The following is a 72,089-nucleotide window of genomic DNA, read 5'->3' on the forward strand; positions in this document are numbered from 1 at the left end:
ATTACAGAAATGTAAATCAAAACCACAATGAGATATCATCTCACACCATTCAGTATGTCTTTTATTAAAAAATTAAAAAATAACTGATGCGGTCACGATTGCAGAAAAAAAGGAACCCTTATACACTAAGAGTGGAAATGTAAATTAGTTCAGCCACTGTGGAAACCAGTTTGAATATATCTCAGAGAACTACTATTTGACCTAGCAATTCCATTATTGGATATATACCCAAAGGAATATAAATTATTCTACCATAAAACGCATACATGTTTATGTTCTTCACAGCATGATTCACAATGGCGAAACCATCAAATCAACCTAGATGCCCATAAACAGTGGACTGGATAAAGAAAATGTGTTACATATACACCACAGAATACTATGCAGCCATAAAAATAATGAAATAATGTCCTTTGTAACAACATAAATGGAACTGTAGGCCATTATCCTAAGTGAATTAATGCAGAAACAGATAGCTAAATACCACATTTTCATTTATACATAGGAGCTAAAAGTTGAGTACGCATGGAAGTAAATAAGATAACAATAGATACTGGGGCCTACTTGAGGATGGAGGGTGAGAGGAGGGTGAGGATTGACAAATAAGTGTATCAAGTACACTCTCACTACCTGGGTGATAAAATAATCTCAGTGCCAAACCCCTGAAATATGTAATTTATCCACATAACAAACATGTACATGCACACTTGAACCTAAAATAAAAGCTGGGAATAAAATAACATTATCAAATGAGACACTGGCACATTTCCAATCATATTAATTGATATTAAAATTATCATATGGATCAACTTTTCTAGTACAGAAGAAATAAATAGTGTTATATTAAAAAGCTTTCAATAAAATGCTAAATAATTGAAGAGCAACTGATCTGAATAAATGAAGAGATATCAATATGAAAGATGGAATCCTAAAAATTACAGAGGACATACAGAACATAACAATATGACAAGAAGGTTAGGAATGAGAAAGGGTCAAATCCAATATGGTCAAAATTCTCAGTAAGTTTTCAAAAGAGAAATTCCTCAAGAAAATAAAGATGTGAAAATAAGAAGTGAAAAAAGGAGCAAGTATTCAAATAGAAAACAAAGTAGTAGTCTGTTAATAGGGACATGATTGAAAAACAAATGTGTTACATCTAGTCTATGAAATAATACACATAAGTCACAACTACACCCAAGCATTGAAAATTGGATGTTTTTCCATCATGTTTATTAATACAGGACAAGATTCAGAGTACTATAAATAAAATTATACTAGGTTTTTAAAACTGTAAGAACAATCTCCATGCTTTTATATTATACATATATTTGCACATGGTAACATGAGCATGGAGAGAACTATGGTCACTTACATACACCAGATCACTAGGTTTGGTTAACAGAAGGATGAGAAAGAAGAAAGAAAGGTTATACAGTTTGTTGACTACCTGTGCACAAAAGGTAATAAACATGGGAACCCAGCTGAGTGTAAGAAAATAAAAATAAAATATTCTGTATATAAACCACATCTTCTTTTTCTATTCCTTTGTCAATGGACATTAAAGTTGTTTTCACATCTTGGCTATTCTGAATAATGATGCAATGCGAATGACAGCGCAAGTATTTCTTTGAGATCCTGATTTCAATTATTTTAGGAAAATATCCAGGAGTCAGGTTACTAATCCATATGTATTTATTTAATTTTTATTTTTGATGAATCTACATACTGTTTTCCATTATTCTAAGTGAAAAAAGCCAATTAAGGCAATTAAGGCATGAGGCTACTGACATGAGGTATCTAAAGTAGTCAACCTCATAGTTGGAAGTACAACAGGGATTGCCAGGAGCTGGGGGAAGAAATATGTGGAGTTACTATTCAATTCATATAAAGTTATATTTTTGTGAGATTAAGATGAGTTAAGAAAGAAGGTAAGATGATGAACTAGACACAAACAAGAGGAATAGCTCCCATGAAGTACTGAGACAACTGGCATGCTTTTAACAGATCTTCAGAAAGAAGGTGCCAAGAGGAGACAGAGGGAAGACACAGAAGCTGGACTGATGGGGGAGAAAGCTGGGAACCCTATACAGCCTACTGCATGCTGGGACTTATTTTTGAACCACAGCAGCTTTAGGGGAAGATATGAGTAAAACTGGAAAAAAGCAACCCTCTCTCACCAGGGGCATCTGGCACCATGGCAAGAGGGGACAACTCGACCACCATGGACACTTGAGGTGTCAGGGAGAGGTGCTTAGAGAAGTGGTGGGGCAACAAACCAGCTGATGTGGGGCCCAGAGGGCTTGGTGCAGGAGCATCTGTAGTGGAGCAGTGCCAGGGATGGCCATTCCCCTAGGCTCAACTTGCTCCCATAAGAGACTTTAGCCCTAGGGTAACTGTCGGACCTAATATCTGAAGGATGGCCTTGCACATCAGATGGGGCTGGGCCAACTTGAGCACGCTTTGGTCTGCTGTCCTCCTGGTGCCCCAGCCTGGCCACACCTACTTACAGGAAAGTCTTGGGCTCCTGGGAGCCCACACTTTAGCTTCTGCAGGAGGGAACCCTGTCTGACTGGTGGAGAGCTCCTGGAAGGCAGCTCCTATGACCACACACCAGCCCACACATTCCCTTCCCATACAATAGCTTCTCCAAGCCCATGGCAACTTCCCACATCACTTTGCTGGCACATGTCTGCATGGGCAGGTTTTGTTCTACTTGCCCCACCAGCCTGCAAGAGTGCAGCATGCCCTCCGATCCCACTGACCACCATTGCAGAGGGAGCTTTGGCAGGCAAAGTGCCAGCAAGCCCTGCCCCCACCAGCACCCTGCCCTTAAGCTAAGGCTGCACAAAGGACAGGGGATCCTCTCACACCCTGAGCAATCATTCCTGCTTGTGGGGCATAGAGAAGACATCTAGACCTGTGCTGGCCAGCACCTTGATCAAAGCCCACACCACCTCCAGTGCAACAGTGCACACAGACTATAGCAGGAGCCACTGTTCCCCCCCAGATGCCTTATTTCTGCCATTGTGGTGAATGCCCATAGGCAGGCATGCGCCCTTGCACTTGCTAGCACTCTGCTACAGCTGCTGCACCTCACCCTTACAACTCCTAGCACAGTGGACTCCAAACCTTGAGAAGCCAGAGAACAAAATTGGAACCCAGTACATGTCCTTCAGATTTAGAGCACACAGCCTAGGAGTTGGGAGCTGAGTGCTGCCCCGCTAAAACCTCCCATAAATGAAGCCAGTCTTCTGAATCCACCTCATATCACAATCAAATCCTCAAGGTCATAAAATGGGATAAAAGCAAAGAAAATCTAAACTTCAGCAACCTCAAAGATTGAAGGTAGATAAGCCCAAAAAGATGAGAAAGAATCAGTGCAAGAAAACAAAAACTCAAAAATCCCAAGTGCATTCTTGCCTCCAAATGACCATATTACCTCTCCAGCAAGGGTTTGGAAATGGGCTGAGGCTGAGATGGCTGAAATGACAGAAATAGAATTCAGAATATGGACAGGAATTATGTTCATTGAACTACAGGAGCGTGTTGTAACCCAATGCAAGGAAGGTAAAAATCATGACAAAGCATTGTAGGAGGTGACATACAAAATAGCCAGTATAGAGAAGAATGTAGAATGTAAACAACCTGAAAAACACACTACAAGAATTTCAAAATGCAATCACAATTTTTTATAGCAGAACAGACCAGGGTGAAAAAAATTCCCAGAGTTTGAATGCTGGCTTTCTAAAATAGGACAGGCAGAAAAAAATAGAGACAAAAGGAAGAAAAGGAATAAACAAAACTTCAAAGAAATATGGGATAATGTAAAAAGAGTGAATCTGTGACTGATAGGTGAATCTGCAAGAGATGAGGAAAATAGAACCAACTTGGAAAACATATTTCATGGTAACATCCATGAGGACTTCCCCAACCTAGCTAGAGAGGCCAACATTCAAATACAGGAAATGCAGAGAACCCCAGTAAGCTACTTCTCTACTTGGGAAATTATCCCCAACACCCAATTCTCCAATGTCAAAATGAAAGAAAAAATATTAAAGGCAGCTAGAGAGAAAGGTCAGGTCAACTACAATGGGAAGACCATCAAACTAACAGCAGACTTCTCAGCTAAAACTCTACAAGCCAGATAAGATTGAGGGCCAATATTCAACATTCTTAAAGGAAAGAAATTCCAACCCAGAATGTTACATTTGGCCAAGCTAAACTTCTTTAGTGGAGGAGAAATAAAATCTTTATCAGAGAAGCAAATCCTGAGAAAATTTGCTGCCACTTTTTTCAGGAGCTCTTCCTAATGGAAGCACTAAATATGGAAAAGAAAGACTATTACCAGCCACAATAAAAAAACCCTCAAGTACACAGACGAGCAACACTATAAAGCAACCACATAAACAAGTCTGCAAAATAACCAGCTAACATCATGATGACAGGATCAAATCTACACATATCAACACTAACCTTAAATGTAAATGGGCTACATGCTCCAATTAAAAGACACAGAGTGGCAAGCTGGATAAAGAATCAAGACTCATTGGTATGCTGTTTTCAAGAGACCCATCTCAGGCAATCACACATATAGGCTGAAGATAAAGTGATGGAAAAAAACCTACCAAGGAAATGGAAAACAGAAAAAAGCAGGGGCTGCAATTGAAGTTTCTGACAAAACAGACTTTAAACCAACAAAGATTTTAAAAGACAAAGCAGAGCATTACATAATATAATTCAGCAAGAAAATTGAACTATCCTAAATATATATGCACCCAGCACTGGCAAACCCAGATTTATAAAGCAAGTTCTTAGAGACCTTTTAGGAGACTGAGACTCCCAAACAATAATCAGGGGAGACTTTAGCAGCCAACTGACAATATTAGACATATCTGGACTTGATAGATATCTACAGAACTCTACACCGCCGAACAATAGAATATACATTTTTCTCAATACCACAAGGCACATTGTCTAAAAATTGATCCATTAATAGAAGTAGAACACTCTTCAGCAAATGCAAAAGAACTGAAATCATAACAGTCTGTCAGACCATGGCATGATCAAATTAGAAATCAAGACTAAGAACTTCACAATACCATACAGTTACCTGAAAACTGAAAAACCTGCTCCTGAATGACTTTTAGGTAAATAATGAAATTCAGACAAAAATCAAGAAATTTTTTGAAACTAATGAGAGCAAAGATACAACCTACCAGAATCTCTGGGACATACATAAGGCAGTGTTAAGAGTGAAAAATTATAACACTAAATGCCCACATCAAAAACTTAGAAACATCACAAGTTAACAATCTGACATCCCAACTAAAAGAGCTACACAACCAAGAACAAACAAATTCCAAAGCTAGCAGAAGACAAGAAAGAATGAAAATCAGAGCTGAACTGAAGGAGATTGAGATATAAAAATCATTCAAAAGATCAACAAATTCAGGAGCTGTTTTTTTTAATAATAATAAAATAGATATACCACTAGATAGATTAATAAAGAAGAAAAGATAAGATTGAAATAAACTCAATGAGAGATAACAAGGGGGATATCACTAGTGACTCCACAGAAATACAAATAACTATCAGAGAATATGGTAGGTACCTCTATGCACATAAACTAAAAAATATAAAAGTAATAGAGAAAATCCTGGACACATACACCCTCCCGAGACTTAAACAGGAAAAAACTGAATCCATGAACAGACCAATAATAAGTTCTGATATGAGCAGTAATAAATAGCCTACCAATTAAAAAAAGCACAGGACCAGACGGATTTGCAGTTGAATTCTACCAGATGTACAAAGAAGAGCAGGTACCATTATTACTGCAATTATTTCAAAATATTGAGGAGGAGAGACTCCTCTATAACTCATTTTATGAGGTCAACATTAACCTGATACCAAAACATGCCAGAGATGCTACAACAGAAAAGAAAACTTTAGGCTAATACTCTCAAAGAATATTGTTGCAAAACTCGCCAACAAAATACTCACAAGACAAATCCAGCAGCATATCAAAAAGCTCATCCACTATGATGAAGTAAGTTTTATCCCTGAGATTCAAGGTGGATTCAGCATATGCAAATTATAAAATGTGATTCATCACATAAACAGAACTAAAGACAAAAGCTACATGATTATCTCAATTGATGCAGAAAAAGCTTTTGATAACATTCATGTTAAAAACTCTCAGAACACTAGGTATTGAAGGAACATACCTCAAAATAATAAGAGCCATCTATGACAAAGCCACAGGCAATATCATACTAAATGAGCAAAAACCGGAAGCATTCTCCTTGAAAAGCAGCACAAGACAAGGATGCCTTCTGTCACCACTCCTAATCAACATAGTACTGGAAGTCCTGAACGGGGAATTAGTCAAGAGAAAGAAATAAAAGGCATCAAAACAGAAAGAGAGGAAATCAAACTATTCTTGTTTGCAGACAACATAATCCTATACCTAGAAAATCTGAGAGTCTCAGCCCAAACATCCTTAAGCTGGTAAAGAATTTCAGCATATCCTCAGGATACAAATTTTATGTGCAAAAATTACTAACATTTCTATACACTAACCACAATAAAGGCAAGAATCAAATCAGGAACTTACTCTCGTTAACAATTACCACAAAAAGAATAAAACACCTAGGAATACAGCAAACAAGGGAGGTGATAAATCTCTACAAGAAGAACTACAAAACACTACACAAAGAAATCATACATGACACAAACAAATGGACATTCCATGTGCAGGGATAAGAAGAATCAATATTGTTAAAATGGCCATACTGCCCAAAGCAATTTATACATTCAATGCTATTTCTGTTAAACTGCCACTGAGATTCTACATAGAACTAGAAAAGACTATTTTAAAATTTATATGAAACAAACAAACAAAGCCCAAATAGCCAAGGTAATTCTAATAAAAAAAAAAAAAAAAAGCAGGAGGCATGATGCTATCCAACTTCGTAATATATTACAGGGCTACAGTAATGAAAAAGGCATGTTACTGGTACAAAAACACATATATAGACCAATACAATAGAATAGAGAACCCAGAAATAAGACCACACACATACAACTAAAGCAGCTAAAGTGGCTGCATTGCCTGGGGTATATATCCTGGGTTCGTCATCTTGCATCAGGAAAATTTAGGACACAGACACACATGAGGAGTTTAGCAGTAAAGGTTTAATAGGCAGAAGAAAAGAGAAAGAAAAACAGCTGTGTCTATTGAGATAGAGGGGTCTTCCAAGTGGAAACGACCAGTTGGCAATTGATGCACCAGATTTTACAGTCCAGCTTGAAGAGGTGGTGTCTGATTTACATGGGGCTCACAGATTGGTTTGATCAGGTGTGATGTTTACATAGAGAGTGGGGAACGCTGGTCACCCCTCCCTAATCTTATTATGCAAATAAATTCTCCCCTTGGCCGGTGCCATCTTGTCTGCTTTTTACTGTACATGTGGCTGGCAGAGAAGGGAAGATGGATCCGCCATCTTGAACATATCTAGTACCTAATCCCTGCTGGCATTCACCTGTGCAAACCCCAGCTTGCTTGTCTATGTCTTCAGCATGACTTTACAGGCTGCTGGTCTTTGTTAGAAAATGATTTTGGGCTGTTTCTCATTAAAAAATATAAGCTTTACTGAGGACTCCCATACCCTTACTAGCTACCTAAGGGATTTCTTCTTGACTTCTATATCATTTCCCATTCAGGAGTGGTAACCCTAACTGCTATTACTGACTGTTTGGTGACCACTATTTCTGGCTACTTCTTGCTAAAAATGGGCGTCGAGTTGGGGCAACAGCTAGGACTCCTCCTGGGGTCAATCTAAGGGTTCTTGGAAGAAAGGCGTGGCAATGTGTGGTTTGGCCTGCAGCACCATTTGTAGTTTGATTGTTTCTAAGTGAGAGAAAACAATTCGATTTATAGTATTGAGTAGACAAGGTCTAAACATTAATATAAGACATATGAGCAAAAGGGGGCTTAATAATGGAGCTAACCAGTTCCACAAAGAAGACTGTAATTCATTAAAAAGGGATTGTGGCCATTCAAGGCTGAAGCCTGCATTTTCTCTTAACTTGTCAATGATTTAACTTTATATTTATATTTAAGCACTTGTTGATTTTCTTCTACTTGACTTGAGGTGTTGATCCAAAAGCAGCATGTTTCATTTAAGATTGCACAGGTATCCCCTACCTCAGCTGTAAGGACATCTAGGACCCATCTACTCTGTGATACTACTAAGGCTAAAGAGTCTATGGATTGTTATTGTGCTTCTGTGACTCTTACTGTTGCCTTCCATCCTCATTGCATCATAATGGAAATATTAAGTACTGACTTTAAAGGGGAGGAATACTAGCAAACCAGAAGTGGTCTCTGATTATAGAATTTCCCATCCATGGTCTTCCTAAGATGGGATTGTCATGTGCATGCCCTCCCCAATCTTCTCTTTAAGTTAAATCTCTATATGAGGGCATGGAAATGATACCTCTCTTTGTTTGGTGTATCTGAGATAGTGCATTTTATAAAAAGGAACCTAGGTTAGGGATATCCCCAGATGATCCACGCATGTCAGTGGAATTTAAAAATAATAGGTTGAGGACCACTGCTACTATGATGCACATTCCTTACCAGTGCCTAGGGAGGATTAAGTGTAGCTAGGAGCCACAAAGAAAATATAATCCTGACCCTTGAAAAGATGGTTCTAAGTTGTGACTTCTGAGGAACATAGGTAGACCCTTCTCATATCTGAGAAGCTTTCTCCCATTAGATATAGTAGAAGCATCTTTGGAACAGGGATATCCATACTCAGGATACTCATTTGCAATGCCATTTGGAATCTTACATGCTAAGTAAGAAGGGTTCACCTGACAAATGGAGTTTTGAAAAATTAGGGAAATAATATGGCCTGGCCAATATAGCAGATAATTTTTGTGGCAAGGACTGTCAGTCCAGAAATCTCCAGTTTTCCCACAGACTTGTAGGCCACTACTATTAGCAAACATCATACAAGGATCTGGAATTCTGTGAGGGGACATGTTTGGAAAGACCCATAAGTTATTCTTTACATTACAGTCAAGGGTGTTACTTAGAGCATGCCACTCCCACTGGGACTTCCAACCAGAAGGAGAGGCTAGATTCTGAAAGCCTCCCCCCTCCCCATTAGGGCTTCTGATCCTTTTAGATCACCCTTATTCCATCCTCCTCCCCAAATATTTGAACTATCAGCAATTACAAGTGTGATGTTATGATATTTGAGCTCTCCCAAATATCCCAAATATTGGTCTTTCCCCACTGTTTTTAAAGCAGAGGGAGGCATTTGCTATTACCAGGTCAATTTTTCTCAGGCTGAGGGTGTGAAGCTTATCTTTAGGGAGATTGTTCTTTGTCACTGGGGGCAGAGTATTTTCCCGAGAGGAGTTAGTTAACTAACTGAAAGTGTTCCCATACCATGTCTCATTTATGCCTGATATGTCTTTAAGGGTTAAAGGTAAGGCTAACAAAGGTAATCCTAAAAGTGTAAGTTCCAGGTCATTGAGAGGTTCCTCAGTGTTACTGAGCTGAGAAAAATGCTCAAGACAGACCCAGCAATTAGTCTTATTGTACAAATGGGCCATGGCTGATATTGTAGGAGCTGAAGGGAGTGATGTATAAATAAACCCAATAAAAAGTCCTAGCAGACTCAGTGATAGTAAAACTTGTATGTACCCTTCTTTTCAGTAACTTTTATCCCTGAAATTATGTGTCAAAAAAAGCTTCAATATTTGTTAGCAAATATTGAGAGAAAAAGTAGAAATGACTGAATGGTAGAGACGGAACTGAGTAAGATGCGTACCCCTTGCTTATTTACTTGTCTTATGATTTTCAGCTCAAGGTCTTCTATTTCTCCACATTTGTATCCAAGATGTTCCTCTGAGCTGTCAAGGGTTGCTGTCTCAGCTTTTTCAGGCTTTGACTCAAGTGTGATGTATCCAGGAGTTGATACCTGTAACTTTTACTGCTAAGAGGGTTGAAAAGAGAATAGTGTAAGAACCTTCTCAGTTTGGGCTTAGGGAAGGAGAGAGAGAGAGGGAAGAGATTTTACCAATACCAAATTTCTTGGGTTAAATAAACCTGGTCCTACTTCTTGGGGCTGGGCTTCTGATAGTTGTGTTAATTCCTGTTTAAAGTGAGATGTTATGTGCTTAAACAATTCAGAGGTCTCTTGATCTAATAAGAAATCATTGGTGAGAAATGGCTGTCTATACAGGATCTCAAAAGGGCTTAGACCTAACTAACTTTGAAGGGGTGTTTATTACTTGCAGTAAAGCCATGGGAAAAAGAGCAACCCAAGAAAGGTGAGTTTCTTGGGGCAGTTTCCTGAGGTGTCTTTTGATGATATCATTTGTCTTCTCTACCTTTGCTGAGGACTGGGGTCTCCAAGTGCAATGGAGATGGTAATGTATGCCTAGTGCCTTTGAGTACCCCTGTGTGATGGTTGCCTTAAATGAGGGGCTGCTGTCACTTTGGAGGTACTTAGGTAGACCAAAATGGGAAATAATTTCGTTCACTAACACCTTTACTACCTCAGAGGCCTTTTATATATGGCATAGAAATGCTTCTACCCAATTAATGCAAGTATCTACCCATACCAGGAGGTATTGGATGCCCTTCACCTTTGCCATGTGGGTGAACTCTATCCTCCCCTGGATAGATTCCCATCCTTTGGGTTTGAGGAAGAAGGAGCCATCTGTTCAGGGGATTATTTTTCAGACAGACTTCACAAGCATTAACAATCTGTTTTACTGTTCTTAGTAAATTCTCTCCTGAAAACAATCTCTGGGCACCTTGATAAGTTTATCCTTTCCCAAGTGAAAAGCTTGGTGAAGGAATTTAGGAAATTTTCCCTAACTGGAGGCTGGGAAGTGGAGTTTGCCATACTCTGACTGCAGCCATCCTGAGGGCTGGAAGGTGTACCCTCAAGAAATGGCCCATTCTATATCTGTAGGGGAGTACTGAGGCTTGATTTAAGGAACCTTCCCAGATGTGAGGGGCTTGAAGTGTGTTGATGTCATGAGGATTTCTTGCTACTGACTTGGCTGTCTGATCAGCTAGCTTGTTTTCTTTGGCTATTTCATCTACTCCCTTCTGATGTACCTTACAATGCATCACTGCTACCTCTCATGGAAGGAAAGCTGAGGATAATTCCTTAATTATATTTTACAGGAGATTCATTGGCAGTAAGAAAGTACCTTTTTTTTCCAAATGGCAGCATAAGCATGGAGAACCAGGAAAGCATACTTGGAGTCAGTGTAAATATTATCTATCTTTCCCTTGCTTAACTGAAATGCTCTTGTAAGAACTATCAGTTCAGCTAGTTGAGCACTTATGCCTGGAGAGAGTGATCTACTTTTAATAAAATTATTCAAAGTGACTACCGCATCTCCTACTTTATGGACTCCCTGCTCTACAAAGGAGCTTCCATCTGTGAAGAGGGTTCAATCTGAATTTTCTAGGGGGAGGTTCTCTGAGATATTCCCTGGCTTCATAGGTCTGTACCACAACTTATTCACAGTCATGTTCAGGCTCCCCAGTTCCCACAGGAAGGAAAGTGGCTGGGTGTAAGTGAGAGCAAATTTCTAACAATAAAGCTTGATATTTAAGGAGCCTATTGTCTTTTAACCAAAAGGCTTCCTTTAGAGGACAGTAATGTCACCACATTATGTGGGGTATAAACAGCTAAGTCATTTCTCAGGGTTAATTTTGATCCTTCTGGGACCAGTAGAGCCAGAGCAGCAATGGCTTGGAGACGTGCTGGTCATCCTATAGCCAGCAAATCAAGTTCCTCACTCAGGTAACCCACTGACTATTGAGCTGGTTTTCAACTCTCAGGGCCATTCCCTTCCTTTCTGATACATACAGATTGAAGGCCTTTCCTATGGGAAGGCTGAGAGCTGGTGCCTTAAGTAGGGCCTGCTTTAGCTGGTTAAAGGCATTTGAGCTTCATATACCCAGGAGATGAGTTTTAGCTGCTTGAGTTTCTCTTACGAGGTGATACAGAGAGTGAGCTATCTCACTATACCCAGATACCCATAGCTTGCAAAATCCTGTAATGCCCCAAAATCCTCTTAGTTCCTCTTGGCAACCTTAGCTGTAATCCCAATGATGCTGCAGATGAATGGAAAAGGAACCATTTTTAATGTACATATTGGAGGGCCTATGAAGAACTAGGGCCAGACCTCTTAATTACTCTAAAATGTCCACGATAGACCAAAAGCCAGATGAGATTCCCTCAGCAATTCCATTACTGGGCATATACCCAAAGGAATATGAATTATTCTACTATAAAAACACATGGACATGTAGGTTCATTTCAGCACTATTCACAATAGCAAAAACATGGAATCAACCGGATTCCCATAAATGATAGACTGAATAAAGAAATTGTGGTACATACACTCCAAGGAATTCTATGCAGCCATAAAAAAGAATGAAATCATGTTTTTTTGCAGGGACATGGTTGGAGCCAGAGGCTGTTCTCCTTATCAAACTAATGCATGAACAGAAAAACAAATAGTACATGTTCTCACTTATAAGTGGGAGCTAAATAATGAGAGCACATTGACACACAGAGGAGAGCAACATACATTGAGCGTTTTGAAGGATGAAGGGTGGGAGGAGGGAGCGGATCATAAAAAATTGGATTTTAGGCTTAATATTTGGGGGATGAAATAATCTGTACAACAGCCCCTAATAACACAAGTTTATCTATGTAACAAACTTGCATATGTACCCCTGAACTTACAATAAAAGTTAAAAAAAAATAAAAATAAATAATATGTTCTAGAGATCTACTGCATGAAACAACAGTAAGCTTATAGTTAACAACAGTGTGTGTGCACTTAATAATTTGTTAAGATTGTAGATTAATGTTACATTTATTTTCAACGAATAAGTGAATAAATGAATGAATGGATGAATGAATGAATGAATGAATGCACACGTTGTGGTGACTCTCAGTAGGAGGGAGTGCTTAACTTTTCTAAAGTTATTCATACATGTGTTTTAGAATTCTGCTATGACACCATAAAACCTTCCAGAAGGATGACTCAACCATTGTAGCCAGGTTGAGAACCCTTGTTTATATACTTTCAGAGGGTTTCCCATAATCAGTATTTCTGCTATTTTAATAGCTATTGCTATTAGATACCTTTTGTTCTAAAAAATGCCTGACACCCATTCTCAAAATATGGCTTCTGTTCTATTATGCTACGTTCTAAATTAGTTACAGCTTATTTGGTCTTAGATCTCATATTCATCTAAATATGTTTTCTTTGTTTTAAAAATCAAATTTCCCATCTAAGTCCAGCTCTGAATAAGATAGAAGGGTAGTTTTCATTACTTTTCTTTTTTGGGGAGCCTTATTTAATTTGTATATCTAAGTGTGTTAGATTGGTTAGCTGGAAATCATTACCTCTGTTTCTCTTTTTGAGAATATTTTAATTAAATTTTCTTAAGTACATTGACATAAAATTATATAAATTTTTATTTTTTTAACATCTGAAATTGTAAGACATTCTCCATTCTTGTTATTGTCTATTTTTGCTTTTTTTTCTTTTCTTGGTTTCTCTTAATATCATTGTATTTTATTTGTTAGATCTGTCAAATAAAAAATTTTTGGTGGATTTTTATAGTGAAGGTTTTGTTTTTGATTTTGTTTTCATTTTTTGTTTTTTATTAATTTTCACCTTTATCTCTGTAATTTTATTCTTTCTAATTTCTTAAATATGTTCTACTGCTCTTTATCTAATCTCATTTGTCAAAGATTTACCTCATTGAATTTTCACTGTATATTTTTCTAAGCATACATAAAATGCTAAATTTCTTCTATTAGCCAGTTAATATAATCTCCCCAAAGCTAGGTAGGCTTTTGATTATTATTCAGTTTAAATATTTTCTAATACAAATTATAACTTCTTCTGTGACCTGTCATTTATTTGGGAGTGTATTTTTGTTATCAAATAAGTGTGCTTTCCAGTATATTTTATTACTGATTTCTAAATCAGTTATATTGAAGTGGGAGAATTGAATGGCACAAGTACCGTTAACTTTGTCTTTTTTTCAGACAGTCTAGCTCAGTTGCGCAGGCTGGAGTGCAGTGGTGATCTGGGCTCACAGCAACCTCTGCTTCCTGGTTCAAGAGATTCCTTCACTGCAACCTCTGACTCCTGGGTTCAAGCGATTCTTTTGCCTCAGCCTCCTGAGTACCTGGGAATGCAGGCACTAATCATCACACCCAGCTTTTATTTGTATTTTTAGTAGAGACAGGATTTCACCATGCTGGCCAGGCTGGTCACAAACTCCTAACCTCAAGTGATCCATCTGTCTCGGCCTCCCAAAGTGCTGGGATTACGGACGTGAGACAACACACCATGCCCAGAAGAGTACTGTGGATTTTTTGAGGATGCATTTTGGTGAGACACAAAGTTAGTTTTCATAAGTAATTCATGTGTTTTCAAAAAAAAATGTGATCTACCGGTTGTTTAATGCAATGTTTTATATGGTTCTGATATGGTTTGGCTGTGTTCCCATCCAAATCTCACCTTGAATTATAGCTCCTATAATTCTCAGATGTTGTGGGAGGGGCCCAGTGGGAGAGAATTGAATGATGGGGGTGGTTTCCCCCATACTGTTCTCCTGGTAGTGGATAAGTCTCACCAGATTTGATGATTTTATAAGGGGTTTCCACTTTTGCTTGGCTCTCATTGTCTCTTGTCTGCCATCATGTAAGACGTGCCTATCATCTTCTGCCATAATTATGAGGACTTCCCAGCCATATGGAGTTGTGAGTCCATTAAACCTCTTTTTCTTTATAAATTACCCAGTTACAGGTATGTCATTATCAGCAGCCTGAGAAAAGGCTAATGCAGGTTCCATTAAATAATGTTTGTTCATTGTGCTATTAATACACTTATCTTTAATATGTTTTATCTGCATGATTTCTCAAATTTAAAAATTATATTAAAATTTTATATAAAATATTAACAGTAGGTTCACAAAATTCTCAATCTACTTCTGTCAAAATCTATTATTGTTATTTTGAGGTTTGTTTTTAGGTATATGTTTAGGAGTCCCTTCACATGTTTAGATTATTTTGATATGATCCAAATTATCTCTCATGCTTTTCTTATTAATGTATGACATTAAGGTATATTTTGACTACCATAAATATAAGCACACTGGCTCTAGTTTTTTGCTAGTTGATTGGTTTTGCTTTAGAGTCTTTCAGAAACATATCTTCCCTTTACCAGGAAAAAATATTTATCTGAATATAAAAAGCAAACTATATTTATTTTGGTTATAGATATGCTTTTCTCTTGTGCACAAGTGCTAAATTCAAACTTTGCATACATCTTTAAAGCTTCTGTTTATATCACATCAGCTAACATTTCGGTAGCTAAAACAAGTTATTAGAGACAGTGTGAATTAGGACTGCCGACCCACATAAGGGCCCACTTATTCCAAATTAGCTGGGCAGATTTTTTCCCCCATCTTGTTTTAACAATTTCAAAACAAACAAATTTTACCATACCCTTTTACATAGCAAAGATTTTTTATTCACCTCTATATATAGGATGTAGTCCTTCATGCCGTCACCTTTATGCAAAGACTTCTTACTAAATTCCTCATCTCCTTTACTACTGAGTTTATCTCCTATCCTACAAGCCTGTGCTATCATTGGATGGTAGTTTCCAGTCTCTAGGGTTCAGTTAGAAAACAGGCTGGGGCTGGGTGTGGTGGCTCAAGCCTGTAATCCCAGCACTTTGGGAGGCCAAGGTGGGAGGATCACTTGAGGTTAGGAGTTCGAGACCAGCCTGGCCAAAATGGTGAAACCCCTTCTCTACTAAAAATAAAAAACTTAGCCAGGTGTGGTGGCATGCCCCTGTAATCCCAGCTCCTCAGTAGGCTGAGGTGCGAAGAATCGCTTGAACCTGGGAGGTGGAGGTTGCAGTGAGCCGAGATCCTGCCACTGCACTCCAGCCTGGGCAACAAGAGTGAAACTCTCTCTCAAAAAAAAAATTAATTAATTAATTAATAATTTTAAAAATAAGAAAACAGGTTGGAAGTAAGCTATGCTGTGAGACCTCCATGGTTCTTATTTTCAGTTTAAACGTGATCCTCAAATTATTTATATTTATGATTTATTCTTGATTTATTTTAGGCTATTAAAGTAGTGTGTGTGTGTGTGTGTGTGTGTGTGTGTGTGTGTGTGTGTGTGTAGCTATGTCTATGGCAATATGGCAATTTAATTGTTTCAACTGAAAGGTGTCTTAGTTTGGGCTGCTATCACAAATTACTATAGACCGAGTGACTTAAAAATAAAAAAAATGTATTTTTCACAGATCTGGAGGGTGAAAGTCTAAGATCAGCATGCCGGAATAATCAGGTTCAAGTAAGGACCCTCTTACGGGCTTGCAGATGGTAGTATTTTCACCTTCTCACTGCGTCCTCCCATGGTGGAGAGCAGAGAGAGAGGAAGGAAGCCTTCTCAAGCCTCTCATAAAGGCTGTAATTCCATCATGAGGGCTCCACCCTTATGACCAAATTACCTCCCCAAGCGCCAATACCATCACCTTTGGGGTAAGGGACTCAACATATGAATTTGGGGGGACAAAAACATGCGGTCCGTGAGAGGAGGATTGTTCAGGACGATTACTCATAATATTAGTAGAGCCAGCTCCTCCGTAGGCTGAGGTGCGAAGAATCGCTTGAACCTGGGAGGTGGAGGTTGCAGTGAGCCGAGATCATGCCACTGCACTCCAGCCTGGGCAACAAGAGTGAACCTCTGTCTCAAAAAAAAAAAAAAAAAAAATTAATTAATAAATAATTTTAAAAATAAGAAAACAGGTTGGAAGTTAGATATGCTGTTAGACCTCCATGGTTCTTGTTTTCAGTTTAAGTGGGATCTACTACCTACCTTGCCACAAATTCTCAAATGTTACGATTGCTTCCTCTCACAAAGATGTGCTAAGTCTCTTCTATTAGGAACAAAATACGTGGTGCTGGCTTCAACTGGGGAAGCTATGTGGCTAGACTTCACTTGAGAGTTCCATTTTTCCATTTTTCTGGGAATCAGTTCAGTTTTATAATTATCACATTATGATATAATGGTCCTAGTATTCTCACTCTCTCTCTATGCCTTCATCCAGAGCTGAGACCATTTTCTCCCTTTATACAGACCATCATTGTAGCCACCTCTGTGAATTGAGCACAACACAGCAGGGCGATTGGCCTTACTTCAAATTCCTATCAGTACTGCCTGCAGGCCAGGCCATGTGTATCCACACATAGTACTGAATATTGTATTTTTATTAACCTATAATTTATAACAGTGTTGGCCTTTGTGTAGCTTTCATTTCTCCATATCTCAGTATTTTTTTAAGGCAAAGTGATGGGGAAACATAATTTAAAACAAAATCTGTTCCGACCCAGAAATCTTCTCCAAAAAGATAGTAGAAAAAGAAAACACTTTCATTATTGAATAAGCCTTAAACCAGAATGCAATGTGCATCACAGGTACCCACTAAGAGATTGTAAAGACAGAAAGAAATCTCACTTTGTTATATAGCCTAGCTGGTACAATACATTACATATATGTTTTCAAATTCCACAATGGCTAGTCCTCAAATTAGAGGACATAACAGCACCGTGGGTCACACACAGTTCATTCTAGGTTTGTCTGGTTATTGGGGTAACGATTCATGGTAATTACCTGCGTTAATATAGGAAGAAACAAACTTCTCATATCTTTATAACAGGACATAGTTTTGCAGCTTAGAGCCAGGCTCCCATCTAAAAAGTTATTTCTCCATTAACATAGAAACTGAAGATGGAGTGTTATCTCCCTTTATGCTTACATTTCAAAGAAAAGCTTCATAGATGTTTGAGAAAACTGGAAAAAGATTTATCCAGTTTACAAAAGGATTTATATACATTTCAAAAAGTAGAGAAAGTACTTAAAATTGCAAGTTTTCTAAAGTAAACAATCTAAGAAAAAGGGAGAGCAGACATCTCTTTCCTTACTTTTAACAGGGAGAATTAAAACTCTTATTTTATATTTTTATTTTCCTTTCCAAAATGGTATTTGGCATCTATACAAATACATCTTCTTTAAAATGGCACTTCTTTATTTTTATTGATAGCTGTTTCTTCTGACACTTGTTTGATCCTTAAATTTCTTGAGAGCAAATGATAGAAACCACTTGCAAATAAATTTACTTCAATGGAGGAATGAAATCTTGAGATATTAATTTAGGCTTTTGTTGTGGTTAGTGTGAATTTTGTCAAAAACTTCTTTCTATCATCCATTTCATTTTTTCTGTTTAAATTTTTTTTTGAGGCAGAGTCTCGCTCTGTCGCCCAGGCTGGAGTGCAGTGATGCGATCTCGGCTCACTGCAAGCTCTGCCTCCTGGGTTCACACCATTCTCCTGCCTCAGCCTCCCGAGTAGCTAAGACCACAGGCGCCCGCCACCACGCCCGGCTAATTTTTTGTATTTTTAGTAGAGACGGGCTTTCACCCTGTTATTCAGGATGGTCTCCATATCCTGACCTCGTGATCTGCCCGCCTCAGCCTCCCAAAGTGCTGGGATTACAGGCGTGAGCCACAGTGCCCAGCCTAAACTTTTCTTAAATAGGGCATTTCTATGTTCAATGGTCTGAGTTCAGGCCTGGTACAATAGATACAAAAAGAGAAAGGGCAACAGGGACATCAGAAAATTTAGGACCAAATGCATGTTTAGTTAGAAGCAGTAAGACAAAAATGCTTTTGACTTAGAAGAATTTAAAAGTCAGAGGCTGAAGTACCTCTAAACCTAAAGTTTATCCAAAATTTGCAAGCTTGTAAAGAGAACACTGTATAGAAAGCACCAAATACCTCTTCTCTCAAAAATTCCTTAATATTTACCTGGACTGGGGTTGGTGGAAGACGAGAGAAAGATTAAAACAGCAAACTTTGAACACTAAATTGAAGGGTACAATGTTTACTCTTCAGAAAACAACCCATTGTCTTCTTCACCCAGATGTCAGGCAAATGAATAGAAATGGGTTGGGGATGAGTCTGCCTTAAGAATGACTAATGATAAACACAAAATGCAGGCAAGTTCTGAAGGATTGTAGTTAAGAGGACATGACCATATCCAAGGTAAACCTAAAGGAGGCAGCAGCGTGATACAAAGATTTTCTGAAATTCCACGTTTACATGGAAGCTTGACATGTCCAGTACAGAGCTGCACAATCTCTCACTCCCAATCCTAACCTCTTCTGTGAGTCTCCAGAGGTCGAGATAGGTAGATGAGAGCTCAGTATATTTCTGTCACTATTGAGTAAGAGCAAGAAAGTTGGAAAGGAAGACTCACTAGGTATGAATTCACCTTTTCAGTACAATTTTGTTTCTACAAGAGTGGTCCAGGGCCCCATAGGCTTCTCTGAGTCAATTCAGGGAGTCTATGAGATTGAATTTTTTAAATAATAATTATAAATTATTATTTGCCTTTTTCCTTCTCATTTTTCTCAAGAGTGTAGAGGAGAGTTCACAAGGCCATATGACTTGTGAGATCCACAACGCATTGGATGCAGCTGTCTTCTACTAAACTAGGCCTGTGCTGTTTGTTATAGCACCAATTATCTATGCATGGCTACTGAGCACTTGAAATGTGCCTAATCCCCAGTGAATGAGCTGTAAGTGTAAAACACTTACAGGAGTTGGAATATTTTGTATAAAAATGAATTTAAATATCTTAATACTTGTTTAGATATTAATTACATATTGAATTTAAAATAGTTTGAATATATTGGGGCAATAAGATATATCACTTATATTCCACAAAATGAACCAATAACTGTGAGATCTCTTGAGACAGGAGGCATGACTGTCTTTTCCCTCAGCTTTCACTGCTATCTGACCCATAGGAATGAGTTATATTGTATAAAGATATTTTGTTTTTTATAAAACTAAACTGCCAAATTCCATTCAAGTACTTTATTTGGTATTCTGCTGTCAACCTAAAAGCAAAAAGCTGGACCAAATTAATACAAGGAAAGAGTTTATTTGGGACAAGCTTGAGATTGCAATCTGGGAGCATAGATTCATGTTTTCCTGAATATACACTCCAATTAAGAGCAGTTACAAGTGAATATTTAAAGACAAAACTGGGGGAGGGGGCGGAGAGTGGACTGATACAAATTGTCAAGAATTCTCATTGGCCTAAGAAAATAACATTGATTCATGATTGGCTATACACTTACACATTAGTAAGCTGTAGGGTGTGGATTATAATGTCTGATGTGGCAATATTAGGTTAATTTGCAACTACTCGTGGCAATAGTAAGTAGTTTCAGGATATGGATAAATAGCTCAAAGCAGAGAGTAAGGTGTGATTGCAATCTCATTTTAATGTCTCTTTGGGCTTGATAGTTAAAAAGACTTGCATTCCTTAGATAAAAGTAATTTTCTTTTCTCATTTTTCCCATTTTAAGCATTGATGATCAAAATGTAAATATCAAGGTGTGTACATTCTGTATACATTGCACAGTTGCTATAAGCTATCAATGGCTAAAAAGAAGAAAAAGTTTTCTTGATTTTGAAAAACAAAACAAAAGGAATCTTCAATGTTTCAAACAAAAAAGACATAAAAATTATTTCAGTCCTTTGTTAGTTTCATATAATTAATTATTGTTCTGTTTGATGCTGGGTTAGCAATTCTCATGAACACATCTGCTTTTTAATTAAAGTCCTGGAAGCTTTTACCTAGTCCAGTGGTATGGTTTCCCAAGTTATCAGGAACCTGTATTCAGGAGTACTTATCAGAATCCTGTCCATTAATTTCCTTGAAGAAGAAACAAATTTTGGACTTGTGGCTGATTATAAACCCTTTTTGAGGAAAATAAAAGTAAAATAATAACTGTGGATGATAAAAGCCTTAGAACAGCTGTAAGGAAAGACACAATTAAAAAAATTATTCCTGTGACATATAACCGTTTAACATAATAATTATTAACATAATAATTTAACATAATAATTATTGCTGATAACATATACTAAAACATACCAGAATTTTATGAATCTCATTAAGAAATTTAATCTCATCAACACATATCAGTAACACATTTAATCTAATTAACACATACTAATAACACAAATATATCCTAAATAAAGTTAAACACCATTTCTTATTTGACAATTCTTCCTGTATAATTTTAACATACCAAATAAGTCTAATACACCTCTCTTGTTCTTCCAGGAGATACTTCTGTAAAAAGACTGAATTTTTGAATTTGTAGTTTGATTTTGGAAAGTTCGTAATACAGTAAAGGTTTAAAACACTAGTTCAAAATTGGATCACAGGTCACTGTAAAATGATACTGATTCACTTAGCACAAGTCATAACTCAAATATTTTAAAAACTAAGAACATTTACTCTTTGATAAAGAAGAGACTCAGCTTCTCAAAGAATGAAAATGCTTAACAAAGACAGAATGAGACCAAGGGAATCTCTCTCTCTCTGTCTGTCTCTCTCTCTCTCTCCAGTTTATGCAAAAAGTGAACAAAAGTCTTTTACTATCCTGAGTAATATTATATGAAAACTTTGTTTAAAAGAAAAACCCTAACTTTCACTTTGTATCAGTACATTCTTAATGCTAATGCTAACTTTAATATTAATAAAACCTTAAAAACAAATCCATCTAATCACAACCTGCTTTGACCACACAAGATAAGATTTCCATAAACCTTTTATAACCTCTTAAAATTTTCTATTACAGAGAAGACCAATGCTCCAAGAAAACCCTGTTACCTAACACAAGGGCCCAGACTTTGCCCCTGCACCAATGTGCTTTTGAAATTAACATTTAATTTTTTAAAAATTAAATAAACCCCTTTACATTTTGGCCAACTTTATCATACAGAAATCTCCTTTCACAAGATCAATCTTCCACAAACCCACAACTTGCTTAAACCATCAGTTTTATACTACCATTTACCTTAGGACAAAAATTTACTTTACTTTCCCCTTTATCATCTTAACCACACAAAATTCTCCCACGTAAAAGAAAAATTATTCTCTATTTTCAAATTTATTTACATCTTACTTTATACATTCTGTATATAAATGTGTTTGCTTTGTTTTTATTTTTGTTTTTTTCTTGAGGCGGAGCCTAACTTTGTTGCCCAGGCTGGAGTGTAGTGGTGAGATCTCAGCTCACTGCCACTTCTGCCTCCTGGGTTCAAGTGATTTTCCTGCCTCAGTCTCCTGAGTAGATGATATTACAAGAGTGCATCACCGTGCCTGGCTAATTTTGTATTTTTAGTAGAGACAAGGTTTCATCATGTTGGCCAGGCTGGTCTCGAACTCCTGATCTTGGCCTCCCAAAGTGCTGGGATTACAGGCGTTAGTCACTGCTCCTGGCCCATAAGTGTGTTTTTCTTATATCCAGTAGTTTTAGTCACATATATTAATTACACATTTAACTCATAGTAACCCTAATTTCCAGAGAAAAAACAAGGAATTATGTAATTTTGAACTGTTTTTAACTAGGATTTGTCAATAAGAACTATTTCATAATCTTTTTAGAAAAACATTTTCTTATTAACAGATGTCAATATATTTACCTTTTTTATACCATATAAAAAGATATTGTCAAAGTATAGAAACTTAAATGTATGTTAAACAATTAAAGTTTCAGTATTTTTACATACTTAGGAATGACTCAGACATTTTATAATTATATATCACTTAATTTAACGTAACATGACCTTAACTTTTTAAATTATTGAAAAAGAATTTTGAAACTATTATACAGGTCCTCTCTCTAACGTCTTCTCCAGTTGCCTGGCGTCTCAAGTTTCTATGGGGCACCGTAGGATGGCTATAAAGAGCAAGGCCCATCTGGGTCCTAATTTATACACCAAGTTTAGAGCCCAGGACAGAGAATAGCATCGTGATGAGGATGTCTGTAGGATCAGGCTCCTTCTACCATGACCAGGAGGCAAAATGGGCCAGGGAGAAATGGGTCATATGAGGCTTGATTCTGGCTTTTAGCCGGTGAGATGCTGAGCATTTTCCCCCAGGCCTTACCATGTTTACCCATCCAGATTCCAGAATCTATAGGCTCAAATTCTATGTTATAAGCTCACAGATAAATTGAGCAAATATTTTAAAAATTATATAAATATTACAGTTGTATCACCTTAAAACATCTATAAGAGACAGTATCAACTTGCTTAACCAATAGACACAGGCAAAAATGTCTAAATTTAATTATGAAGTTGTTTCTATTTATTTTACCAACAATTTAAAAATGACCTTTATTTGCCAAGGATAACTAATGTCACATAAACATGAAAATCATTTGGCTAGTTATTTAATTTATTAGTAGTCTTTTTATTATAAGCCAGTTTGGGGCCCTAGAAAATATAAAAGCAAACATGCATGCACATGTATACACAAAAATAAAGACAGATATAAGTAAAGAGCTTATAGTTTTAGTTTCAAAATTTTAGCCGCAAGTCGGGTAAAACTCATTAGTTTAAAAGGATAGGTGGATTTCAACTGTGCCTGTGTAAATGAAAAAAAAAAACAAAAAACAAAAAACATGGCTGAAAACTTTACTGAGTTTTAGAGAAACAGGGTAGCAAATTTACATCTCCAAGAAGAGAGAGAGAGACAGAGAATTTAGGATTTTTTCAGGAAGGCATTTGGGTGTATCGGAGGAGGATTAAAAATAGATGTCAAGGTAACACAAAATCATAGAAATTTACCATAGGACTTTATAAGGAGACCAATCTAACATGCATAGGTAGCTTTTAATTCAGTGTCTGTTTTGCAAGCTGACCACTGAGCTCAAGGTTGCTCTTCATTAAAGAACAGATCCAACAAACCATTTGCAGTTTTTAGGGTCTAGTAGTTTAAATATGTGAAAAGCAGGCACAGTTGGAAGGCAGAATATTTAGATTTTTAAAAATCAAAGATTTTACTTTTACACAAAATCCCTTGTCCCCCAAAACAGGGAAAAGTCATGGGCCTGGGCTGCACAATACATTCGCAGTACACTTTACTACAAGGTCATTTCTCTAAGGGTTTAAATCATACATTTCTCATCTAAATGTACAAATAAATGAGTAGCCCTCTGTACTAATAACTATTTATTATAAACAATGGCCCTCAGACACCTCCAAAAGTGCAGTTCTCACCAGTGACTCACCAGCCCTCATACACAGGAAGGTCAACTTCTATTTCTCAGTACAAAGTAATCTCTGATAACCTCAAAAGCCAAAAAGATAAAGTAAAGCAATCCAAAAGAAAGTTTAGTTTTAGACTTGAGAGAAATGTGTCCAGGACTCTTTAGACTCCACTGACAGATCTCAAAAAGGAGTCATTGGTGCATTTTCTGTGTTTCATAAGGAGTCTGCATTATTAGATGTCCATCCTAGTACCTTTAATATAGTACAGAATATGGCGAGGAGGAAGAAAGAGTAGGGAGGAGTAGAAGTAAATGAGAGAACCAACATTTCCTTTTTTTTTTTTTTGGACAGGGTGTCTCCCAAGCTGGAGTACAGTGGTGAAATAATAGCTCACTGAAGCTTCGAACTCTCAGGCTCAGGTTATCCTACCGTCTCAGCCTCCTGAGTGACTGGGACTATAGGTATGATGCACCACCATGTCTGGCAAACTTCTTATATGTGTTTTTGTAGAGAGGAGGATTTGCCAGGTTGCCCAAGCTGGTTTTGAACTCCTCGGCTCAAGCAATCCTCCTGCCTCAGCCTTCCAAAGTATTGTGATTACAGGCGTGAGCCACTTCCTCGGCAAAAGAACAATTAGAGAAATTAGAGAACAATTCTTTTTTTTTTTTTTTTTTTTTTTGAGACAGAGTCTCACTCCGTTGCCCAGGCTGGAGTGCAATGGTGCAATCTCAGCTCACTGTAACCTCTGCCTCCCAGGTTCAAGCGATTCTCCTGCCTCAGCCTCCGAGTAGCTGGGATTACAGGCATATGCCACCATGCCCGGCTAATTTTTTGTATTTTTAGTAGAGACAGAGTTTCATCATGTTGGCCAGGCTGGTCTCGAACTCCTGACCTCAAGTGATCTGCCCGCCTCGGCCTCCCGAAGTGCTGGGATTACAGGCGAGAGCCACTGCACCTGGCCCTGAGAACAATTCTTGAGAAAGAAAGTGAACAGAGGGCTCAAGCACATAATTAAAAAAGGATTTCAGTCCACTGGAAAAAAAATCCAAAAACAGGATCCAAAGGAAAAAAAAAAGATACACCTTTAAATATATATATATATTCAATATACATATATCTTATATTTTTATATATCAAGATATATCTATACATCTAAATAGATATATAGATGTATAGATATAGCTTGAATACCAGCTTGTACATATATTTATTCAAGATATATATATATATACACACACACACAATGTATCTTATATCTTGAGTATCAGCTTTCAATTAAGCTGACTTTTCATCATAGAGTTCTTTAAAACAAAATCCTTTCAAATCTCTTATTATCACAGTTTAGTTGAGACAAACACTGACATTTCTGGGTTTTTGGTGTATACTTTTCCAAAAGCAGTATCTCACAATGTCAAGCATTACACAAATATCGAACTAGAAGGAACAAGTTCCCTGACCAGAAATTGAACCCAGGCCATGGCTATGATATTGCCAAATCCTAGTCACTAGATTACAGGGTGAAGTGCCATTTTTTCCCCTTCATTTTTATTTATTTTTTATTCTTTGTAGATTTTGCATAGGATCCAAACCTGGCAGCTTGAACATTTAAAGGATTTTAACTTATTTCAGATCTGATCTCGGCTAGAATGCTGCTTAGCTAATTTCCTGGATGTTAGCATTTCAACATCTGTGTAAGTCATTAGTCCTGATTTAGAAAAAAATTTTTGCTCTGCATTTTTATAATCTCAATAGTTTTATTTTCATTTATGTCCCCCTTTTAGACTATTAATTGTTTAATTACCTGTCTTACTGCCCTAAGCAATTGTCAGCTAGACAATGAAGGTGTATTTTGGAGACCCATTTTGTTCATTGGGTAGTCTTTCTAATTGAGCAAAGAATGGCGTGACAATCAGGTAGTCCCCAGAACCATAAGAAGTTTGTAGCAACTCTGGGACTACCACAATAGTGTCAGAGAGGGAAACAAAGACCTGGGTAATGACATCCAGGTAGTGGTGAGAGATATCTTTTGTTTACCTCCTAAATGGAAGCAATTTTCTCAGGATTTGTAAAGTGCATGCCCCTTCACTTTCTGCCATGATTTTAAGTTTCCTGAAGCCTTCCCAGCCATACTTCCTGGACAGCCTATGGAACTGTGTGCCTATTACATTCTTTTCTTTATAAATTACCCAGCCTCAGGTAGTTCTTTATAGCAATGCAAGAATGGACTAATACAGCTGGTGTGGATAAATCTAACACATTTTGAAGTAGAACTCAGACATCGTTGAAAGATAAAAATGTTTTGTTCATTATATCTACACTATAGCATTTTATCCTTTGGCCAGTAAGTAATTACATTTTATATTTTAATATGTAAAATACTGTTCTGACCACCAATATATGGGCTATTGATTCTGTTATTGTAATTATTTAATTAAAATGGGCTTGCTAATTTTATAAACATCTCTGCCTTTTATCAACAATCCATTTGAATTTATTGTATTAGGAACATTTTTAAAAAAATCTTGGTGACATAGAGCTAGAGCCTTGGTGAACGTATCAGAAATTAGAAAGTACATCTGGTGCACATTCTCAAAAAGGGCATTTGGGGCTAATTATTTTTTAAAAAGAGTGCCAATTTTATCAAACACATACAAAAGAAAAGCTATTATGTTTATATTTTCCTTTACTTATTACCTTTATTTGGTTTGTTTATAGAAAGAGATAATTGATTCCAGTGGATGTGTAAGACTAACCTAGACATACGATCCTTCCTTTATTTATTCCTTAAATAACTGCTTTTGGATAAACTATGATATTTCAAAATCCTCATTATGAAAATATTAGGATGAAAATTCAAGTGGCTCAAAGATTCAAAGGTCTAGAGCACCTCACACCTTATTGTTACTCCCCTGAAATTTCACTTAAAATTTTAGATTTGTATTATTTCTACAGTCTGGGGAAAAGATTCCATGTTGTTTCCCATAATAATCCCTCCTGATTAAAAACTATCCTCATGGGTATGGGCAGGACCTGTGATTTGCTTTTAATTAATACATTTACTGGCGAGGGGATATCAGTCCCATGATTATGTTATATTAGATAAAAGTGTGTCTTGCTATCAGGTGCTGACTAGAGATTCTCCTTGTTGGTATGATCATGTCAAAGGCCATGATGGGAAATCCACATGGCAAGAAACTGCAGGTAGTCTCTAGAAATGGAAGACAGCCTGTAGGAGTTGAGAGGGTTATCTCTAGACTACAGTGACAAAGAAGTGGGGCCTCAGTCTTCCAGCATCAATAAAACAAATTTTGCCAACAAACTGAGTGAGAAGGGAGCTGACCCTTACCCATTCAAATCTTCAGATGAGATCCCTGCCCTGGCCAACATCTTGATCAGAGCTTTGCTAAGCCATGACCAGCCAACTGGACTACAGAAACTATGAAATAATAACTGCTTTTGGTATAATCCACTAAGTTTGCGGTAAATTGTTAAAGAGGAAGAGATAACTGATAACATGTAATTTATTGGAATATTTTTATGCATGCATCATTGAACTAAATGATGTTAACAATTTGTTAAAGGTCTCTGTAAAATGTTTAATATAAGATTTTGAGAATAGAACCACCTCTCTTTTATAGGGTAGTATAGTCGTTCTTTCTGACATACTTTTTGAGCTGTTTGTTGACTTTACAAAGAATATTGAAAATGCTAATAGTAAGTATTTTTGCTTGAATTCTAAACAGCTGGCTGCATTAACAATTGGAATGAAATTGAAATTGATTTAAGTTAGATTTGAGAGATTCTTAAAATTTCAAAAGCCTCTAAAATTATATTGATTAATAATTAATTTTTTTAGTTTTATAATTAAGGTTGACATTTAGTAAGATTTTTCAGAAGTGCTACCCTTGAGTATATATAAATTTAAATATATGTAACCATTTAATTAACTTTATGCACTTCCTAGTGAGCTTTGCCTTCCTCTTACTTCAATAATGTCCAAAATAAGATATTTGTATTCCCAAATTATAATAAATGTCTTATCTTTATTTGATAATGCTTCATATCTCATTTGGATCACCTCATAATTAAAGCCAAAATATGTTTTAAGATTCTAATGTTTTTCTACTCTCCTTAATATAATCTTCAATTTAGCAATATTGTATGAATGGATACTAGTATATATCTAATATATACAGCCACATTTCTTAGTTGACTAATCATTGTCCATTAAACTTGTAAAAATTATTGGAAACATAAATATTTGATAATTATATAATTAAGTATATAAATGCATAATAAGTTATATTTCTATAACAGTTTAGACTTTATAAAACACTTTTAAGTCATTCAAATTCTGAGTCGCATGAGGCCTCTGTGAGATAAATATATTTATAACAATCTTCACTCCATCTATGTGGGGACAGCAGATAGAGTAGAAAGAGGGAATGAACAAATAGAGTAAGCATATATTAGGGACTTGGCACAATGTTGTACAACTGAAGAAACCAAAAAATTGAAAGTTGTCCAAGTCATGAATAATTAATATTTGATTAATTCTGAGTTTTAATTCTCTGTTTTTTCCATCCCTTCTTTGTATAGTTCTGATTGCCTTGCCTGAGGGTATTTCCCCATCTATGATTTACTGGGCTACAGAACCTGCCATCACTAAAATTAGCTAAAGCGTATAAACCACAACAGCTGATACTTGAACAATGTGGGAGTTAGAAGTGCTGGTCTCCCATATGGTAAAAAAATATATATATGTATAACTTTTGACTCCTCCCAAATCTTAACTGCTAATAACATGCTCTTGGCCAGAAGCCTTACCCATAATATAAACAGTTAACACATATTTTGTATGGTTATATGTATTAGATACTGTATTCTTATAATAAAGTAAAAACATGTTATTAAGAAAATCATAAGGAAGAGAAGATATATTTACTATTGATTAGGTGGAAGTGGATCATCATAAAAGTCTTCCTTCTCCTCAGCCTCTTTCATCCTCCTCCTGAGGGGAAGAGTTGGTCTTGCTGTCTCTAGGCAAGGCAGACATAGAAGGGATAGGCAGGAGAGGCAGGAGAAGCAGGATCACTCAATTTATCTTTTATTTAAAAAAAATTGAGTATAAGCAGATTTGTGCAATTCAACTCTGTATTGTTGAAGGGTCAGTTACATATATGTATTGCCAGATGCTGAAAAAGCAGACAGCCATGGCATACTCATCCTTCTAGAAATGTATAATTTATCTGGACAGACAGAAATGCGCCTACATATATTAGTGAGCCAATCAGGTTTTCTCTAAGGGTACAATGACATGTGCAGCCTTCTGCCGTGCCATTGTACAAAACGTTTCTTTCATACTGTACGACATGCTTTTCATCCTTATCAACAGTATTGAATTGCCCTATCATTATGAAATAAAACTTCAAAATATCATTGTAGAATATATTTCTCAAAAACATCAAACCAAATTGGCATTTTAAAAAAGTAGTCATTCTCTCACCAACAAATTAAACTAAATTAATTTAGCTTCATATTCATAGTTGTGATTACAGGAGTGTGGAGGAGGGAAGAAGTGAATTCTAGAATGTATAATCAGGAATAATATGTAACTTGGAATCAAGAGTACAAAAGATGAAACTCTAGCCCTTAGAAGAAATACAGAGAAATCTGAGTTTATTTGGGGACCAAAAATGTAAAATTAAATTCAGTTTAAAAATGTACTGAATGCCTATCGTGTGCCACCTCCACGCTTGTGTTAGTAATTATAAAGGTAAGTCACGACTTCTGATATTGAGGTGTTGACAGCATAGAGGGGAAAAATCACAAATAAAATTTAAAATAAGTTTATTATTTAAATAATATATGACTGTTATGCAAAAGGCTAACAGGACATCCTAGCAGTCTGGAAAAGGTCTTAAGTAGTACTTATGGACTCAGGCTTGAAGGATACATAAAATTTATTCAGGCAAATAAGTGGGAAGGAAGTGTTGGTTAGTGTTAGTAAGAAAAAGGCACGGGAAAGAGAAATCTCTGTGAGGAACTCTTAAATGTTCTGTGTTATCAGAGTACATATTTCCAGAGGGGAGAAAAATAATATGATATTGAAGGGCTGGAGGGGTTTACCATGGGAAGCATATATTGAATTGTGTAATTCTATAAAAATATATAGAATAATAGATAATACTTCAATAAAAGATTGACCTAGGCAACTTTGTGTTTTGTAATTATCATTGCAATTGTTGAAAGCATTTTTAACACAGGCAAAATGAGATAATGAGAAAATATCAGCTACCATTTACAAACATAACTTACCATGAAATCTCTCCTTTTTCTGTTATTAACTTAATTTACATATAAGAGACTGTATATAATTAACTTGCCCAAGGTTATTAGCACAAACAAAACTCATTTCTAGGTTTCTTCTGCTTTCACAAATAGCTTTTGCTCTAAACTCTCTGCCAGACTTTCTCCATGAAGCTAGGAATTAAGTGGGAAATTATGGTAATAATTGAGAGAAATAATAACAACTTGAATTTAGGCATACCTACTATGGATGGAAACAGAATAACAAAACTGAGAAATGTTAAGGACTTAAAATCCTAGTAAAAAGGTCAAGATTCTGGAATGAGTCTGGTTACTGGCCTAAATAATAGAGATGCTAAGTAATGACATTAACGGAAACGAGGAACACAGGGAGAGGAAGTGCTGAGTCACATTTAAGTCATTTTAAAGCTTATCAGATATCCAGGAAGACATATGAAGTAGACTGTAGAACTTGATGGGCATGCGGCTTTAAGAACAACAATAGAAACCTTTTGATGTATCTTTATCTTGTAATTGAATGTTTTCTCAACTCCCTGGACTGTATTGAAACCTGACTGTATGAAGTCCAATAGTGACATCATAATCTTTCCTCCTCTTTCTCATCTCAAGAACACTTCTCTGCTATTTTCTTCAAGGGTCTAGAGTAATGTTTTGCCACTGCTCTCCACTCATAAAAGACTTTGACATATGGCTCATAACCTTCCCCAGAACCCAACCTTCCCTGGCCCCCATCAGTCTAAGTTATTTCACCTTTTATTAAAAATTAAATTATTTAAAAATTGAATAAACTCAAAATTTATTCAAAAATTCACTATGAAGAACATACAATAGATCAGGAATTGTTCTCCTTGAAGCATGGAATATAATGGTCACGACTACAGAAGGTTAGAGTTTATCCAGAGGGTAATTGAAAGCAATTAGGGGCCTTTTAAGAAAAGTTATTGAACATTTTATCAGATTTGCATTTAAGAAAGATCACCCTTTCTGAGGTGTAGAGAATGAATGGAAGGAACCTGCATTACAGAAAAATGGCAGTTTTGAAGAAGTATGGATGTGCTACTAATCTGTGAGTGTGAAGAAATAACTCCGTTGGCTGGAATTATTGAGGAATAGGGGCCTACGGACTATTGTTTTATTTTTATTTTGTGTTATTTACTGTATTAGTTCATTTTCATGGCTGCTACGGAGAAGGACCCAAGACTGGGTAATTTATAAAGAAAAAAAGGTTTAATTGACTCACAGTTCCACATTGCTGAGGCCTCAGAAAACTTACAATCATGGTGGAAGGCAAAAGAGAAGCAGGCACCTGCTTCACAGGGGTGGCAGGATGGAGTGAGTGTGAGCAGGGGAAATGCCAGATGCCTATAAAATCATCAGATCTCAGTGAAACTCACTTCTTGTCATGAGAACAGCATAGGGGAAACAACCCCCATGATCCAGTTACCTCCACCTGGTCCCATCCTTGACACATGGGGATTATAATTCAAGATGAAATTTTGGATGGGGATACAGCCAAACCATATCAGTTGTAGACAAAAAAAACCTACCCATTTTCCCCGCTTAGGAAAATTCTCTACTTACTTCTTACAATACTTAAAAAAAAAATCTTCTACTTAACAGAAACAAAATAAAATATTAAATATGATGTAACTTATGAAGGTATATAGATACTACATGGTGTTTATGTTACACATAACTTTTATTGTAAATACTTTTAGTGTAAATAACTGCCTAGACAAGTAAATTATTCTTGCTAGGTAACCTGCACTAGCCAAACTCATGCCTGCAGAAGACTGACTCCCAATGAATTAAATAAAACAAAATGATGTCGTGGAGCATCTCCAAAGCCAGAGAGAGGATAATGGATAAGTACTCTTGGCCTGCAATGTTCACGAACACAGAGAAATTTCTTTTTTTCTACAAAGCCAAATAGGTTAAAAAGAATTACAAAAAGTGTCACATAGTAGTTGCTGATTATAAATGGAAGAACAGCTTTTAAAATATGTGTGTACTTTACAAAAGCCTACTATATATTAATCGGTGTCTTTAAACATCCATTTACCAGGTAAGTAATCACAGAAGAATGTTTCTGTGTATGTGCTTATTTATCTACACACACACACACACACACACACACACACACACACACACACACGCACCCATGCACGCACATGCGTATTCTACTACATGGTGCAGAGACATTGGGATTTTGAATCCTGTGATTTGGATTCAAGAATTCTTCCATTTACCAAGTTTGGGAATTTACTTAACTAACTTAGTTCATCGGGGAGGGCAACTTTAAACACAAAAACGAAAATTGTATAATGACTCAAGCACAGTAGAACTTTGTCTATTGCTTGTGAAATTGTAATGAGTGGGTGAACATGAATGGGGTAGTCTTCCTCCATTTGGTCATTTAGGTAGCCAGGTGGAAACTAGGCAGCAGCCAAAGCTCTACCAGTTTTAAAATATGGCTTCCTAGGTTTCCTTGGAAGTTCTCTCTGTTTAAACCAGAAGAGAAAAACATAGAAAATGCCATATGCAACACACGTTAACTGGGACTGGAGGTGACACACATCCTCTGTACACATATATTAAAATTTATACTCTGTTGATCCAGTTTAGTCATTTGGACACTATTAGTTATATGGGAAGCTGATAACAGTAGTTAGAAAGCCAACTAAACAAAGCAAATAAACAGATAAATAAAATGTGCATGTGAATGAGCTGTTATTAGTTTCTGCCTCCTTGCCAAGACTACTTTTTTTCATGTGTAAACTTCTCATATTAATTCCTCATACGAATGTTATGAGAATCAAAGTCAACTAATATATCTAAGAGTTTGGCACTTTATAGTTGCCAAATTGTAGTTGTTTTTACTTTTACTTTGTCATCAAATACACAAATAAAGAAGCATCATTTTTCGATGGCTGATAGCAATATATTCCCCACCAGTACATCATGTGCATTGAAAATCCACATTTACAGTCACTGTACATTTATTCTAAAAAATGTTGAAAAAATCATGGGGGTTTTAATTATGAACAATTCACTAATTGTTTTTCAAGGATATTTCTAACTCTCTTACAATGGCAGTGCTTTGGGAAAATTATGAAAGATTTAAGGCTCTGTTTAGTTTGTTTCTATGCTAGAACATCTTCCTTAGATCTTGCCCACGTAGGAGTGGGCAAAATGAATCCAGTCTTCCAAATTTCAGAAGAAGCAGGGGCTTTGTGTCAAATTTATCTTTATGAAGATCTTAAGTTTGAAGACTCATTGCCTTTGGTTCCAGAGAATTACATCATCAGGTTGGCTACTTGGCTATTTTATACGTGTAAAGCTTCTCCACATGAATAATGGAAAAGCAGCCATATCTGATCTAGCTCAAACCAATGAAAATTTGGCTTAATATTTCGTGGGTTTGGTAAACTTGATGAACTTACAACCTCTAAACACAATAACTAAGGTCTTTAGTTAATGGTTATTATAAAGCAGTGTTATCCAGTGCAATCATTTCAAAACAGCCATGAAATGATAATTAATAAAGATTCATATTATAACAAAATATGGAAAAAAACATTTCTGAAGTTAAAAAATTAACAGCTAAAATCCAACTTCTCTACAAAATTCACAGAACCTCTGAAAAGAAGCATTCATTTATAAAAAAAAGAATTTCTTCAATCACTGGGTAATATGTTTTAGGAAGAAAAATACTAGGGCTATTGTGCTTCCCTCTATTTTATCATCAGATTTATGTTTTGTAAGTGAGTCATATTAAGGTTTGAAGAGAACATTAAATTTGGTAGGGCAATTTTGACGGATAATCTAAGTTTTTATATAGTGAGATATAGTCAATGCACATTTGAAATTGCTTCTGCTCATAATTTGTTCAGACAGTTGTACAACTGAACACTTTCAGGTATCTAATATCCAAATTTAAATTAGAGACCATTGAGCAAATGGACTTATGCCAGAAATTGATAAAAATTGATTGAATAAATCATATTTTATAAAATAATTATTTAGGTCTTAGGTTGAACAAATATATATTTTTACAATATCCTTGGAAATGACACTTCATTTCAAACTGTTGAATACACTCCACTACCTCAATTTGAACCTGACATACAAATAGTAATCTCTTATTAGACATTTTTAGTTAGGAAAATAGAAACCAATCTAGATAGATCAAAAAAGGAAGTTTAAATTCAAATATTCGGATACATGTAAAACTGTTGGGAGAGCTGAAGAGATGAAGATAAGGAAAAAATCTCTGCTAGCATCAGAAATAGCATAAAAAAGCCCAAGAGCAAGCTGGTGATGGTTACGATTCTCAACATACTGTGGGAGAGTTTCAGGCAATCACTCAGAAGCCCCTGAAAAATTTCTGAATCTTGATTCTGCTGAATCAAGACACCACCAGAATTGCAACATATGCCTATTGTTTCTCTTGCATTTTTCAAATATTCCATTGGCAAAATATAACCTAGCAACTCTTGCTAGGATTAAATATGCAACCATACTTGTATTATTTTTTTAAAAATATTTTTATTCTATTTGTGAATTCCTGGATGAATGTTAAGCTATATGCTCTACTTTGATATTTCCATTTCCAAAAATAATTGAATATCTACATATCAATTATTTAATAAACAATTCCTTCACAGATATTTGATATGCTGTCAGTTTGATACCTTAAGTAGTTTTAAAAATTGTCCATTTGGATATCTTTGTGAGCCATTTATTCAGATCCATTGTTAAATCTGCAGTTTGTTGATACAAACATACATCATTAAAATTGTTGGAGCAGCCAGGCGCAGTAGCTCCCACTTGTAATCCCAGAACTTTGGGAGGCAGAGGTGGGTGGAACACCTGAGGTCAGGAGTTCGAGACCAGCCTGGCCAACATGGTGAAACCCTGTCTCTACTAAAAATACAAAAAAAAGTAGCTGGGTGTGGTGGCAGGCCCCTGTGATCCCAGGTACTCAGGAGGCTGAGGCAGGAGAATCGCTTGAACCTGGGAGGTGGAGAATGCAGTGAACCGAGATCAAGACACTGTACTCCAGCCTGGGCAACAAGAGCAAAATTCTGTCTCAAAAAAAAAAAAGAAAAATTGTTGTAGCCGCATGATACTTTAGTACATCTCAGGGAAAGTCTCCTTAAAATATTTTTATTCCTATTTCTCCTGTTTCTTTTTCATGAAGATACAGTTTTTTTAAGCTTTTGTTGGAACTTCTATATTTTTTCAAGTTCTCCAATACAATGTATTTTTACTGGGATTATAATTTTATACAATAGCTCTATTTATTGTACGTATTTTAATTAATTGTTATCTTTCTTGTGATCAACCTTATATTTCCTTTTAAGTAAGGCAACTTGAGCTACTTAGTCATATATCTAACAAATTTTATATATTTAAAATATATGGATCAGTGAGTTTTGGAAAATATACAGTCATGTAACACCACCACAATCAAAACATGGAACATTTGAATCACACACACACAAAAATGTTCTACTGTTCTTTGCAGTACGTCCATCGACCCTCTGATTTTTGTCCTCGCAGTATTGCCTATTCTAGAATATAGCAAATGGAATCATATAGCACCTTACCTTTTGTGTTTTGCTTGCTATACTTACCATTACACATTTACTCTCAACATTACAATTTATCACTGAGTATTATATTGTAGAGAAACACCACTCTTTGTTTATCCATTGACAAGCTGAGGCATTTTTTTTTCTCATGTGGCATGTATTAAGTTTATTCTTAGGTATTTTATGTTATGTATTATACTATTGCTACATAATCTCCCTGATGAGAAGAATTTTGTGCATCCTATAGAACATGTTCTGACACATAGTAATCTTTCAAAATGTTGAATAAATCAATGAATGAGTGATCATTGATAATAATGTATTTTTTCTTGTGACCTGCATTTGTTTTGACTCCCTAAAATTAGTGAACTATATAACAAATGTTTATTAATTTTAATAGCTTTTCAGTTAATTCTCTTCCTTTTGCTAGAGAGAACATTCTATATCTTCTTTTTCAATGGCCACATATCTGATGTCTTATTGTATTTTTCAGAACTTAATAATTACTATAATATAAAAGCAAGAAAATGTGTAAAGAGCATACTTTAAATTACAGAGATAAATGATTGATTTAAAAATACTCAAAAACTCAAAATTTTTCATTTTACTTCTATCAGTAATAGGGCAAAATAAAATATATCACAATTCAATAGACAATGTCTCTAACCTTTTACTATTATTTCTCTAATAATTTATGATTCATAGTTAAATATACATTTCATTTTAAATAATCAAAAGTCTATCAGCAGATAAATTGATGATACACTATAATAATTTTTTCCATTTTTAAATGCAATGCCAATTAATTACTGAGAGGTATTTTTTAACTTCACATGTTGAGAAGATTCCCAAGAATACTGTAGTCGTGCTACTTTAAAAAATAAACAAACAAAAATGACAGAGAAAAACGTATATACAATTCTAATCACCATGCCCATGTTTTCATGTTTTAAATAATTACATTTACTCTTCTGTAACATGGTGTCGTCTATTAAATAAATTATTGAACACAGGGTTTGCACACCTTTGGTTTTGATGATAAGAGCAGAAAAATTACAGTACTAGTTGTATATCCTTATACAATAAATCTTTCACTTCATTTGTTTCAAATTTTCATATAAAATTTAATTTAGAATTCAAAGACTGACTTTCATAATTTTATCAAAATAATATAAATGTGTCATAATAAGTTAATACTATAAAATGCAGTCTTCTCATTTATAATCTATTAGTCTCAATAGAGTTAGTTTAATTCTCCTTGAATTCTTGATAGCTGTGTGTTTGCTCTATATATTCTTATGAAAGAATGTGATGTAAAAAGTGATATTAAAAGTGTCCTCTCAGATTGGATGTGAGGGCAATCTGGCTGCAACATCTGTCACCCCATTGATTGCCAGGGTTGATTCGGCTGATCTGGCTGGCTAGACGCATGTCCCCTTCCTCCCTCACTGCTCCATGTGTGTCCTTCATGAAGCTGCACACGCGGTTGAAGAGGACAACCGTCCCCGATAAAGGACTACCGGTCAAGGGTATAGGAGTAGCTGCGCTCCCCTGCTGGAACCTCCAAACAAGCTCTCAAGATGGCAATTTATTAAATAATTTATTCATTCATTTTGTATTATTTTTAAACCATTTATATTGAAATAATTATAGTGAGAATCAGGTTTGCTAATTACCAGTCTCAAAGGAGGACTTCCAATGCATAGAGGATAGCAAATGTCATCCACCAGGAATAGCAGTTCTAACACTTCTGCCCACTGCATCTTGGGCTCCGGTTTCAACAATTGCCTGAATCCGATGTGAGAGAACACACTTACATGCAGCAAGTTATATGAATTTAGGTTTATTTCTTACAGATAGGCAGCAAGAGACAAAAAAAATCCTAGACTCCATTGTGAGTCAGTCCCCTCAGGCTGGAAAAAGCTGTTCAGAGTGGATGGAGTCTTGACTGAGCATGACCCCCTTTGAGTGAAAGGCAGCCTGCCTTTCAAGTATATAACCCAGGTTATATACTTCAGGGGCGGTGTGACTCGCTGGACAAAGCTTCGAAGCGCATCTTGCTTTCAGGGGAAACAGAAGGAAAGCCCAGGATGTCCCAGGTAGTTCCTCTGTGATTCATGATGCTACATTTCCTAAGCGAGACTGGAACAAGGCCTTGACTGTTTCATGCAGTTCCTCCCTATCTCAAGGTATTGCATTCCTCACACATTCTATGGTAATTCTGAGAGCTACAAGCAGGTAGACAGGGGAAAACAGGATCATTCCAAGCCACCTGGGGAACTCTCCCATATATAGGTTCATAGGAAAGTGAAAAAGACTCCAGAGCAGTCTCGTATCCTCCTCTCCCAATTTCCCCCAATGGTAATTCCACGCATAACATGCAGTATAGTATCAAAACCAGGAAGCTGACAATCATCAATTGGAATAATCTATACTCTCATTTATGTATGTGTGTGTGTGCATGTGTGTCTCTGTGTGCATGTAGTTCTATTAATATTTACCACACTTAAAGATTAATATAATCACAACCACAATCAAGATACAAAACTGTGCTATCACTACCAAGAAATTTCCTAGTACTAGCCTTTTAAAATTGTACCTACCCAGCCCCCCACCTCCATAATTCCCTGCAATCATTAATCTATTCTTGATCTCTACAGTTTGGTCATTTTGAGAATGTTATGTAAAAGGAATCATTTGGTATGCAAACTTTTAAGGATTTTGTTTTTTTCTCATTCAGCCTAATACCCCAGGGATTCATCAAACCAGGTTCTTGAGTATACTAATAGTTCATTTTTTTTTTTTTTTTTTTTAATGAGGGACCTGGGATCCCAATCAGAAAGGAAGCTTGGACCATGATGTAACTCAAATTCTGGGTATCACATGAATAAAATGCTATTTTATTTTTAAAGTTTGCTAGCCGTCTTAGAAATTATGAAGTATATACCTTTTATTTAAAATATACAAATCTTCAGTGTTTCAGTAACCAAAAATTTAGTTCATTTTCAGACCTGTACACATCTCATAGTTTATATCGATTTTCTTTTAAAATGCTTACTTTGTTGGGAAACCAAATCAGTTCTCATAAAAACAGCAGCTGCTTTTTAAAAGCCATGCTTCATGATGTCCAAAGTAATTCCCCTGGGACCATCTAAATGCATATGGCTAGGAGGAAGATCAGCCTGTATTTAATATTTATATTGGATGCCAGTTCAGATTACCGTTGACTCTTGTGAAAGCTGATGCAGAAATTTTAATTCTAAAAATTCCTCACCTTTTTGATAGCTGGCATGTGTTTTATTCTTTAAAAAAAAAACATTACTTTGAAAATAGCTATCATTAATTAAAAACAAACTCTGTACATTAAATCCAACTTCTAAAATGTCATTGCAGTTCTTTGGATGTCTTTAGGGCAAAATATTTCCACCACAAGAGAAATGTGATTGTCATAAGGCTTCCTGCTTTGAAAGAGTCACTTCTTCAACAAGAAAACATCTGGGCTTGCTGATCAAAATATACAAGGAGCCCAGTTTTACCCAGTATGGTAAGTAGCCTACAAGATGGCCCCTGATGATCTTGTCCCAGTGTTATCACCTTTTTTTATTGTAACTAGATTGTTGAACCTTGCTATAGTTTGAATTTTTTTTTTCTTTCCTAAACTCATGCTGACATTCAGTCGCCATTGTAAGTTACAGTACTAAGAGTTGGGACCTCTAAGAAATGAATAGACCATTATGCTGTACACTTCTGAATGGATTAATGCTGTTATTATAAAAGTGGGTTCGTTATAAAAAGACAGGTTGGCCCCCCTTGTCTCTCTCTCTCTCTTTTTTACCTTCTTGCATGTACCCTCCAAAGATACCAGCTCCTTAATCTTGGATTTCCTAGCCTCCAGAATTGTGAGGACATAAATTTCTGTTCATCAGAAATTGCCCCATCTGTAATATTTTGTGATAGTAGCACCAAATGGACTAAGACAGGCCATGTGACTAACAGCACAAGCAAGAAGTCATGATACGTCATGTCAGAGCTTAGGTTATAAAGACTGAAGCTTCTGTTTGGGACTTTCTTTTTCTGTTCTCTCGCTCGCAAGTGCACACTCTCACTCTCTCTCTCTCGCTCTTTCTTTTCTGTCATCAGTCACCCTGTGGGAAACCAGCATACATACCATGAGGATATTCAGAGATCCTATATAAAGGCTCATGTGGCAAAAACTGAGGTCTGCAGCCAAAAGCCAGTGAGAAGTTAAATCTTGCCAACAACCATATGAATGCTTGGAATCAGCTATTCAAGGTCTAACTGACCATTTGAATGCAACATCATGGGAGTCCCTGAGCCAGAAACATGCAGCTAGCTGCTCCCATATTCTTGACCCACAGGAACCGTGAGATAATAGATATTTATAGCTTTAAGTCTCAAATTTCAGCAATAATTTATTATGCAGCAATAACTGGTACATAACTCATATGTAGTGAATGCAGATTTTTTTGTAATAGAAGTGGAATGCCCATATAGCCGCACCATAGCAGTGACTTTAGAAATGGCTGTTCGCAGGAGCTAAACAAAACTGTAAGGATTCTAAGGAAATACGCGATAAAAGGTTGAGCCTTGAACACATCATTCATAGAATTTGGGACTTTGGAGAGGTACTGGTGAGCCTTTAATAGAAGGCAAACATTCTTATAGGGAACTATAAAAAAAAAAAGAGATCCACGTTAATAAGTGGCAGAACATTCAACAACCCTGTTGTCTGTAGTAATGTGAAAGGTAGAAAATGTACCTAAAAGACTAAATGATTTAGCTAAGGAAATCTCCAACAATAATGTTGAAAGTCTGTCTTTTTTCCTTCTTGCCACTTATAGTAAAATATAACAAGACAGTAATAAGTTAAAAGCATAGCTGCTAAGCTAAAAGTAGCTAGGTCTTGCTTGTATTAAAGATTTGCAGTCTCTCCAAATGGCAAACAACGTTAAAATTAAGAAATGGTTTCCAATCAGAAATTACATTCAGGGTACTCACTCTAAAGCATGATCTGAAGGTGGAGCTGAGGTTATGACTAAAATCCTCTAAAACCTCAGAAATATCAAAGATGGTATCTCTAAGCACTATTTAGTCAGACAAAATGCTATCTAAAGAAGTTTCAGGTATACCTAAAACATTGTTTTCAACAATTGAAATTGAAGTTGTTGTAATGTTATTTTGAATAGTTAATAAGAAAGAACCATGAAAAACTTCCAAGTGGTTTTAATTTGTCTTGATACTCTAAAATACCATCTATTTAAAAATTTCCAACAAAAACCAAGATATACCCTTGCACATTTAGCTGTGAGCCCAAAATCTAGAACCCAGTCAGTTCTCACTACATCTTCAACTAACACAATGGATACTTACCGGGTTTAATAGCCACTAACTTGTCTCCCTTCTTCTTTCCTCTTCCATCATTCCTACCTCAAATCTATTCACGGTAATTTTGTGATTTTGTTCTAAAAAATTACCTAGATAATATCATTCCTTTACTTAAAACCCTGCAATTACCCCCATTGCACTCATAATAAAAGCCCCATATCTAAAAATAGCCTAGAGTCTCTGAATAGTATGGTCCTGGTACCCCTTGATCTTACCATCAATTGTTATTTTAGACATCAAGGAGAACATATATCCAACTAGAAATTTAGTGGAGACATCAATTTGCTTAAAAAAATCCAGAGCAATTAAATGAAATAACCAGAGAAGTAAAATAATCAGGAAGAATATGTTGAAAAAGAAGATAGGCAAAGGAAATCTAAAAATAGTCTATTGTGTACCTCTTATTGGGTGGTCCCACTTCTCCTAAACTCACAACCGTTTACAAACATATACACTAAGCTTTCTATTTGGTTCTCAGTGTCCAATTCTATAATATACATGAACAAACATGAATAGTCACACACTTAATAAAAGTCTCCATTCGTAAAGACAGTTGCCAAAATAATAATAATAATAATAAAATATATGAAAAATACAAACAGAAGATAGTGGGAGAGAGAAAGAGAGAAGAAACTGAGTAATGAATTAACTTTTAACTGTAGTAAAAATTTGAAATTTTATGAGAAAAGAAATACTAGCTGACTCAGAAGTCGTCAAAGGAAAACTTAAGCACATTTAAATGTTAGAGTTTATTTGATCATTCAGCAATTCATTAATGGGACAGCACTAAACCACAAGTGGCCAGCACTCAGCTGAGAGGGTTAAGAAGGAAACTTTCAAAAAGTGATTGCAGAACCAAGATGAAGAAAACAAATTTGTTTGGTTAGAATGAAAAATTCCTACAAGCAAGTTGGTGGTTTCTGACTGTTTAAATTTTTTACTTTCAATTTACCACTTACATTGGGCATTGGTTTGTTTCTGTAGAACTTTAAAGTGGCAGAGCCACTCCTGTGTAATGACCCTCCAATAAGAATCTGTTTATTAACAAACATTAAAAATATTAACATAGTTATAACAATGTAAATAATTATAATGATTTAATCTGAAATAATGTGAAATTGTGGCATTGTTGTGAGAAAGTTGGGGTTTGAGAGCAAAATTTTTAATTACCATGAAATAAATCAACAGATGGGGTTTTGCCATGTTGGCCAGGCTGGTCTCAAACTATTGACCTCAGGTGATCTGCCTGCCTTGGCCTCCCAAACTGCTGGGATTATAGGAGTGAGCCACTGCACCAGGCCTGTTTTCCTTTTTTTTTTTTTTTTTTTTTTTTTTTTGAGACGGAGTTTCACTCTTATTGCCCAGGCCAGAGTGCAGTGGCACCGTCTTGGCTCATCGCAACCTTTGCCTCCAAACACCAAACAACAGTAGTATTTAATTAAATAAATATAACTAAATAAATAATAGAATGTAACTAAAAAATTGAAAATAATTTCCTCTGGAAAGAACTCAAAAATCAAAGTTGGTGGGACAAAAGAGAATTTTCAAGTTATTTGCTTTTTAGTATTTTTGTTTTTTTACAGTTTAGCTGCTTGTATTTTTTAATCTGGTAAAAAAATGAAATTTATTTTGGAAAAATGACATATCTTTTGAAGACTAAGCAGAAACAATTTCTAATATACTAGATGTTATACACTTACATGCCAAAAAATGATTGCTACCATGTTAACAGCAACTCTCAAAAATTTCCATTTTATTGGAATACTTATTGGATATATTATATACTCTATATTTTCTGCCCTTTTCTTGAATGTTCAATGGATATGCAATTGTATAATTTTTTATGAATAGTTTATGAGCCAATTTTCATTTATTATCTCATCATAATGGAATAAGCTTAAAAATATGAAGCTACTCTAATCACATTATCTAAACATTATAACATATTACAGCAGTTCATCTATATTAGTTACACTTTTTAGCATCAAATTAAATATAAATGACTTCATGAGTGAATGGAACCAATAAGGACACAAGAAGAAGACTGGCTCAGTGTTACAGACATATCCCAGTTGGGATTTCTTAAAAACAATTAATACTTTTAGATGTTTTATTTGAAATTGATGACAAATTGTGCATTTTTAGTGATGTTTTAAGAATTTTTGGGAAAGGAAAATAGAAAATGATCCCAAATAATCTGTACTTTTTTTTTGTTTTTTTTTTAAAGATTTTTAATAGAAAAAAGTGAACTATAAAATCTGTTTTTACATCTTTCAGTGACTCACTAAAAAAAAGTACTGTGATTTAAAATATCTCTAAAACACGATGAAGAGAGTCAGATTAAGCCACATATATTTTGGATTCTTCATATTAATGACTCTTAAATGTAGGCATATACATGCTATTCATTTTAAAATGAGAATACATGTAATTTCCTTAAAGGATAGACTGTAGGCTTGATAAGTACCTGAAAAATAGAGATATTCATGTAATAGCAACAATGTATTACCAAGTGCACAGGAATTTGCTGAGATTGTGACCAGTTACTTGTGCCTGCTGGGGAGATAAGTACATACCTAGGGTTTCCAAAAGTGCTACAAGAGTCCAAAAGCTATAAGGAAAAGCCAAGCCAGCTTAGCAAACTGCCCGATGGAAGCACCTTGCTAGGCAGATGGCATTATTGGAAGGAACTAACTCTGTGGGGACTAAACTGAAAGCTTGGACGTTTGATATGGAGTCTTCTACTGAGAACTGTGTTGCATTTCTTGCTTTGTATATTCCTCTTTGTGCTGAGCTGTATTCTTTGTCTTCTTTGCTGTTATCTTTATATAAATCACAGTCACACTTGGTACACCATGTACATTTATGACTAAAGTAGAATCAGTGCAATCTTCTCAGGACCTAAGAATCATGGTGAGTGGCCATAAATGTTAGAAATGGAAGATTTCTGGAATGACAGACATATCACACTTGTTCCAGAATGTAAGCTGTCTTATTCTGCTCCGGCTACTATAAGAAACTCCACAGAATATGTGCCATTCACAATAGAAATTTTTTTCTACAGTTCTGAAGACTGGAAAGTCCAATATCCAGGTGCCAGCCAGTTTAGTTCTTAGTGAGCAGCTCTCTTCCTGGCTTGTAGACGGTTGCTTTCTCCTGTATCCTCATGTGGCCTTTCCTTCCTGTGTGCGCGCAGAGAGGGATCTCCCTCTCTATTTCGTCTTATTTGGCCTCTCAATTTATTACATTAGAACGTCTACCTTTATGAGCTCATTTAACTTTACCTCTTAAAAGCTCTATCTCTAAATATAGTCACATCAGAAATTAAACTTTCATCATAATAATTTTGGGTGACACAATAGCCCATGGCACAAACCTCTGAGTTTGGTAATGAAAAAAAAAAAAAGGCACACTCTCAAGTGGCAGTCATATATTTCCATAGATGGGATGAAGTAAATTGAAACCAATGAAGGATGAAGGCATTAGAACTCTGCACCAAACTGTCTAAGGAAGACACAAATAGGGTGGTATTGTTGGTTATGGTGCAATGTCCCACAACCACTGAGAGTTTCCAGGATATTGGTAATTGGCAGCTAGCAACTTTCTAGGAGAAGTAGCAGTATCAGTTTTAAAAGTGGAATGGATTAGTCTTGTAGATGGAATATGTTATAATATTACTACACCAACTCCTTCTATAGAAGTATTCAGAAAAACAGGAACTATAAAAGATAGAAAATAAAGAGATAACTAAAACTTTAAATGCAGGAAGGGGTAATGATAATACTAATAAAGTTATGTCTTTTTATTCTTAAAATAATGTAATAAGAAATCTGCTTACAAATTAATGTTTGAAAATTTGTGTTTTTAATAAGCACCCCTTCCTTGGGGCATTATTGATTCTACACTTTGTGATTTGTGCAATCTAATAATATTTTAGTGATGTATATAGTATAAAGTTCAGATGTACAAGAGACTACTGAAAAAAAACAATAAAAATTATTTAATGCAGAAATGAAGCATCATTAGCAAATGTACAAAAAGCTATCTATTTCTTCTTAAAAGACAAATGAGTACCGTATGGCTGAGCATATAATGTCCCAAGTATAAATGTTTTAGTTAAATGTGCCTTCAAAATTTTGAAAATATCACATTATTTTAATTTCCTGAGTACCTAGATTTTTGAAATTAACCTACATGTTATCATAATTACTTATCACCAATATGATTCTTTTCAAGGTGAACTTCTAAGATATAAGAAGAGAGGGACTGGTGTTGTACATACATAGTAAAATATTATAAACATATTTATATGAAAGGTTTCACAAAAAGGAAACTACGGGCAATGTAGGAAGAATTAGATGGACATACCTGAATAATAAGAATCAATATACCTGTGATAGGTATGTCTAAGGTCCCCCCTATTGATGTTCACAGCCTGGTATTTATAGCCTAATAATGATTCTTTCTCTTTGAATAGCTTTCTTCTACCAAACAGTATACCTCAATGTGTAGTAAAATGTCACTTAGACATTAGATTATAAGAGACTGACTTTTGCTTGCTAGCATACATTCTCTCTTTCTGGCTTTCATTAAAAAGTTGCCATTTGAGGAAGTCCATATGACAAGAAACTGAGGGTAGTCTCAGGCCTTCAGTCAGTTTGAAACTGATGCCCTCAGTCCAAGTACTCAAAAAGAACCCAAACTATGTAAATGACCTTGGAAGTAAGTTCTCACCTGTGGAGCCTTCAGATGAGACTCCATCTCTTGATGACACCTTGATTGCAGCCTCATGAAAGACACTAAATTGGAGGTCCCAGCTAAGCTGCCACTGGATTTCTGACTGACAGAAACTGTGAGAAATGAATTTATGCTATTTTAAGCCAGCAGGATTGTGGTAATCTGTTACATAGCAACAGATAACTAATAAAATATCTTTCTTAACCAAGGCTATATCAAGGCAAAAATTCAATAAAAATATCGAAAGCATAAACAATACAATGAAAAAGTCTATCTCGTGGATAGTGTATTTCTGTTTATGTCAAATTGACCAGGCTACGGTTCCTAGTTATTCAATCAAATGCTAGTATAGGTATAGGTATTGCTATGAATGTATTTTATTAAGGTGATTAAAGTCCATAATCAGTTGGCTTTAAATAAGAGCAATTATCTTATATATTCTGTATGTCTTAATGTAATCCATTGAAGAACCTCAAGAGCAAATTTGAGGCTTTCCTGAAGAAGATATTCTGTCTGTGAATAGCAGCTTTAACTTGCGGCACAGAGAATTTTAGTTTGCCCTCCCAGCAGCCTGTCAAACACTTTTAGACTTCCTGAGCCATCCCACATAATCATATAAATCCGTTCCTTGCATTAAATTTCTTAGACTATATCTCCAATTGGTTATGTTTCTCTGGTAGAAAGCTAACAGATTTAGACTTTTGTACTGAAGGTGGTTTTGAAAGAACAGAATTTTAAGAATGTGCTTTCCAAATTAGTTATGAGTTTCCTGAAATTGGTTCTCTAATCTAGTTAAATTTCTAGGCGTTAATGAGTTTATTTCTAGTGGTAAAGACAGCAGAGGTAGATCATGGCATGATCTAATAACAGAGATATGTAAAATGTCACCAATGTTTATCCCTAATTAAATGCCTGTAGACATCGAAGTTTTTGACTATTTATTTGATATCTAGAACATTTGAGTCTAATTAAGGAGTATAATAGGTTTGTCTGGTTGCTGGAAACTGCTCTGGAAAAGTGAAGAAAGGAAATAATTGCTCAGGCCTTCCAAGTTCCAGCTCAAGCTCTATAGTGATGACATGAATGCATCTAAACATGCTCCTAAAGAAATCCATGTTATCTCCTGCAGTCATAAAGACAAAATATCTGAAAACCAATCTCACAGTTATCCCTCAAATGGCCAATAGAGGTAGTCAATAAACTTCTTTATCAATAATAATAATATTGATGAAAATCAGTAATAGCAAAACAACCTCCTTTCCAGATACAAAAATTTGCCAAATCTATCAAAATAATAGTAACAAATAATTAAATATAAGTAATTAATACATGTAATTATTTTAAATACCCATAGGGTTCAACTAAAATAGTACTTACGGATAACTTTATTACACCAAATACATACATTAATGGAAAAAGAGAAATTATACATTAAAGTAAAATTCACTACAGAAAAAGTAAATCAAAAATGAAAAGGATGCAGGAAATAACATGCATATAAACAGAAACTAGTAAATTGTGACAGAAAATATACTGGAACTAAATAAAAGCTAATTCTTTACAAAAAACAATAAAGTAGTATAATTTAAAGGGAAGATGGAGGGGTGGAGCAAGATGGCTGAATAGAAGGCTCCACTGATCATCCTCCCAATGAGGACACCAGTTTATTATCTACACACACACACACAAAAGCACCTTAATAAAACCCCCAAATCATGTGAACATTCACAATACCTGGTATCAACCTTATATCACTGGAAGAAGCACTGAGGAGGGTAAAAAACAGTCTTGAATCACAAATGTCACCTTTTCACCACCCCAGCACTGGCATCATGGCACAAAGAGAGAATCTGTCAACTTGGCAGAGTGAGAAGTTAGCAATTACGAGACACTGCATTGAACTCAGAGCTGCCTGTCATAGCAGAAAGCAAAACCAGGTTGAACTCAGCTGCCTCTCACAGAAGAAGTTTAAACCAGCCCTAGCCAGAGAAGAATCGCCCTTCTTAGTAGTCGGAACTTTAGTTCTGGCAAACCTCACCACCATGTGCTCTGAGCTCTAAATAAACTTGAAAGGCAATGTAGACCACGATGACTGCAACTGCTAGATTAGTCCTAGTGCTGAACTGGTCTCAGAGCCAGTGAACTGGGAGGACACGTGAACTATTGAGGCAACAGCCGGAGCAGCAAAAGGAGAGCTTCTGCCAGCCCTCCCCCAGACCCAGGCTGCACAGCTTGCAGCTGCAAAGGGGGCCCCTTCCTTTTGTTTGAGGAGAGTAGGGAGGACTTTTTCTTGCATCTTGGGTACCAGCTCAGGCACAGTAGGATAGGGCACCAGTCAGAGTCGTGAGGCTCCCCTTCCAGACTCTAGCTCCCAGACAACATTTCTAGACACACACTGGGTCAGAAGGGAATGCACTGCCTTACAGGGAAGGACCCAGTCTCAGCATGATCCATCAGCTGCTGACTAATAAGCCCTTGGGATCTGAATAACCAGCAGTGATACCCAGGTAGTACATTGTAGGCCTTGGGTGAGACTCTGAGACTAGCTGATTTAGGTGAGACTCAGCATGTTCCCAGCTGTGATGTCTATGGGGAAAGACTCCTTTTGCTTGAGAATATTGGAGGGAAAACTAAAGGGGACTTTGTTTTGCACCTAAGGTACCAGCTCAGCTTAAGGTGGATAGAGCAGCAAGCAGGCTCATGAGTTCCCAATTCCAGGCCTTGGCTCTTAGAAAGGATTTCTGGACCTGCCCTGGGCCAGAGAGGAACCCACTACCCTGAAGGTTAAGTCTCAGACAGGGAAGTATTCACCACAAGCTGACTGAAGAGCCTTTGAGCTTTGAAGGGTCATTGGCGGTAGCCTGGAAGTACTCCTCCTAAGCCTGTGCTTCTGGTGGCCACAGGGTGACGCTCCTCTGCCTGTGGAAAGGGGAAGGAAGAGTGAGAAGGACTGTCTCATAGTGCCAGTTCAGGTGGAGTACAATAGAACATTATGTAGACTTCCATGGTTTTTGACCCTAGTCCCTGGCTCCCAAATGGAAGCTCCAGACCTGCTTGGAGCCTGAGGGATCTTGCTGCCCTAAAGTGAAGGACACAAGCCCAACTGGATTTGCTACCTGGTGATTGGAGAGTCCCAGGGTCTTGCGCAAACATAGGTGGTAGTCACATAGTGATTAGAGAGGGCATTGGGCAAGAACCTGTGCTTTGCTGGCCTTGGGTATGACCCAGAACATTTCAAGTGGTGGTGGCCACAGAGGGGCTTGTGTCACTCCAGGCCATTTAGAACAGAGAGAGAAGGACTTCCTGTGTAATAAAGCAAAAAAAGGTATAGTAGTATCTGGCTGGTAATACAGAGAACCCTTCTGGATATTATCCAAGACAATCAAGGAGGTTTACAAGTCTGCAAGGGTTATTGAACTTGGAGTGCCTCCCAATGCAGATAAGGCCTAGATCACAACATACAAGTTTTTCTGAATACCTAGAAAGCCTTCTCAAGAAATTTGGGTAAAAATAAGAATAAACTGAGAAGACTACAGTAAGTACCTAATTCTTCAATGCCCAGACAGAGATAATATTCACAAACATCAATATCCTCCAGGAAAACATGACATCTCCAAATGAACTCAATAAGGCACCACGGACCAAACCTGGAGAAACAGAGATATGTGACCTTTCAGGCAGAGAATGCAAAATAGCTATCTTGAGGAAACTCAAAGAAATTCAAGATAATATAGAGAAGGAATTAAGAGATCTATCAGATAAACTTAACAAAGAAATGAAAATAATTAGAAAGAATCAAGCAGGAATTCTAGAGTTTAAACATGTAATTGACACACTGAAGAATGCATGAGATTCTTTTCGTAGCAGAATTATTAAGCATGAGAATTAGTGGGCTTGAAGACAGGCTATTTGAGAATACAGTCAAAGGAGATAAAGGAAGAAAGAATCAAAAACAAAGAAGCATGCCTACAGAATCCAGAAAAGAGTTTCAAAAGGGCAAATTTAAGAGTAATTGGCCTTAAAGAGGAGGTAGAGGAGACAGGAGTAAAAAATTTAATCAAAGGGTAATAGCAGAGAACTTCACAAATCTGGAGAAATATATCAATATTGAAATACAGGAAAGTTATAGAACACCAAGGAGAATTAACCCAAAGCAGACTACATCAAAGCATTTGATAATGAAACTCCCAAAACTCAAGTATAAAGAAAGGATCTTAGAAGAAGCAAGAAAAAAGAAACAAATAACATTCAATGGATCTCTAATACATCTGGCAGCCACCTTTTCAGTGGAACCCTTACAGGCCAGAAGGGGTACCTTATATGACATATATAAAGTACTCAAAAAAAACCTTTTACCCTAGAGTAGTATATCTGGCAAAAATTTCCTTCAGATGTGAGGAAAAACAACAACAACAACAACAACAACAACAACAACAAAACACTATCCCAGGTAAACAAAGCTGAGGAATTTCATCTCAGCCACTTTACCAGCTGGGGACCTCCATAGCTGGTGATTCTCCCTCACCACCTAGGCCTCATTTGTGCCTGGGCCTTCCACTCTAGGCACCCCACCAACTTGGCCTGACTGTATTATACCTTGTACCCATATTCAGTGGTTCCTGAACTCTTGTCCTGAGACCAAAAAGAATGATACACTGACAATTTGAATAATGAGGAGGGCAGGGAAGAATTTTATTGAGTGACAGATCAACTATCAGTGAACAGAGAATGCAGGGATGGTACCCCCAATCCCTTCAGTCAGGTGGTTTTTCTCTCAGCGTGTCTGGGTCCGGGGCTTTTATGGGCACATAATAGGGGAGTGCATGCTAATTGGTTTGTAAGTAGGCACAAAAGGTTAAAGCAAATACACTACTCAGAGATGGGCACAACAGTGTAGAAAACCAATTAGAAAAGGGTAGGTATATGTAAAATAGGTGAAGAGTGGGGATGAATCAGAGAAAAGTGTGCCAAACAGGAAGACAGGTTCTCAATCCAGTCTATGGATTTGACTGGTAGCTTGGCTTTCAGGCTTCAAACTGTCTTTAGCTTGGAGGTAAGGATTCCACCGGGGACCCATCCATATCTGCCTAGGCATTTGCCTGTCTCCTCCACTATCAGTATGTATGGCAAAAATGTCCTTCAGATGCAAAGGAGAAATAAAGACTACCCCAGACAAACAAAGCTGAGGGATTTCATTAACACTAGACCTGCCCTATAAGAAATAATAAAGAGAGTACTACAAACAGAAAGAAAAGGATGGTAATGAGCAATAAGAAATCATTGAAGGTACAGAAGTCACTGGTACTAGTAAGCACACAGAAAAACTCAGAGTAGTATAACACTGTAACTGTGATATGTAAGCTATTCTTATCTTAATTAGAAAGACTAAACAATGAACCAATCAAAAGTAATAACTACAACAACTTTTCAAGATATAAACAGTACAATATAAATAGAAACAATATAATGTTAAAAGTCAGGGGAAAAATTAAAGTATAGTGCTTTTATTAGTTTTCTCTCTGCTTCTTTGTTTGTTTGCTTCTTTTTAAAAACATTGTTAAGTTGTTATCATCTTAAAATAATGGGGCCAGGTGCTGTGGCTCATCCTTATAATCCCAGCACTTTGGGAGGCTGAGGTGGGCAGATTGCTTGAGGTCAGGAGTTTGAGACCAGCCCAGCCAACATGGCAAAACCCCATCTGTACTAAAAATGTACAACAATTATAATGAGCCAGACATGGTGTCATGCACCTGTAATTGCAGCCACTCAGATGTCTGGGGCACGAGAATTGCTTGATCCTGGCAGGGAGAGGTTGCAGAGTCGAGATCACACCACTGCACTCCAGCCTGGGTGACAGAGCAAGACTCTGTCTCAAAATAAATAGATAAGTACATACATACATACATAATAAAATAAAATAATGGGTTATAAGACATTACTTGCAAGCCACATAGTAACCTGAAATCAAAACACACAAAACAAGTACACCAAAAATAAAAAGATATTGAATCATACCACCAGAGAAAATCACTTTTACTGAAAGAAAGCAAAGAAAGAAGAGAAGACCACAATCCATCAGAAGACACATAACAAAATGGCAGGAGTACGTCCTTACTCTCTAATCAAAAGACATACAGTAACCAAGTGGGTGAAAAAAAAAAACAAAAAAAACCCAATGATCTGTTGCCTACAAGAAACAAGCCTTACCTCTAAAGATATACATAGGCTGAAAATACAGAGGTTGAAAAAAAATGTTTCATGCCAATGGGAACCAAAAAAGGCAGCAGTAGCTATACTTATACCAGACAAAAATAGATAGCAAAGCAAAAACGATAGGAAGATAAAAAGAAGATAACTATATAATGATAGACAGGTTAATTCAGCAAGAGGATACAACAATTTTAAATATATGTGCATTTAACAGTGGCACACCCAGATATATAAAAGAAATATTATTAGAGATAAAAAGAGAGATAGATTCCAATACAATAACAGCTGCAAACTTCAATGCTTCATTTTCAGCACTGGACAGCTCTTCCAAGTGGAAAATAAAAAAAACCTCGGAGTTAATCTGCGCTATAGACTGAGTGGAGCTAATAGATATTTACAGAACATTATCCAACGGCCACAAAATACACATTTATTTTCTCAACACATAGATCATTTTCAAGGACAGACCAACTATATGTTAGTTCACAAAGCAAGTATTAAGACATTCAAATAAATTAAAATAATATCAAGCATCTTCTCTGACTACAAAGGAATAAACTAGAAACCAATAACAAGACAAATTTTGGAAACTACAAAAATACCTGGAAGTTAATCAATATACTCCCATATGACCAGTGGGTTAACAATGTATAAGGAACTCAAACAAATCTATAGGAAAAAATCTAATAATCTGTTTTAAAAATGGGCAGAGAAGTGATGATACCCCAGTTACTATGATGTGATAATTACACACTGCTTGCCTCTATCAAAATATCTCATGTAACCCCAAAACATATACACCTACCATGTACCCACAAAAATTTAACAAAAGGAAAGAAAGTTGCACAATTACACAAAAAAAATGACAAATGATGAAGTGTATGCATTGAAACAATGAAAATTTAAAAAATATATGAAGAGCTAGTTTGTATACATCTAAAACTATTTTGAAATACACTAGCTAAAAATAAATGTCATGGATAGTTCTATAAAAAATATAACTTACCCAAACCAAAAAAGAAGAAAATTCTAAATAAATCCATTTCCATAGAGAAGCATACGAAAATATCACTGCTTTCTTACAAATAATAGGAACAGCTCAGGATGGTCTCACATCTGCATAAAAAATTTTCTAAACATTCTAACAATATGTTAGAATGTTTAGAAATATGTGAACAATATGTTAGAATGTTAACAATATGTTAGAATGTCAGATAACAAACTCCAAGACTCCATTAACTCATTTAACTTTCCAGGGTAGAAAACAGGGGTAAAGTATTCAAATTATTTTTTTGTGAAATACCAATAACATTGGTATAAATTACAAGCAATGTTACATAATAGGACAAATATGTATAAGGCCAACGCTATTTTTGTATATTCCCTAAAGTTTTCAATTAAATATCAGCAAACAATAAAAGAACATATTAAATAAATATTATATGTTCCACTAAGTTATAGTGATCACTTAAATCCAAAAAAGTATGTACTGCACAAAAAGAAATAAAAAAAATTGAAATGTAACTTACAATGAGACTCACATATATGCAGTCCATTGAATTTCAATGGAAGTATTAAAGCACTTAAATGTGTAAACTGTTTCAAAAAATTGTATAAAAATAACTGGATATTTGTATGTAAGGAGAAATGAACTCTGGTTTTTATCTCACAACAAATACATCCATTAAATAAAAATGGATAATAGACCAAAATGTAAAAATTAAAATCCCAAAAATTCTAAAAGAAAACTTAAAAAAATTTGCAATGTTTATATAGAAAAATAATTTGCCTGCTTAATGTGGCAACTATAGGCTAGAAATAGAGGGATGGAGGAAAATCTACCAATCAAATACGAAAGAGCAGGGGTTGCAATCTGAATTTCAGACAAAACATACTTTAAACAACAAAAATCAAACAGACAAAGAAGGGCGTTCAATAATTGTAAAAGGTTCAATTCAACAAGAAGATGTAACTATCATAAATATATAAGCACCCAAAACAGGAGCACCTGACTCATAAAGCAAGTTCTTAAAGACCTTGAAAGAGACTTAAACTACAACACGATAATAGTGGGAGACTTCAACATTCCAATGACAGTATTAGACAGCTCATTGACGCAGAAAATTAAAATGGATATTCAGAACCTAAATTTAAGACTTGACCAAATGGATCTGATAGACATCTACTGAACTCTCCAACCCAAAACAACAGAATATACATCTGCACATGGCACATACACTAAAATCAACCACACAATTGGACACAAAACAATCCTCAGCAAATACAAAATAATACAGAAAAAATGCCATCCACATTCAGGAACCACAGTGCAATAAAAATACAATTTAATATGAAAAATATCTCTCAAAACCCTCAATTTATAAGGAAACTAAACAACCTGTTTTTGAATGACTTTTGGGAAAATAATGAAATTAAGTCAGAAATCAGGAAGTTCTTTGAAACTAATGAGAACAAAGATACAATAAACCAGAAACTCTGGGGCACAGATAACAGAGTGTTAACAGGAAACTTTATAGCACAATAGACCACTAGCTAGACTAATGAAAAGGAAAAGAGAGAAGATCCAAATAAACACAATGAGAAATGACAAAAGGGATATTACCACTAACCCCACAAAAATATAGTAACCGTCAGAGACTATTATGAAAACTTGCATGCACAGAAACTAAAAAATGTAGAATAAATGGGTAAATTCTTGGACAAATACACCTTTCCAAGACTGAACCAGGAAGAAATTGAATCCCTGAAAAGACCAATAATGAGCTTTGAAACTGAATCAGTAATAAACAGCCTACAAAGCAAAAAAAGCCCAGGACCAGATGGATTCACAGATGGATTGTACAACCAAAGTCTACCAGTTGTAAAAAGAAGAGTTGCTACCATTCCTACTAAACTATTTCAAAAAAATTAAGCAGGAGGGACTCCTCCACAATTTATTCTATGAGGCCATTATTATCCTAATCCCAAAACCTGGCAGAGGCACACATGAAAAAGAAAACTTCCGGTCAATATTCGTGATGAACATTGATAAAAAAAAATCCTCAAAAAATATTAACAAATGGAATTCACCAGCACAACAAAAAGCTAACCCACCATGATGGAGTTGGTTTTATTGCTGAGATGCAAGTTTGCTTCAATATTCACAAATTAATAAATGTGATTTGTCATATAAACAGAACTAAAGACAAAAACCACATGATTATCTCCATAGATGCAGAAAAGCCTTTAGATAAAATTCAACACCTCTTTATGTTAAAAGTTCTCAATAAACTAGATATTGAAGGAACATGCCTCACAATAATAAATCATCTATGACAAACCCACAACCAAAATGGTATAAAGCTGGCAATATTCTCCCTGAAATCCGACACAAGAAAGGATGCCTTCTATCACTACATCATTCAAAATAATATTGGAAGTTTTGGCCAGAGCAATAAGGCAAGAGAAATAAATAAAGAGCATTGAAATAAAAAGAGAGAAGGTCAAACTATCCTTGTGTGCAGATGACATGATTCCGTATCTAGAAAATCCCATAGTCTTGGTTCAAAAGATCCTTAAGCTGATAAACAACTTTAGCAAAGTCTGAGAATACAAAAACAATGTACAAAAAACAGTAGTGTTCCTATACACCAACAACAGTGAACCCAAGAGCCAAATCAAAAACACAATTCCAGTCAAAATTGCCACAAAAAGAATAAAATACCCAGGAATACAGTTAACCAGGGAGCTGGAAAATCTCTCCAATGAGAATTACAAAATGCTGCTCAGAGAAATCAGAGATGACACAAACTAATGGAAAAACATTCCATGCCTCTGGAGAGGAAGAATTAATATTATTAAAATGACCATAGTGGTCAAAGCAATTTAGAGATTCAATGTTATTCCTGTCAAACTACCAATGACATTCTTCACAGAACTAGAAAAAACTATATTAAAATTCATATGGAGCCAAAAAAGAACCCAAATTGCCAAGGCAATCCTAAGCAAAAAGAACAAAGCTGGAGATATCACACTATCTGGCTTCAAACTATACTACAGGGCTACAGTAGCCAAAAAAGCATGATACTGGTACAAAAGCAGATACATAGATGAATGGAAAAGATAGAGAGCCTGGAAATAAGGCCACACATCTACAACCATCTGATCTTTGACAAAGCTGACAAAAACAAGCAATGGGGAAAGGACTCTCTATCTACTAAATGGTGCTGAGATAACTGCCTAACCATATGCATAAGATTGAAACTGGACTCCTTCTTTAGACTATAGACAAAAATAAACTCTAAATAGATTAAAGACGTAAACTCAAAATAGATTAAAGAGTTAAATGTAAAACCCCAAACTGTAAAAACCCTGGAAGACAACCTAGTGATACCATTCTGGACATAAGAACTGGCAAAGATTTTATGGCAAAGATGCCAAAAGCAATTGCAACAAAAATAAAAAGTGATGTATGGAATCCAATTAAAATAAAGAGCTTAAGTGTAGGAAAAGAAACTATCAACAGAGTATGCAGACAACTTATAGCATGGGAGAAAATTTCTGCAAACTATGCATCTGACAAAAGTCTAATATCCAGCATCTATAAGGAATTTAAACAAATTTACAAGGGAAAAATATCCCATTAAAAAGCCAGCAGAAGACATGAACAGACGCTTTTTAAAAGAAGACATACATGTGGCCAATGAGCATATGAAAAAAGGATTAGTATCACTGATTATTAGAGAAATGCAAATCAAAATTACACTGAGGCACCATCTCACACCAGTCAGAATGACTGTAATTAAAAAGTCAAAAAAACCCAACAGATATTGGCAAGGTTGCAGAGAAAAGGGAATGCTTATACACTATTGTTGGGAGTGAAAATTAGTTTACCTGTTGTGGAAAGCCATGTGATGATTCCTGGAAGAGCTAAAAACAGAACTACCATTTGAGCCAGCAATCCCATTACTTGGTATATACTAAAAGGAATACACATCATTCTATCATAAAGCCACATGTACATGAATATTCATTGAAGCATTATTCATAATAGCAAAGACATGGAATCAATCTAAATTTCCATCAGTGGAAGACTGGATATAGCACATGTGGTACATATACACCATGGAATTCTATGCAGCCATAAAAAAGAACAAGATCATGCACTTTGTAGGAACATGGATGGAGCTAGAGTCCATTATCCTAAGTGAACTAATGCAGGTACAGAAAACCAAATACTGCATATTTTCACTTATAAGCAGGAGCTAAATGATGAGAACACATGGACACAAAGAGGGGAACAGCAGTCATTGGGGACTACAGGAGGGTGGAGGGCAGGAGGAGGGAGAAGATTCGAGAAACTAACGATTGAGTGCTAGGCTTAGTACTTGGGTGATGACATAATCTGTAAATAAAAGCCCCATGAAATGAGTTTACATAAATAACAAAACTGCACATGTGCCCCTGAACCTAAAATAAGAGTTTATTAAGTAAGTAAAGAAACAAGAAGATAAATAAATCTTAGTTATAACATGCAAAAAATAAATAAATAAAAGAAAGCAATATAAATTATACTTGATTAAAAAATAGAGCTTTTTCCTCAAATACGTGATTGTTGTAACAGAATAGGAGAAAGTGTTTGTAATATGCATGACTGATAAAGGACTTATGTTGATAATATAAAAAAATTACAACTCAATAATAAGAAGATAAATTAATTAAAAATTGATAAAAGATATAAACAAACAGTTCACTGAATTATATACTCAAAAGCCAATAATCACATGACAATAATCATATGACAAATTAAGCATTTCTAGTCATCAAGAAAAAGCAATTCAAAACCCAATTGATATATTAATGAATATTCATTAAAATGGATACAAATAAAATATGGACAATATAAAGTGTTATGAGAATATTGAACAACTGTAACTCTCATATACAGTCTCTATGGAAAATATTTTTGGCAGCTGCTCACAAAAGTAAGCATGTATTTACCTTACATATATATATACACACACACGGTTCATGCAAAGGAAATGAAAGCATGTGTGTACACAAAGGATTGTACATGGATGTTCATAGTAGCTTTACTCAAGATAGCCCCCAAACTGTATATAAACCAGGTGGTCTCCAATAGGGGAATTAATAACACATTGTAATATGTCTATAATAAATGGAATATTAAAAATAAATTAAAAGGAAAGAGCTATGGATAAATACAGTAACATCTACTAAACTAAAAATTATGCTGAATGAAAGAAGATTACATACTGTATTTTTTCACTCAAATAAAATTTAGAAATTACAAATTCTGTTATAGTAAGAGAAACAAATGAGTGTTTTTTGCAGGCCAGTAATAATTTGAGGCATGCCTGCAAATGCTCATAAAGAACTTTTTAAATTTCTTGGAACTCTTCTGTGTTGAGTGTGGCAGTGGATATACATTTTTTAAATAATCAAATAATGTAGCATAAAAATACTACTTATTGCAAAGGAATTATTACCAATTAAAGTTGATAAAAATAAATATAATGCAAAAGAAGTCACTCTTACTTCCAGATCTTGGTTTCCAGACCTACATATTCTAGCTATAAGGAAAAGAGCAACATCTATTGATTCTAGGCTCAAATTATATATTAGTTCCTATAAGATATGACTCTAGGATTTTTCTATCCTCTCTATATTCTTCAAGTAAATTTTCAGTAGGCCATTACATTGTTTCATCAGGAAAGTTGAGTACCCAAGGAGAAGTCCAATACTGGCCTTCTTTTGGTATAAAATGCATTCATTTTTTAAAGCAATTTTGTGTTGGATAGTGAGTATGTAGGCATCCCATAAGTCCACAGATGGTGAAGCTGCCAGCAACAGTTTGGACAGAAAAATCAAATCCATTGTTTGAATACTTGTCTATTCCAGTAGAAATAAATTGTTGTCTCTCTATAATGGAAGGATTCCAATGTAATCAACCTGACACTAGATGGATAGCTGCTTCCCCCAAGAGAACAATATAAGTGTGTCACCATTGGTTTATACTGTTGGAAGTGGGCCTTTTAGCATTGTTAATGACCAGACCAGTCACAGGTACAATCCATATTTGTGATTTTAAGCACAGCTTCCATTCCTACTCTATCTCTACTTATATGTTTCCCTTGAGAAAATACAGGGTGGCTGGGGAAGGAAGCTGATAGACATCCAGGAAAAAATCATGTTGTCCATTTGATACTCCTCTGCAGTGGATGCCTTTGGATGAGGATTCATACAAGGAGCAAATAATTACCATCTTTTGACATTTTGAGAGGTCCATCTACATAATTTTTCTCCAGAGGTTTTTGTCATATGAGTTCTAGTCTTGTTCCATGTGCTCTCGGTCATCCAGTAAAGCGGTTGGCTACTGCTTATAATTTAGAATAGTTCCAAAACTCTGGTTACATTTCATTGTGGGCAATGTGGGAAAATGTACTGCTAGATGTTTTGCTCACTGGAAACATTTCGCATTGCTGCTTTATCACAGAGACACCCCTGATTGGGATTGTAATAATATCAGTAGGAGTAACTAGCAAGAGAATGCAATTAGAGGTAGGAATTAGGAATGAAGCTAAAGCTATTTCTATTTGCAAAGATAGAGAACTTAAAAAAATGGAAAATGTCCTGAAAACAATAGCATGATATAAAATTAGCATACAGAAAACAGTCTACTCAAATATAACCAATTAAATACATAATAAAATAAAATACAATAACAGCAGCTAAACATTTAAAATACCTAGGGACAAATTTAACAAAAAAAGTGCAAAACTGTATAAGATGTAATGCGATAAATGTGACTAATTCAGGCTAATAATTGTGGACAGATGTCAAAAGAGTCACTTCCAGAAAAAAAGAAGGAATTCTTCATTTCTGGTGCACTCATATTTAGAATCTCTTAGTCAATTGAAATTTCTCAGAGGAAAAATGCAATTAATAGTGTGGCATTGAGAAAATCCTTTGAATTGAAAAGCATTGCTCAATTGGTAGCCATCTCTATTATTTGATCTGATGCTCACAGGACAGTTTCTGTACAAATTTTGTTAATAGAATTGTCTGTAATGATGAAATTGTACTATCCTGCATTGTCTAATATGGTAGCAACTAGTTTGTGTGGCTATTGAGTTCTTGTAATGTGGCTAGTGTGACCAAGGAACTAAAATTTTAATTTAATTTAATTTAATTTATATAATTTAAAAGCAAATGTAAATAGCCACATGTGGCTAGTGGCTACCATATTGGATTATAAGGGGCTAGACTTAAGACATGAACTAACTAGCATTGTGATGAGATTAAAAGCATAATGGCTCTTAAAGGCTATCTTATCAAAGGCCCAAATGAGCCCTTTATATACTTTTTGGCAACTCTAACTCTCCATTTTGTGAACAAAATATTGACTGAGAAATCACTGGATAGAGTAGAGATTGGCATGTTTTCTAAATTTCTTGTGCCTTGATAATCTTCTGTGTTCTAGTATACTTTAAAAATGGCTACAAAACTTTGCCACAACTCACATCATGTGGTAAATCTGTTTTCTTTCCCTTATTGACTCTGGTCTTAAGCATGTGACTTGCCTTGTCTGATGAGATGCTACTAAACATACTATAAAGCTTAAAAAGAACTTGTGCAATGGGGTCTGTCCTTTTACCAGTCTTGGAAGTCTTCAGCTGTGAATCAGTTTCACCATGCACTGGTTACCAACTTGCTTGAGCCTAGAAGGGGGAATACCCACATACACAAATTACATGAGGTGGATATGTTAACTTACAGATAGTTAGCAAAAAACAACAGAACCCTAGAATGTATGGTGAGCCAGTCTCCCGAGCCTCACGAAAGCCTCCTGGAGCAGATGGAGTCTCAGCTGTGAGTGTCCCGCTTGTATCACAGCTGAGGAACCCCAGAAAGCAGTCCACCCTGTGTTTCTTATCCCAGGGCAATGTGGCTTCTGAGCTAAAGCACTGAAGAACATCCTGTTTCTATGAGAGCTTTGGAACAGAGCCAAGTTATTTCAGCCAGCCCCCCCTTATCTTAAGACATTTCATTCCCAGCCCATTTTACAGTTAACCTTGAAAACTACAAATGAGAAAGTAAGAACTGGGTTGCTCCAAGGCCACCCAGGGAACTGTACTGCATTCAACCAACCTGTGAACCATTCTGTGCCAGCCTAGTGGAGAATCAGGGACCATGTGGAGTAAGACCCCAGTTATTTTAGCTGTCTCGGACAAGACCATCACAATTTATTCAGTTCCAGCTGAAAAAGTCCTGAAAACAATAGCATGATATAAAATTAGCATACAGAAAACAGTCTACCCAAATATAACCAATTAAATACATCTGACTTCTCACAAGTAAACTAGCCAAGTTCAGTTGAGCTGGCTCAGAAGAACCATGAAGCTGACTCCTGAACAGATTGCCAAACCATTAAATTGTAAGCTAAGTAAATGATTGTCATTTAAGCTTCTATGTTTAGAGGTGGTCTGTTATGCAGCAAAAGTAACTAATAAAAATATTTTATTATTTATCTGACTCTTTAAACAGATTTTCATTTCTTTCTCCTACCTAATGGCTTTGGTGGGGAATTCCAGAACCATATTGAATAAAAGCGGTGAAATTGGGCATCCTTGTTTTGCTCCAGACCTTAAAGGAAAAGTTTTCAACTTCTCCCCATTCAATATGATGTGGGCTGTGGGTTTGTTATATATGGTCTTTACTGGACTGAGGCACCTTTTTTCTATACCTAACCAGCTCAGAGTTTTTATTATGAAAGGATGTTGAGCTATATATAATTTTTTTGTGTTTATTGAGATGATCATATGGTTTTTTACCTTAATTCTGTTGATGTGATATATTACATTTATTGATTTCCATATGTTGAACCAGCTTTGCAACCCAGGGATAAATCTCACTTGATCATAGTGATGATGTATTTAATGTGCTGATGGGTTAAATTTGATAGCATTTCATTGAATATTTTTGTATTAATGTTAATCAAGAATATTAGCCTGTAGTTTCCCATTTTTATGTATCAGGGTGATGCTGACCTTGTAGAAGGAGTTTAGAATAATTCCTCCTTTTTCAATCTTCTGGAAGATTTTGAGAAGAATTCATATTATTTCTTCTTCAAATGTTTGGTAGAAATCTGCAGCAAAGCCATCAGGTACTGGGCTTTTCTTTGAAGGGAGAATTTTTATTAAAAATTGAATCTTGTTACTGGTAATTGGTCTGTTTAGGTTTTCTATTTCTTCTTAGTAAGTTGTATATGTCTAGAAATATATCAGTTACAATTATGTTTGATAATTTGTTGGTGTATAGGTCTCTGCAATAATTTCTAACAATCCTTTGCATATCTGTGGTATCAGTTGTAATGTCTCCTGGTACAAAAGCAAAACAAAAGAAATGGGATTATATCACTCTGAAAAGCTTCTGCACACACAACAAAGAGAATAATCATCAGAGTGTAAAGACATCTGCAGACAGAAAGAAATTATCTACAAACTATTCATCTGACAAAGGATTAATATCCAGAATACAGAAGGAACTCAAACAACTCAACAGCAAAGAAAACACAAAAGCAAATAACCTGATATAAAAATGGGTAAATTAAGTGAATAGATATCTCTTTAAAAATACATACAAATGGCCAATGGGTATATAAAAAATGTTCGACATCAGTAATAATCAGAAAAATACAAATTAAAGCCAAAAATAGATATCATCTCATCCTAGTTAAAATTGCTATTATCAAAAAGACAAAAATTAAAAAATGCTGGTGAATATGCAGAAAAAGGGAGCTCTTCTACGCTGTTGGTGGCAGTGAAGACAGTATGGAGATTCCTCAAAAATCTAAAAAAAAAGAACTAAAAAAACCCTTAGTTTTTAGTTTTTAAACACAAACTAAAATATATTAATAGAACCATACAATCCAGTAATGCCACAACTGAGTATATATCCAAAGGAAAGGAAATCAGCATGTTGAAGAGATATCTGCACTCCCATGTTTATTACACTATTTGCAATAGCCAAGATATAAAATCAACATAAGTGCCCATCAACAGATGAATGGATAAAGAAAATGTGGTATATTCACCCAAGAGAATACTGTTCAGCCAATAAAAAGAACCAAATTTTATCATCCATAACAACATGGATGAACTTGGAGGACATTATGCTAAGCAAAATAAGCCAGATACAGAAAAATAAATACCACATGTTATCTTTCAAGTGTGGAAGCAAAAAAGTCTAATCTCAGAGAAATAGAGAGTAGAATAGTGGTTACTACAGGTGAAGAGGGTGGTCAGGGGGAGTCTGGAGGGTTACACAAAAGTTGATTAAGAGATATAAAATTACAGCTAGATAAGAGGAATAAGTTCTAATGTTGTATAGCATTATAGCATGACTGTAATTAACAATAATTTACTGTATATTTTCAAATAGCCAGAAGGACAGTTTTTAAATGCCGACCACATAAATAAAGGATAAGTGTTTGAGGTAATTAATATACTAATTGGTCTGATTAGATCATTACACATTATATATATGTATCAAAATATCACACTCATTCCGTAAGTATGTATGATTATTACATATCACTTAAAATTAAATAATAAAAGTAAAAAAGGAGGATTTCAGAAACTTGGTGAATTAATAGAATTTCTCATGCCCTGAAGTGAATTACCGCTATTGATTTACGAACTAGGTTGCATCTTCTGATATAACTTCTACTCCTCCAAGACTTTGAAAAGCTTTTAGGTTGAGAATGAACAGCTAAGAAAATGAAGCAAGCAGAGAGGCGGGATCATGGTTTCTGATCTTTAACCTCAGAAATTTTGGCCATTGGATATAATACATACAGTCACAAGGGAAAAATTAATAGTTTATATTCCTTTGGGTGTTTATCTGAACATAAATTCACAAAGGTATTTAGTCCTTAAATTTCAATTAGCATGAGAATTTGAAAATAAAAAGTGATTAACATTTAAAATGCTGAAAGTGTTATATTATTATTGGAGGTTCTATTCATTGGAAAATCATAATGGTGTCAGTTAACTTACTTTCAACCTACTTGTATGCTATTTTGGACATAATTAGGGAAGGGAAGTTGAATACATTCTCAGCCAGGTATGGTGGCATGCACCTGTAGTCCCAGCTATGCAAAAGTCTGAGGTGGGAGAATCTCTTGAGCCCAGGAGTCTGAGGCTGCAGTGTGCCACAGTGACATCTGTGAATAGTATAGACACTGCCCTCCAGCCTGGGCAACAGAGAGACCCCATCTCGTTAAAAAAGTACATTTTCAGCATTAGTCATAGGATGTATTTGTAGTTATTATAATTAGTGTATTTTCCAAGATACTTCAGAGCCTTCTGAGGGCTCTATTTCCCACTACAGATCACAGAAGCAACCTAACAGAGCATTAGTTCATAACAGAAAAACACCCTCAGGGTGCTGTGGCTGCCTTTCCCCAGGGGTGCTCATCTCATGAGGAGACCTGCTTAGGACACCATTGCCTGTGACCGTGAGCTAATCTTCCTAGTTTGGGAGTTGAGTTAAAAGGCTTATTATCACTTTTTTTTGCCTGCAATTTAGTCATTATCAACAATAAATTTAATCTTTTGACCTCCTCCTCACCTCCTCACATTTAATTCCCATAATATCCATTTGTTTCAGAACTTGGTGTATTAATTCTGTTAAGCTAAGACCAAACAATGCGCGCGCGCGCACACACACACACACACACACACACACATCACCTCATCCTACATATTCAAAGCAAGTTAGCGAGTATCAGTTCTTCATATCAGGACTCATGAAACTCCACGATGGGATCATGTAACTGCATCATCTGGAAATCAAAGGTTCTTCAATCACCATGGCAGGTCAAGAAACAGCTTGGAAACCAAGCACTAGAAATGTCATGGTTCAGCTTTAAAGTTACACAGATGATTTCCACTCACATTTTATCAGCCAGAAGAGTCACAGGGCCATACCTAACTTCAAAGTAGTGGGAGACATTCACAACGTCATTCACAAGGGCTCCCTTCTTTAAAACACTTTTTTTCCTCCTGCATCTTCTGTAAATTTTGCTAAACTTCAAAGTATATAGCAACCACTGACTGCAGGGAGAGGAGTCTGTGGAAACAAGATAAGGTAGTGTCTTCGTTGCTGTCTTCCACTGCCAGTGACACCAATCAGCTGAAGCTGTATTATGTGCTGAGACCAGCTGCCAACATTCAGTTCAAATGTGGAACACTGGTATTAATATATAGGTGAGGGTGGGTTAAAAAGCAGTCTCCAGATCTCCTGAATGTGTGACTTTGTTCAGCTAGAAACTTTTTTGGGGTGGCTAGCGTGGCCATGCCTGCACCTTCCTCTTTGACCTCAGAAAAAACCTAGGGCTCCATGAAGCCTGCCTTCATTTCACTGGGGGAACTTTATAATCTCGGTAGTGCAAGGTTGGTGGGGGTGGTGGGCCATCTTGGTATCCGTCCTCTGCCTACTTGCTGTGCTGTCTGTCATCTTTCTGTGTCTCCTCTTCTATGCCCCAGCAGTTCTAGGTGTAGCCTTTGGATGCCAGGGCTCATTAAACTCCAAAAGGAAATGTGTGTTTTTCTCTTTCTTAGAAATTACACTGCTTGAAGAGTCCCTCATCACCAAAAACCCTTGCTTTTCCAGAACTGTTTTGTATAATTGTTGACACAATATCGGATGAATTCTGAGGAATTTGGTATTTTTGTTTTAATTTTTTGCAATTGCTTGCATGAATTATTGCACTATGTTGTTCAGTTATCTGCTTTAGTCACTAAACTTCATGAGGTTAAAAAGATTTCTTATTGCTGGTAAACATAACAAAATTCAATATATCCTTCTAAGAATGACATTAGAATAGAAATATTTTTAACAACTGGAAATGATTGTATTATACTGTAAATTTATTTCATCCAGTTGTTTAAAATGATGATTGTGTGTCTCAGTGCATTGTCAGTGTTAATGTAAGACTCAAAATTCATTTTTAGGAAGTAGCAAAAACATAGGACTAGAGCTTTCAGATTGCATCATTAACATATAATATTTATATTTTAAAGCAACAAAATCATCATTGTAAGAAATCTTGAAGCATCAAATCACTATGTGTATCTGTAATTTAACGGACATTAAGTTGTTAAATATATTTATAAGCTAATAGAAAAATGTGTGGCAGCCTTTACACATTTAATTATACAGAACTGGTACAATATTTTGAGAACCAAAATAGTGTCACATAAGTTAAAATCTTACAAAAAAAAATAGAAAAGCTAAAGTGGCAATGGATAAAGTAGGAGAGAGAGGTGAGGAGAAAAAGAGGCAAGAAATAAAGACAGAGAGAGAGGGAAAGAGAGACTGGAGAAAGGAAGAGGGAGGGAGAGCAAAGGAGTATATGTAGAAAGAGAAAAAATAGTTTTGTTTTATTACATACAGTATCCTGATTAAGGGATTGGATCCATTATCATCACTTTACCAAAGAGGTTTAGGGAAGTAATTCTGTTTGCTCCACTTGGTGTTTATTAAAGAGGTAAAAAAGTGATCACACACTACTGTCAGCAAAAATTTAATTGTAGTAAAGCAGTGAAGCTTAAAAGCATTCATTTTCCTTGGCTAAATTATCTTCAAACTTGCAAGGGAAATAATCTGAGAGTTTGGTCGGAAGTCTTTGAATGACTGTGAAATAGAGGCCATTTGATTTGTCACAGAGACAGTTCTCATCTTGAATATGATTGCATTTCTTTATGTTTTGATCAGTAAATCTTGAAACCAGTCCATGTTTCAAAGACCTGTAAAGCTGAGCTTTTGGTGACTATAAATCAGATATGTAGGGTATGGTTCTCATACCATCATTGCCAGTGTGATTTAAAAATATCTGAAATATTCTAGTCTACCTTTCTACATAAATAGAAGACATAAAAATCTTTCATGAAGCCTCAACAGAAAACAGAAAGAGACATGTGCTTCCCTGTTTCTGATCCCTGCCTCTGTTCCATTTCTTCACAAACACACAAATCCACAAACACACGAAACAGATAGACTCAAGTACACACATATGAGAGAATAATGTTCTTTCTGATTCAATCAAAATCTGGACACAAATTAAATAGGCTACCTAAGCAAGGGTGACTCTTCAGTTAGTTGATTTTTGTTAATTAACAAACTAGGTCATTTAAGCTAATTTTCCAGGTAACAGTGTAGGTTTCCTAAGAGGATTTCAACTTAGTACGACAAACAAGGATGGCATGAAAAAAAAAAAACCAGAATTTATTATTTTAAAGTTTTGGATACTAGAAGTCCAAATTCAAAGTGTCAGGAGAGTCATGACCTCAGAGACGCTGCTAGAAGTGTACAGAATAGTGGAAGAATAGAATTATTCTTGCCCTTCCCTTGTTTTCAGTGGTAGTTGCTAATCTAATGTGTTCATTACTGAGCTTGTAGCTGCATCACTCCAAATTCGGCTTCTGTTATCACATAGCATTCTCACCTTACGTGACTATTCATGTTGTCTTCCTTCTGTGCATGTCTTTTGTCTCTCTTCTTTTTCTTTTTTTTTTTTTTTCCTTTTTTTGTTTTTTTGGAGACTGAGTTTTGCTCTTGTTGCCCAGGCTGTAGTGCAGTGGTGCGATCTGAGCTCACCACAGCAACCGCCTCCTGGGTTCAAGTGATTCTCCTGCCTCAGCCTCCCGAGTAGATGGGATTACAGGTGCATGCCACCATGCCCGGCTAAATTGTTGTAGTTTTAGGAGAGATGGGGTTTCATCATGTTGGCCAGGCTGGTCTCGAATTCCTGACCTCAGGTGAGCCACCCACCTCAGCCTCCCAAAGTGCTGGGATTATGGGCGTGAGCCACCACACCCAGCCGTCTCTCTTTTTTTTTCAAGGACACCAGTCATATGGGATTTAGTGCTTACCACACTCCAGTGTGGCCTCATCTTAAGTAATTACATTTGCAGCAACCCCATTTCTAAATGAGGTCATATTCTCAGGTTCTGAGGGTTAGGGCTTCTACATATCTTTCTGGAGGATACAGCACACTCAATTCCTAATAGCAACTGAAGCTTCTTCTTAAACAAAAAAGAAAATACTCTTATTTCAGTTATCATATTATAAAGTGTTCTGAATCCTATTGGAAACTTTCAACCTCTTTTTTGATATTTGTTGTAATGACTATTAAAAATAGCATAAATTTAACATAGAAATTTAAAAATATATTACAAAAAGTCTGGGCACGGTGGCTCATGCCTGTAGTCCCAGCATTTTGGGAGGCCGAGGCAGGAGGATCACCTGAGGTCAGGAGTTCAAGACCAACCTGGTCAACATGGTGAAACTCCATCTCTACTAAAATAATACAAACATTAGCAGGTATGGTGGCAGGCGCCTGCAATCCCAGCTACTTGGATGGCTGAGGCAGGAAAATCACTTGAACCTGGGAGGTGAAAGTTGCAGTGAGCTGAGATCGCACCATTGCACTACAGCCTGTACAACAAGAGTGAAACTCTGTCTCAAAAAAAATGAATAAATGAATAAAAAAATTAAAAAAGTATAATGAAAATAATCACGCATAAAGACTTGTTAATTATAATATTCATATATTTGTATTTATGTAAAAACATTTTTTATTATGCATACACAATAATATATTTTATGGTTGTGCAGCATTCAATCCATCCAGTTGTATTCATAATATACACCGACCAGCTGTAAGGTCTTATATTTAGAGTTCTTATTATAAATGCGTATCTATTTTTTCAAATATGACTTACTTTAAGCACTTTTGTAGTCTCTTTGAGACTAAGATATTTGTCTACATTTTACAGCATTTCTGTTTTTCTCTCTCATGGCTTTTCTTCTCTTTCTCTGATACCTAGCTTAGATTATATATTTATTTCAGTTTTACATTGTCGTTTCTATTCAGGACTGTGTACGTGCTGTCCATCCTCTCTTCCTGTAGCAGTTTCCCAAACTTTTCATATAACTACTTCTTTCAGGCCTCTACGTAACATTACTTTGTAGACAAGGCTTTCCCGCCTCCTTGAAATATGGTGTCTCAGTACCTGTATTGTAATAAAACCTATCACACAAATGTTTCTCATTTTATTTTTTGTTTTTAATACTGTAGAGGTAAGGCCTGTGACTTTTCTATCTACCCAGCATTCCCCAGCACTCATAATGTATTTGCTCAATAAATGTTCCTAGATAGTCCCTATTTTGGGAATTTCACTGTCATCTTTTCCCTTTCCAAGTCTGAATCCTAGAAGTCTACTTTATTACACTCCTTCTCCCTTAAGTGAAATATACATGTATACACACACACACATATATATACACACACATATATGTGTGTATAAATATATGTGTATGTAAATATGTGTGTATATGTGTGTGTGTATATATTTATATATCGTTTTTGCCTCTTTAATATGTCTTCCATATCTCATTTGTCTTTCTTTTGAGACAAGGTCTTGCTCTGTTGTACAAGCTGGAATGCAATTGCAAGATCTCAGCTAACTGTAGCTGCTGCCTCCAGGTCTCAAGCAATCCTTCCACCTCAGCCTCCAGAGTAGCTGGGACTATAGGCATGCCCCACAAGGCCTGGGTAATTTTTCTGTTTTTCCTTTTTCTTTTCTTTTTTATTTTATAGAGACAGGGTCTCTCTGTGTTGCCCAGGCTGATCTTGAACTCCTGGGCTCAAGAGATCCACCCACCTGGTCCTCCCAAAGTGCTAGGATTATAGGGGTGAGCCACCCCGCTCAGACCAATATCTCCGCTTCTTCACAGCCCTCTCACCACCTTAAGCCTTATTATCACAATCTCTTACTTGATCTATGACAGTACTCTGTAAATGATACACACTTTTCACACCTTTCCTGTTGTAACCCATTCTCAATTTTCTCAGGAGATACTTTAAAAATATTATTTAAATCATGTAATTCTATTGTTTAAAACCTTCAATGGCTTTAATGGCTTCTACTGCTTTTGCGATAAAGAGAAAAATCCTTCACGTTACCCATAGGTTTTGACTATAGCTACTGGGTTTCTGTCCAGGCAAAAGTCATTATTTCCCTCTTTGTTCCTACTTCAGGTATATGGATCTTCTTTGAGATCTCCAAAATTTTCATGTTGTCTTCTGACTTAACGAATTTACACACGTTGTTTTCTATAGAACAAATAATTCTGCCTGTTTTAATTCTCCATTCATACCTAATTCCAACTCATCCTTAACATATTGATTCTAAGGTCATGATTCAGGAAAACCTTCTGTAACTTTTCAGACTCTATCAGAGTCCAGTATTTTTGCTTTTAAAATATATTGCTATATTATAATACTGTTTATAGCATTAATTATATGTTTTCATATATACATATATATGCTTAATTTACTGTTAGCTTTGCCTCATAATATTCAAATGTAAGAAATGTAAAATTATTTTTCTAGAGCAAAAAATACAATGCTTCTATTTCCTACTGAGGCTTTTAGAGAATACCTCCAAGAAAGTACAAAGTTTGGATGAGATACTGAATTTCCAGATGCGCTCAAAGGCATCACTCACTGACAGCCACTTCTGACCAGAGACTGGGACAGAAATGAATACCTTTCCTGGTGTGCCCAAGGCCTTGGTATTAAGTAACTATCTATCTTCCACCTGTCTCTACAGTTATCCACCATGGAATGAGCAGTGCTAGACACAGATGCATTGGTCCTTACATATGGGAAAATGTGAAACTCACTTACCTTTTCTGGTCATAGGAAAGAAATTAATCATCCGTCTTGCCAGTTAAGTGTCATTATCTCATCTCCCAGAGCCAGACTTGCTTACTTCTCTCCCTGAGCCATTTTAGAACAGAGTTTGGCAGTGAAGTATGTGTGTTTGGAGATGGGGGGAAAGGGGAGACATTTGTTGACTTCTGGGAATCTTATGTCTTGTGATTTCAACTGTGCAAAATAAAATCTATTGTTTCTCTTCATCAAGGAACCCAGAAAAATAATATCAGGATTGTGTTTGTATCTTAGAGCACAGTAGTAAAAGTATTTCTTATTTAAAAATAAAATCCTTTGGGAATGTGTTTTTTATATCACTTGTTTTTGATTCACAATATACAAACGCTCATGGAAAAAAAAAGCAATACAAAGGGTCAAACCAGTAAAAATACACTCTTTTCCCTCATAGACTTAGTTTTTCTCCCCAAATGCAGCCTCAATACTAATTGTTTGTGTAGCTTTCAAAGACACAAGAATTCCCATTATCAGGATAGACATTTTTTTAATACAGTGACCTTTACAGAGAACTTTTCATATTAGGATCACATTCTTTATTATCTTGTCATTCTGTCCAGTCAAGCATTATCATTGTCATTTCCCCTCATTCCTGTTGCTACCATTTTCTGAGCCTTTTGAGAATGCTGCAATATAAAACATTTATCAGTTTCTCAACTATCCTCATTTCCTGCGTAGAATTCAGCATTCTTTGTTCTGTTAATTCTGTTACCACTTGACCATCTGTTTTCCAGCTCCCAATATTTCATTGATTT

General features: G+C 35.9%; 1 long non-coding RNA gene and 1 pseudogene across 1 annotated transcript, besides 1 other annotated feature; one reads left to right on the plus strand and one right to left on the minus strand.

Moving 5' to 3' along the window:
- Window positions 24,147–24,347: a silencer, noted in NCBI's record as "peak5216 fragment used in MPRA reporter construct". NCBI's record gives its function as "represses an SCP1 promoter by STARR-seq MPRAs in K562 erythroleukemia cells {active_cell/tissue: K562}" and the evidence as "EXISTENCE:reporter gene assay evidence [ECO:0000049][PMID:32103011]".
- LOC105374705 (uncharacterized) lies at window positions 29,183–53,634 on the minus strand. Its single transcript, XR_001742505.1, has 4 exons — window positions 53,518–53,634; window positions 49,113–49,220; window positions 46,299–46,414; window positions 29,183–29,270 (listed from the first exon to the last, which is right to left on the minus strand). It is a non-coding gene; the product is annotated as an uncharacterized LOC105374705 (long non-coding RNA).
- On the plus strand, window positions 37,506–37,748 carry RN7SKP207 (RN7SK pseudogene 207; annotated as a pseudogene).
- Window positions 53,635–72,089: the final 18,455 nt, after the last annotated feature.

This window comes from Homo sapiens, chromosome 5 (genome assembly GCF_000001405.40).
Source record: "Homo sapiens chromosome 5, GRCh38.p14 Primary Assembly".
Classification (NCBI taxonomy): Eukaryota; Metazoa; Chordata; class Mammalia; order Primates; family Hominidae; genus Homo; species Homo sapiens.